Raw genomic sequence first — 72,089 nt, 5'->3', positions numbered from 1 at the left:
TTTTGAACTGTAGTCCTCCTGACCTCTGCCACCCAAGTAGTTGGGTTTACAGGAATTAATTACTAAACTTCATGTAACTTTTCTCTCTGCATGTCAGTCATGTAGTCAGTAGTCAGCTTAACATATTCTGTAATAATATCTACGCATCATTGTATTCTGACTTCTGTGTCAGTAATTTTTAAAAACTAATCAGGATCTGGGGGAAGGTCAATTCAGTGATGGAGCATGTGTTTGGCACATGTGAGGCCTTGGGGTTAGGTCTCAGCATCAAAGGAAAGAACTAATAAGCAAAAAGCCCTGTATTGTAATGAACAATTATGGTAGAGAACTCCTGTCTTGCAACCAGATTTTCCTTTCCAGTTTGGTATTTTTCCATTACAATTACATGAAGATGGTTGGCAAACAAGGAGGATACGGCCCCAATGTAATAGTAGTCTTGAAACACTAATGTGTAAAATGAAAGGAGATGACAGCACCTGCCAATGACCCAGGTGTCAAATGAGATGAGCACAAAGGTGGCAATCACTGAGCTGGCACTGGACAGGAAGTGCTCAGTAAGCACCTGCCATCATCATCCTTACTGTCATTATTCTTGAGTGGAATAAAAAAAATATGGGATTAAAAGTCCATCCACAATCTTTTTGCTTCCAAAGATGTGCACATTCTAAAATGTTTGTATTTAAAATGTGCACTTCAAGATCATTTCATTTTCCTCAAGAGCTTTTCCTTTGAACCTAGGCTAAGAGAGGCAATTTAATAGAATTTTCAGTGTTCGTAATTGAATCTATTCCAGATCCAATTTTGACATTCCCAGCCTTGAACCTCTGGGTCTTGTTAATCCTCCTTCACAAAAATCCATATATATATATATATATATATATATTCTCTCAGAATATGTTATGTCTCTACAATCTGTCCATTTATACTCTATAAATACTAATCCTAGACTTGTGTAGCCAGCACTTTCTGGCCTTAATGGCTCCACAGAATTTGCATATAATGCACAGTCTACCCAGCTAGTGTAAGGTGATGAGATACTTTGTGGTACTAAGATTGGAAGAAAAGGCTGGGAGTGTCAGGCTTCTAACCACTTAGATCTTCCCCTGAGAAGGGAGGAAGGACAGAAGCAGACAAAGCTGACTGCCATTAGTAAGCCTCCAGAGAGTTGTGTGCTGGGCTCCAGGATGTAAAGGATTCCTATGGCCTGGACTAAAGACAGAGTCTTGGGGCTGCACCTGCATGACATGGAAAGGATAAACTGGCTCTTGGGCTTCATTTCCTTCAAGAAAAGGCCCAGCCATATAAATATCCTGAAACAACAACACAAAAGATCTTTACCAGCAATACATCAGACAAACGCCTAATATCCAATATATACAAGGAGCTCAAGAAACTAACCCCACCCAAGTAAAGCAGTCACTAACTGGGCAAGGGAGCTAAGGAGAGACTTCTCAGAAGAAGAGAGAAGAATGGCAAGGGAGCACATGAGAAAATGTTCATCATCTCTGGCCATAAAGGAAATGCAAATCAAAGCAACTCTGAGATTCCATCTCACCCCTGATAGATTGGCCAACATTTTGAATTTGAACAACAACAAATGCTGGCAGGGCTGTGCAGAAAAAGGAATCCTACTGCATTGCTGGTGGGAATATAAATGCGCACAATCACTTTGGAAAGAAGTCTGGAGGTTCCTCAAAAAACTAAACATCGACCTTCCTTACAACCCAGCCAAACCACTCTGGGCATCTACCCTAAAGATCATGATAAAGACACCTGCACATCCATGTTCATTGCCACACTATCACAATAGCCAAGATATAGAGACTGCCCAGATGCCTCACAATAGATCAGTGGATCCAAAAAAAATGTGATACCTATTTACAATGGAATTTTACAAGCCATTAGAAAGAATAAAATAAAGTCATTTGCAGGGAAATGGATGGAACCAGATCAGAGTGGCAAATGGCACAGGTTTCTCTCTGATATGTGGAAGTTAGATCTAAAACACACTGGGATGTGACAAATAACACAGGATTCTAGATACTCACTGGAAGGATAGTCTTAGGAGAGAATCACAAAGGTGCAATGCCCAAGTGCCTCTCCATATTTATATAAAAGAATATACATACTAAAATGAACTCCTAAGATACGGAAACAAATGGCTTTCTTTAATTTGTGTTTTTTTTCTGATGATTCTATTATTTAACACACACACACACACACACACACACACACACACACACACCTCCTGTAATTTCAGGAGGTAGAGCACCAGTCTGACTACAACGCAAATCCCAGTCCAGCCTAGGTTATGTAGAAAGACCTTATCTTAGAAAAGAAAGATGGAAAGAAAAATGAAAGAATGAAAGAAGAAAGAGGAAGGAAGGAAGGAAGGAAGGAAGGAAGGAAGGAAGGAAGGAAGAAAGAAAGAAAGAAAGAAAGAAAGAAAGAAAGAAAGAAAGAAAGAAAGAAAGAAAGAAAGAAAGAAGGAAGGAAGACCAGTGTTAGTAGCTCATAATCCTGACTGCTTGGGAAGTTGAAAACAGGAGGATCAGGGTTTGAAGGCAGCCTGGGTGTGGGAGAGGAAGGCGGGGACCATCAAGGCCAGCCTAGTCAGAGCAGTCAAAAGACCCCTTCTCAACCCATAGCTAGGTGCAGTGTCACACACTTGTTATCCCAGACTTTATGGAAGGCTGAGATTAGAAAGATCTCCATATCAGGCTAACTTGGGCAGAAAAGGCCTAGAGACAGATGGTTGTGGAGTCATACACCTGTTATCCAAGCAATGAAGGAAAGTCTAAAAGTAGCTCAGGTAACTTGCTTGGGAAAGAGACCCTATCCTAAAAATAATGAGTGAGAAACAGTGCTGGAGGCATGGCTCAGCAATATCAAGATACCCTAGGTAATGTAAGACCCTGAGCTCAAACTTGGGAGAGGAGAAGAAGGAAGAGGAGGAAGAGGAAGAGGAGGCAGAAGTAGTGCAGAAGTAGTAGAAGCAGGAGCTTCTGACCAACATCATAGAAAAGAAAGCAAATCCTCCAAATATCTGAACATGAAAAATAGAGACCTGCTCCCTAAGACAGTAGTGATAAAGTGACTCATGAGAATTGGCACCTCTCCCTGGAAGATACAATGCGGGGGGGGGGGGGGGGGATAGGTTGGAGAGCACGTATAGAACAACATTCAGAACAAAGCTTCACTGCCAAAAGAGCTGTAGACCTAGAAACTTTGACATAAGGGAGAAAGGAATACTTATGATCATTAATCCATGTAATTTGTAACTGTTTTGCTATAGCAGTTTAACTATACTGTAACCAAACATTCAGTTTTAACTTACTTGACTTTTTAAAGCATATACAAATACCTTTTTAGGTGGGGGAGCAGGTATAGTACTTGAACTCAAGTGCCATGCACAGACTCAGTTTACTACTTAAGTCACACTTTCAGCAAAGATTTTTTTTGCTGGCTTTTTTAAAATTTTTATTTTTTGTCGGTTGTAGGACCTGAACTCTGGACCTGGGCACTGTCCCTCAGCTCTTCAGCTCAAGGATAGCAATCTGCCACTTGAGCCACAGTGCCACTTCCAGCTTTTTCTGCTTATCTGGTGCTGAGGAATCAAACCCAGGGCCTCATACATGCAAGGCAAGTACTCTACCACTGAGCCACCTTCTCAGCCCTTGCTGTTTTTTTTGGAGATGAAATTTCATGGATTTATCTGTCCAAATTTGCTTCAAACTAAGACCCTCTAAGCTCACTCTCCTAGGTAGGTAAGAGTATGTGTGTGAGCAACTGCTGCCCAGCAAATACCATTATCTAAAGGTAAGAACATAAGGATGTTAAACAACAGTGTGTTGGAGACTATTAAGATAGTAATTGTACAAAGTCAATGAGATCATTGCAGATCCATACATGAAATTCATTTCAACAAAAGTATTATAAGACAACAAAACACCTCTAGCTCTTCAAAGTCGAGATTGAAACAACGCAAATATAATATATACTAAATCTAGTTTGAGTTTTTATTCATTGAGAATAAACACCATCTGTTGTGTGTAAGAAATACCTATATTTAGGAGCTGTGAATGTGGCTTAGTGGTAGAGTGCTTGCCTAGCATGCATGAAGCCCTGGGTTCAATCCCTCAGTACCATATACACAGAAAAAGCTTGAAGTGGTGCTATGGCTCAAGAGGTGGAGTACTAGCCTTGAACAAAAGAAGTTCAGGGACAGTACCCAGGCCCTGAGTTCAAGCCCCAGGACTGGCTAAAAAAAAAAAAGAAAAAAAGAAAGAAATACCTATATTTAAAGGATTAAAATGTGTCCTCATAAATCATCAGAGAAACAAAACACAGTAATTATAATAAATCAATCTTATTTGTAATACCCTAAATAAGCATTACATTAAATCTGAAACATGTAATTTGTTTCTATATAAAGTTTTTTAAAATATTTTAATATATATTTGATCCTAAAATGAAGTACCACAAAAATGTCATTTAAGTTAATTTGCTTGTAAATTGTGTTTATATTACCATATAAACTAATTTAATTTAATAACATGTGTTACAGTGAAATGGGAGAAAACTGAATGTGTCTCTGTATCTCAAATATTACAAAGTATTATATAAAGTGAATTTATAATAAATAAAAGTATATTTACATGTGAAATTACAACTTCATTTTGTGATCTGAAATAATACTGCAATTATTTTTCAAATTCCCTTCATGAATCCTGGTAGTTATGTTTGGATTGCCAATGTCCTCAAATGCTCATATTTTGGCTTAGTGACCAGCTAAGGATGCTATTAGGCGGCAGTGCAGCTTTTGGGAAGTGAGGTTTAAAGGAAGGAATTTAGGGCATTAGGAGATGTCCTGAGGGCAAATGGACCCCAGTCCCTTTGCTCTTTTTGTGCTGCCTGGAGGCCATGATGTGACTAGTTCTGTTCTGTCCCAGGCTTACTGCTCCATCACAGATCTAAAAACAGTGGAGCCAGATGACCTTGGACTAAAACCACTGAAGTTGGGAGCTTTTTGGCCATTTTTTCCTCCTTGTAGTTTGTTTATCTCAGACATATTGTTACAGAGATGAAAGCAGACTAACACACTGGGCTACACTATAAAAATAGATTTACAGATAAATAAGAACTGGAATAACCAAAAACAAAAATAAAACCACTGGGCTGGGAATGTGGCTTAGTGGTAGAGTGCTGCATGCCTGGAGCCCCAGCTTCCATTCCTCAGTACTACATAAGCAGAAAAAAAAATCCTGAACTGGTGCTGTGGCTCAAGTGGTAGAGTGCTTACCTTGAGCACAAAGAGGCTCAGGGACAGTGTCCAGGCCCTGAGTTCAAGCCCCAGGATTAGCACACAAAAAAAACCCACTAACATCTTGGGAAGAAGGAAGAGTTGGCACTCAGTAGAGTTAATCTGTCAAGAAAATTCTTTGCCCTTAGCTCCTAGGAAAAATGTTCTTCTTAAAAACAGTATCTTCACTTGGGTGCTTTAAGCCACATCATATCGTCCATGTTATTTGTGTAATTTATAATGAGAGCTTTGGGCCATGCAGTATCCGATCAACTTCTAGATTATTGAGAATTTCTATCATGCATGGGATCATATATTTCTAACTTCCCCAATAAAAACCCAAGATATCAAGGTTCTGGGGCACCTTTCTTGTTGACATGACTCCATACAAATAGTTAGTACTATTGATGCCTCCACTGAGAAATGTTGTACTCAGAACTCTCCTGGACTGTACTGATATGTCTCTTCCCTCTGTTCATTTAAGCTATACTCTTTAACAGCAATAGATCATAACTGAGAAGGTCAGCTTTCTGTGAGTTCTTTATCTTCCTAATACATTATATAAAGTTTTTGTGGTCTTGAGGACCCTTCAACTTGGAGTTGGTATTAAAAGTAAGCATGACCTTGAGGATACTAGTCCTGACAACCACTAATCCAAATAATCACTTGCTCTACAGTTGTATTCAGGCCAGACAGGGTTAATAGTTCTCCATCCTACTCCTATTTTTTTCTGCTTTCCTTTGCATCATTTCCCAAGGTCCCTCCCTTCAGGAGTTATCAATCATTGGTTCCATCAGTGGCAGTACCTGTCATGCAGGATCTTTAGTGGCTTCAGCCAAGGGTTGTAGCAGCTTCTGACCTCTGGGTGGCACTCTGCTTCTCCCTTTTGCCCTTCCGAACGGTTTTTTTCTGTCAACTTCATCAACATTCCCTGAATGCTCTCACTGTTCTCTTTTGTTGAAAGGACAATGAATGATTCGGATTTTCCATCCATGTAAAGTAAATAATAATAATAATATCTGTCCTCTTTGTCATTGAGCTATCATGAGCATCTGTTATTTACTGGTTGTTAAGTTCTTCAAGGCTCATAAGGAATCATCAAATCTCATAGCATTATGAACCTGTAAAAAAGGGCATTATCTTAAGAAAACAAGCATAGAGTAATGATTCTCTGGAAATTCATTCAGGACAAAGAAAGTACACTAAAATATATATCACAATATCATGAGCATTTCACAGGACACATTGTCCTATAGTTAAAGATATTTATTTTCTGTAGTCCTCATTAGGCAGTGTGGGATGGCTTCTTGGTTTTTGTTTTGTTTCATTAGAGAGATAGTCTCATTACATAGCCAAGGCTAATCTTGATCACGCAGTCTCCTGCTTCAGCTTCCCCAGTGCTGAGATTATAGGAGTTAGTGCACCACCACGTGGGGCTTGGATGGCTATTAAGAGTTTTAGGTCTGTAGTCAAATCCTAGCTCCAGCATTTCCTGGCTGCATAGCTTTAAGTAAAGGACTTAGTCTCTCTGTGCCTCATCTTCTCATCTGTAAAACAGGGGTAATAGCAGACTTACCTCACATGTTCTGAAAGTAGAATTCATAAACATAGTAAGGAGCAATTTTTATTTTGTTCCTCCTTGCCCATTTAAAATTTATTCAGTTGAAGAAGTATTTCCCTGCTCATAAATGAAAAAAAAAATCAAGTGGTTCCCTTATGCTTCTGATTATCTTTAAATAATGAATAAGTTCTAAAGACACATTAAATTGTACAATGTCATATTGATATTTAGGATGCTGGGTCCCATATAATAAATAAAGCTTCTGAGGCTGAGGGATATAGCTCAAGTGATAGTATTGGCCTAGTATGGAGAAGGCCCTGAGTTCAATTCCAATAGTAACAACAACAACAACAACAATAATAGCTTTTGACTTCACTGAGATTCCCTGTCTGGGATTTTCTAAGAAGCAGCCAGGATTGAGAGCCTGATCTGCTCTATTTCTTTACTTTCAGCCTACAAATTTAGTTGGGTGCCAGTGGTTGATTCCTATAATCCTAGTTACAGAGGAGGCTGAGATTTAAGGATCAGGATCCAAATGATACTGGGCAGGAAAGTCCATGAGCCTTTTAACTCCAATTAGCCACCATAAAACCAGAAATGGAGATGTAGCTCAACTGGTTTGAGTGAAAAAGTAAGGGAAAGTGCCTAGGCCCAAGTTCAAGGCCCTGCTTTCAAGCCTGAGTATGAACATACACACACACACACACACACACACACACACACGTGCGCTCGCACATACACACACACACACACACACACACACACACAACTACACCACACATGGCCTCCACGATTGCTCTCCCAATTTGGAAAACAAGTTTCATAGCAGCATAAACCTCATTCACCTTGCTAGTATTATCTTGGGTCTGCCCTTCTCTCTTGCCCTGGATCCTTTTGGTACAAATCAGACAGTAATTGACTGTGCTTCTTCATGGCAGGGGACACCAATCAAGCCTTCCAGGGTCCTAGTGAAGCATTTCTTGCCTAGAGATGAAGAAGAAAGCATGCCTGCACATCCACTGATACACATGAGACAGGGGAAATTTGCACTCCTTCTTTCTGAACACATTGTCTTCACAATTTTTCTTTCAATTGAAATCCTTTTATAGGCAGGCTTATGATACATTATGACGTTTCTCTCAACATTAGCCACTTATAAGATTATAATGGCACAGTGACATCTGTGTATTATGAGTTGCCTATGTGTTTGTGGTATGAAAAACCTCCTGATTGCTGCAGCACAGCATAGCATGGGCCTAGCGCTAGTGGCTCATGCTTGTAATCATAGCTACTCAGGAGGCTTATATATTTCAGCCCAGATAGAAAAATCCATGAAACTCTTATCTCCAATTAACTACCCAAAAAAAAGCTGGAAGTGGGGCTGTGGCTCAATTGGTAGAGTATTGGCCTTGGGTATAAAAGCTCAGGAACAGTGCCAAGGCCCTAAGTTCAAGCCCCAAGACTGGCACAAAAAAGAAAAGAAAAAAGAAACCATAAGGTTAATCACGTACAGTGTATAATGATAATGTGAATAATATTACTGATTTGTGTATTTACTCCACTACTATATATATATATATATATATATATATATATATATATAAATATATTTAAAGTGTACTTGTATTTATTAAAAGTATGCTGGCTTGTCATCTGGAGCAACGTACTTATATCTCATTTGATGTTTGCATGATAATGAAATTGTGTAACCAATTCCTGAGAATACACTTTGTTAAGAGAAGCTTGACTTCACTTGACTAGACTGAAGGAGTTAAAGATTGTGTAAGAAGTTTGCAAAACCTATTTTGTAAGCTTTCTGGGTAACTCTTCTGCAACACCAGTTGGTGTTTAGTGTCTATTGTTTTCCTGACTGAGATAAAACTGTGAAAGCAAGAGTCCCATTTTTTCCATTTCTTATCTGTGAAGAGTCCCTAAGCCAGTGCTCAACTCTTGCCCATAATCCTAACTTCTCAGGAGGCTGAGATCTGAGAATCATGGTTCAAAGCCAGCAGGGGTAGTTAAGTTTCTGAGACTCTTATCTCCAAACCCAAACCCCCCAAAAAAGACAGAAGTAGATCTGTGGCTCAAGTGCTAGAGTGTTAGCCTTGAGCAAAAGAAGCTCAGAGACAGCACCCAGACCCTGAGTTAAAAACCCCAGGACAAGGACACACACACACACACACACACACACACACACACACACACACACACACACACACACACCACAATCAAGACAGCTAAAGCCCAGTGAAGTGGCTCACCCCTCTCATCTCAGCAACTTGAGGGATAGAAAGAGAATGTTTGTTCAAGGCTAGCCCAAGGCAAGAAGGCAAGAATTTAGCAAGGCTTTAATCTCAAAGAACCAGTGAGTGTGGTAATATGGGTAATCCCAGAATGGGAGAAACGAGGATGGAGGATAGGAGGATGGAGATCTGAGGGAGTCTGAGGAGAAAAAACACATACTCTATCTCCAAAATAACCAACCTGAAGAGGGTTGGGGGGGGGGTGGTGTTTCCAGTGGTAGGGTATTTACATAGCAACTGCAAGGCCCTGAGTTCAAAACCCTACTACTGCCCCAAACAAACAAGCCAACAAACAAAAAGAATCTTGGAGGGAATGGCATTGACCATGCCTTTCCTTGAGGTTGTGTGTCACGGTAGGGTGATGTGAGGGAGGTTGATGGAAACTTTAGCGTCAGCATCTGCAACACAGACATTCCTAAGTCAAGGGATGATGATTCACTTTTCAGCTTTACAATCGTGAGAACATGTAACAACACAACTATTGCTTTTCATTACCAATGTAGGTTAGCATTATGAAATTACACAGGTATTTGATACTTAATAAGAAAATAAGTTCTGTTAAATTATTTGACCCAACAGGAGGCTAATATAAGTGTTCTGAGCATGTTTAAGATTGATGGATGCCTTATTGCTTTATGATATTTTCACGTTTCAGTTTATAATTGGATTCAAAGCCAAGGAACAAATGTATTGTCATGGTGGACACCAGATTCCTCTGGGGAGGAGTCTTCCAGTCTTCTACCTGAACAGGGGAAGTTCTGGCTACTGCATTCTGAGAGCTCAGCTAGGGTAGGAGGAGCTTAGAGGCTGATCTCTTAATCGTTATCGTGGAGAATAAACATCCTGATTTCTGCAAGTGGTAGGGAGCATCTAGGGCTCTAACTTAGCTCTCAGCTAGCTTGGTCTTTACCTTAAACCCTTTGTTCTCCTCCAGAGAACCCCTTACCCCCATTTGACTGTGAAATACCTTTAAAAGCCCAGCAGTACCACCTTATGAAGACTTTAAAATCTATATCTATATCTATATTGCTAGTTCTTAGCTTTCTCACATCAGCTTTGGGATACTGTTTTTCATATTTTTGATTTCTGTTGTTATCCTGTCTTATTTAGCCTCATGTGGGATCAGATCTTAAAACACCTCTTATTTTTATGGGATTTGAGAAGGCAGAAAATTAAATGCACATGTTTAATCCATCACTTTACCTTGGAAGTTCAAACATGTCTAACTTCTTTTGTAAAGTCTAGTGTTGTGAAGCCTTCTTTTGACACATCTGACTTTAGCAGAATGAATTCTGTCCTTCAAAGTCCTTCAAAGATTAGGAGTGTGGCACACACAGAAATGAATTCTAATTTGTATTTATGTGTGCTTTTTTTCCTCCAGGAAATACAAGAAACCTAACACTTCAAGATCACACATTATTTAATTTTATCTATGTCACCCATCATAATAAACATTGAACACATGCATTTGATATACGTCAGAATGTATTATTATTGATAAACATTTGCAAAACTCAAACTCATTCACACATATTTCCTACTGTCTAAAAATAATGAAATTCTCCACACCAATTGCTTACTCCTCAAACTAGAACTGAAAACGTGTTCATCTCCTTTATTACCACATAGCTCTCCTTTGTACATCAAATAGAGCACATTTTGCATCGACTGCCCTCTGGTGGCACGTCAAGAAATGAACTTCTTATTCTGCCATATACCCAGTGATGTTAAATCTCAACATATCTCCCTATTTGAGAATGCATCTTTTCCCCCCCTTGAATCCAAGGCATGAGCCAGGCATAGATATAGATCAAAAGCCACAATGGATAAAAAAGGGGTTGGTTTGCACCATGAAGTTGATGTCATTCTAGCAAATCACACACACATATATATAACATTTCAAATAACTTGATGGCTTTCTGATACAGTAGGAGACATCAGGAAACTGAACCAAAATGCAAATATGAATTATATGTTTAAAATTTATAATCTATTTCTAACATTTGCTTTAACTTTTCTATTTCTCAATCTCAGTTATTTCTAAATGTCTAAATCCCAATGAATTACTTATACTTTAAATGGCAAGTACCTGATGTTCTTCATAGGATAGATAACCTTTCCCCTTTTTAATATGTCATAGATTCAAACTGAGTTTCTTCCACTCAAGAAGCCAAAACAAATCTGAATCCTGTAATGTGTAAGTTCCGGGATAAATAAGACAAAATGTGCAAAATAAGCTTTCTTAGATTATACTCAGCCGTTGGTGCTGTTGTTGAGACAAGATACCACCAAGTTTTCCAGGCTGGCCTAGGACTGCAGATTTTCCTGTCTCAGCCTCCAAATCACTAGAATTACAGGTCTATATCATTACATTGCGTTTAGTGGATTGTGTTTATTTCTTCTTCTTTCTTCTCCCCACTCCCCTTTAAAAAAAATTTTTTTTTGGCAGTATTGAGATTGAACTCACTGCATTGAACTTTCTAAGGCAGTGTATCTCTTTAGCCCTTAGATTGTATTCTTGCTAAAAAGGTCCTAGTGCATTCTCTTCTTCCTGTTTTGAAGGTGACATTGTAAGAAACGAAAAGGAGCAGAAAAGTGAACTCAACAGACCAACAGGTTTTACTCAGGAGGAAAACCTGAGAGGGGCAACCAAATCTCCTTCAGGGGAACCGAAGTGCAATGGTGCACCCTCCTTACTGAAAGGATCTGTCACATCCATGCCAGGGGACCATGCTGAAGCAGACAGACACAGGAGAAAGATTATTACAAGGTTTATTAGAGGAGCCATATTTCCCCGGGAGAGAGAGCGCATGGTAGCCTCTGCTATCTAGGTAGCAGCAGGGTCTGGGGGTAGGAAGTGAGGTAGATGGGAGTTCAGATGGGTCTGGGCTGAGAGAGGGAGGGGCCAACTATATGGCTGGAACTCCAGGGCAGGGTGGAACTCAGGTCTGGGTGGAGCTGAGGACCCAAGGTGTGCAGAATGCTTACACTTATAACAAGTGAAATTGGGGGGTGGAGGGTGGCAGATGGGAGTGGGGTGAGATGGAGGCAAGGTAGGAAAGCAACCTTGAGTAGAAGATTTCAAGGTTGGGTGTCAGCATCAGAGGTGGCCTTGGTCTCAGGCCATATCTCCACTTCGATCTGTTTGAGTGAATTAAAAAACATGCAGGTCACAAAGAGAAAATCTGCAGTCTCAAGGGAGAAAGAACAAATGCACAAAAGCACAAGAACCGTATTGCCATTCGAATTTTCAAAGCAACACTGGATACAGAAAAATCAATGGAGTTAATATTTAAAAATAATGCAAAAGACTTCAGAACCTGCAGAAAACATTAAATAGAAAAGGCCTTCAACACATTTCCCATCAACTTCATAGCGTCCCTCATTAACTCTAGAAAGGAGGCTAGCTACAGCTTAAAGGAAACGCCAGGGTGTGGGCTTCAACAGAGATGACCACGCCCACTTCCGCTTCTCGCGCCTCCTGGCCGCTCCGGCGTTCCCCTCACGCGCGCACGCGCGCTCGCCTAGTGCGCCTGCGCAGCAGACGGACGCCACACGCTCCCGGAAGTGGGCGGTGCCCGTCGGAGTTTGTGTGGCTGCCGCCGCGGGAACGTGAAACCCGGTAATTTTTCAACGGAGAAGAGCGAGGTCGGAGGGATTTGGCGGAGTGAGAGCGAGCCCGGGTGCAGCTGCGGTATCTGGCTTGTGGGTGCAGGAGCCGGCATGGAGGAAGATGAGCCGAGTGGACGGCGTCGCGATGGCGAGGCCCTGGCTCGCGCGCAGCCCGGGTCGCCAGAGACGCCGTGCGAGAAGCAGCAGCAGCAGCAGCCGCGGCCGGGCCATCTCGAGGTGAGCCGCGGGTCCGCGCCCCGCCAGCCGCGCCCTTCCGCGGCCTCCCTCACCGAGGACGCGTCTTGGCCGGTGGTGGTGCTGCGGCGCTGCAGCCCGCACGCCCCGGGCCGCCCCGGACCCGGATCGGGGCCCGGTGAGCGCCCCCCCCACCCCGCCTCCACCCCGGGTGTGAGGAAACAGTCGTCGGAGAAGTTCCGAGTGAGAATTCTGCAGCAAACGTTCTCTGTCCACTGTTGCCATTCTACCTCCACCTCGCCCCCGCCCCGTCGGCTCTTGGAGAGGTGGTGGTTTCTGAAGTGGGGAGCCCCCCCCCCCCAACCCAGGAGAGGTCACGTTTCTTAGGACGCCAATCTGGGCCCTTTCTCCACAGCGGCCTCTTGAATGGAGCTTCGCCTCTGACTTTTCCCTGTGTCCTACTATTTCCCTCCAACAGAGTACTGAGGTGTGTGTGTGGGGGGGGGGGGATTGGGGGTGGCCCGGGGGCTTGAACCCAGGGCTCGGGCACTGTGCCTACGCTTTTGTACTCAAGGCTAGTGTTCTACCAGTCGAGGCACAGCTCCACTTCGGTCTTTTGGGGGCTTCCGTGGACGTAAGACTTTTTCTCCTGCCTTAGCTTGTTGGAACCATGAACCTCAGATCTCAGCCTCCTGGGTAGCTAGGATTTCTGGCGTGAAGCCCTCCCCCCCTCCCCGCCGTGCGTCATTCACAGATCCCCATTGTAGTGGCAAAAATTGTAAAACAAACAAAACAAAAATCTTAGGTCTTTTTCATTTATTTTTTGTTTGATTTTTTTTTAAGTCGCTGTACAAAGACAACTCTGGATTTTATTTATCGGTTTTTACGAATAGGATAGTTGCTGGCCAGCACGGTGGATTGTGAATTGTTAACACCCAAGCTAGGCTTTTTTTCTTTCTCTTACAAACAAAAGTTGACTACTTCATACTGAGTATTGGCACGAGGTTTTTCTAGCTCTTCTGTTCCTTCCATCTGTGATGTTAACGCACCACAGCTACAAAGATCTTTTTGTAATCTGAACTGGGCTGGTTCACTCCCTTCTGCAAGACCTTCTCCCAAGTACCTCTGGCTTCCCTGCTGTCTTTTGAAGAGAAAGGTCTTTTTCCTTAAGAGTCTTTATGTTTGACTGTTCTACATGCTTCTTCTTCTCTATGTGGCTATCTCATTCTCCTTGATACTTGGAAAGAAACTTTCTTATGCCCTAACAACCCCACTTCTCTCCTCATTGTAAGACATTTTTATCAAAAGTTTTTAAAAATGCAAGTACGAGGGTTTGAACTTAGGACTTCACCCTTCCCTTAGCTCTTTTGAACTAGGCTGCTGCTCTACCACTTGAGCCACACTCCCACTTCAAGATTTTTGCTGGCTAATTGGAGATTAGTTTTGGGGATTTTATTTCCTGGGCTGACCTTCATATGTCAGCCTTCTGAGTAGCTAGGATTTATAGGCATGAGCCATCAGTGCTTCTAAAGTTTTTTGTTTGTTTTTTTAGGAGACGAATGTAGATACTTAAGTATATTTCAAAGTCTTAAAACTTTAAGATATGACAACTGTCTAAATTGGACTTAGTGACTATCCTATCTTTTAAAACTTGTCATTGGATGCTCCTAATAAATGAGTGTAAAAATTTTCTCCCTTGGGCTGGGAAGGTGGTTCAGTGGTAGAGCACTTGCCTTGCATGCATGAGGCCCTGGGTTCGATTCCTCAGCACCTAATAAGCAAAAAGAAAAAAGCCAGAAGTGGCGCTGTGGCTCAAGTGGTAGAGTGCTAGCCTTGAGCTGAAGAGCTGAGGGACAGTGCCCAGGCCTAGAGTTCAGGCCCCATGACTAGACCCTCCCAAACCCCCCCCCCAAAAAAAAAAAATTCTCCTCTGATTTCAACTAAGCAGAGGGATTCAGCTAGTAAATTGCTTTTCTTTTTAGCATATTTGGGCTTGAACAGACCTTGCCCTCACTGGGCTACATATAATTTCATTTCATACTTGTAATAATGCTGCCTAAATACTATTTATCATTTTACCAAGTACCACTTAAGATAATTATACCTTGTTTTGATAGAAAAAAAAAACTGTAGATCAAAGGCTAATAACCCACCCAAGGTCAGCTGAGTTTTGTACTGAAGTGACTGATTCTAACATTAATTCTCATTTTTCTTAGACTCTTTGCCTTTAAGGAGCCTCCTGACTCAGAACAGAGTAAAGCAAGTTATATTGAAAACACATCTTTCATTTTCCTATCCTGGCCTCTTATTGCTGCAGTGGACATTTTCATTGGCTTTGTAACATATAGAAATCTCAGAAGTTTGAATCATTGAATCTGCATTTGTAATAATTATAAATTAATCCCTCCCCTTTTTTACTTTTACAGAAAAAGCAACGGTGTATTGATGACCAAGAAACAAATAGATCTGAATTCATTACCTCCAACACAAGTGACTTCAGTGACCCAGTTTACAAAGAGATTGCCATTACAAATGGTTGTATTAACAGAATGAGTAAGGAAGAACTCAGAGCTAAGCTTTCAGAATTCAAGCTTGAAACCAGGTAATTAAAAATAACTTTAGCTGGGTCCCAGTGGCTTAGTCTGTAATCCTAGCTGCTCAGGAGGCTGAGATTGGAGAATCGAAGTTTGAAACCAGCTTGGGCAGGAAAATGAGAGACTCTTATCTCCAATTAAGAATGAAAAAAGCTGGAAGTTAAGCTGTGGTTCAAATGGGGGAGAAAAGCTCAGGGTCAGTGCTCAGGGCCCCCCCCAACATACACAAAACAAAAATTAAAATTATATAAAGTAGTACATGCTCATCTTCCAACCATAGCTCCCTGAATGTTAAGGTTATTAGGTGTGTATCACTGTGCCTAACTTCAATTTTTAGTTTTTTAGGTTTATTTAATTGACAGATGTAGGACATGTTTCTTTTTTCTTTGCCTATTCATATTGTTTTCATAAAGAGTTTGGGATTTGTCTGAAATCAGGTAGTTTAAAGAAATCATTTATCAAAAAGTGTTTTAGTTTCTAAAACACTGTCGAATGATAGTATGCATCATTTAACTGTGTATAGATTGAAATAATAACTCTATATCTTTAATGAGATACACGTATATGTAGGATGTGAATGGTATTTTATAAATCAAATCAATGATTTTCTATAACTTAGTATATGTGGCAGGAATGACTTTGGAGTCACTGTATTTTGATAAACAATTGAACTGTCCAGCATAAAGGAAAAATTTGGTTATATGAAACATGGAGACATAATATTTCAGTGTACCCCTAAATTCTTATTCCCTTTTAAATGATATTCTTCCTCTATGCTCAGACTAGGTCCAGATTTCAAGCCCTAGGACTGTTGCAAAAAAAGAAAAAGAAAAATTAGGCTTTGCTGCTTTCTGAAAGAGCACAAATGTATTTTTCCTTCTAGATTCTCTATATCATAATTTGTGAAGAACCTTTTGACTTCATCTTTCCCTGCCTTTCAGTTGTGAAGTTATAATCTGTCACTTATAGAAGATTTTTCTGAAAATTTTTGTCCTTTTCAGATGTGAAGATCAACTTCATACCCTGGCTTGCATGAAAGCTAGAGACCTAGATGTTTATAAATTTATTCAACAAACTGGTATTGAATTCTAAGCACTAGACTAGGCTTTATCAGAAGGTAAATAAGATATTTCCTTACTTTGGAAATCTCAGACTCTTGGGAAAATACACAAATAATTGCAGTACAAAGTGGCCAGTGCTACATTGGAGTTCTGACCACTTATAGCATGAGAATACAGAACATTGAAGCCACGCACTGGTGGCTCATGCTGTAATCCTAGCTACTCAGGAGGCTGAGATCGAAGTTGGGCAGGAAAGTCTGGGAGACTTATCTCCAATTAACCACCAACAAACCAGAAGTAGAAGTGTGGCTCATGATATTGTGCCAGTTTTGAGCAAGGAAGAGGAGGTAGAGATACAGAACAGAGTATCTTCAATTCAGAAAGAGAACACTAAAAGGAAGGATGGTATTTCAAGGAAAAACAAAACTTGTAATTATTTTTAAAATTATTATTGTAAAGGTGATATATAGAGGACTAATTCTTGTTTGTTTGTTTTTCTGCTATGATCTTATGCTAAGCCCTTGCTATATAATAATCAAAGTTCTAGAACATGAAAACATACCACATATTAAGGCAGTGACTTACAGGATGTTTTGTCTGTAGTATATGATGTACCATTGAACATTGGGGGAAAAGAACCTTTGACAGTAGACTGAAACGATAGGTAATATGAACATGGTAAAGAATGAATTGGAAGGCTGTGATAGTGGAGGTGTTTGTCATTTATGAAGAAGCTATGGGAGCCATAGTAGAGATCATTAAGGAGAACTAGATTCTTGGTATTTTGATGAGGTGGGTGGGTTGGGTGGGTTTTGTTTTTTTTTTTTGGTTCCGGTCGTGGGGCCTGAACTCTGGGCCTGGGCGCTGTCCCTCAGCTCTTCAGCTCAAGGCTAGCGCTCTACCACTTGAGCCACAGCGCCACTTCCGGCTTTTTTTCTTTTTGCTTATGTGGTGCTGGGAATCGAACCCAGGGCCTCAGGCATGCAAAGCAAGCGCTCTTACCACTGAGCCACCTTCCTAGCCCCGGTTTTGTTTTTTTTTAAGGTGAGTATTTGAATGGGGAGGAGCAAGGGGAAGTAAAAATGATGGATTTTTTTTTTTATTCCAAGAGCTAGTTTTTACAGCAGTTTCTCAAAAAAAAAGAAGAAAGGAAAAGAGGAAGGGAGGGGGAAGGGCATATGCAGTAGTATATACCTGTGACTTCATGCCCTGATGCCCTATCTTAAATTAACTACCTCTACTCCCAACACCCCCCTTCCCTAAAAGGATGAAAGAAAGAAAGGGAGACTAACCAGGTAATGCAAAACTTTCACCAAGAATCTACTGAGTGTGATAATGTTCTTAAGGACAGTAAGAATGATATCTTCTAAACTAGTTTCCAAAGCAACTAGCAGCTATTCAACTTCATATGCCAGGATTGCAGTAGTTTCATATTCTTAAAGATTTTTTTAGTCGTCTAACCTATAAATGCCAATAAAAAAAGAGCATAATAAGGCCAACTTACCTGAATTTTCATATCAGACATTTGTACATGACCCGTAGAATAATTTAACAAAAATTTCAGGTTTTAGAAGTGGAGCTGTGGCTCAAGTGGTAGAGTACTCACCTTGAGCTGAAGAGCGCAGCGACAGCACCCAAGCCCCACGACCGACCAACAAAAAAAAAAAATTCAGGTTTCGTGTGTCATCTTAATCTATGAGGCACTATGGCTATATTAGTGGTATATGTGGATAAGGCTGAAGGTTGGAAGTTGTATATGTTTTGGAGAAAAGGTTCATGTTGTCTGTTAACTTAGCTTTGAATTTTGCTTCCCTTACATTTATTTTAGCTAGCATTTGATAAATTAGGCTGTGACTTGTCAAGGTTCAATCCAGTACCAGCAGATAAAAGTTCTGATTCTTGAGTGTAAAATTTGCCTAAATAAATTTTATTTTATATATTTTTTATTTTTTTCTATTTAGAGGAGTAAAGGATGTTCTGAAGAAGAGGCTGAAAAACTATTATAAAAAGCAGAAATTAATGTTGAAAGAGAGCAATTGTGCAGACAGTTACTACGACTATATTTGTATTATTGACTTTGAAGCCACTTGTGAAGAGGGTAATCCACCTGAGTTCATACATGAAATAATTGAGTTTCCTGTTGTTTTATTGAATACTCACACCTTAGAAATCGTAAGTGAATTTTGTTTTTAGTAGTAACTATTTTGGTGTCTCTTGTAAGTTGGAGAATCTCATTTGCTATTTTAGCTAGAACTAGAAGTCTCAGGTGAGTATTTTGCTTTTGTTGTGACATTGTCTTAACAGAAAAGCTTTACTAAGGCACTTTTAGGAATTGCTTCTCTTTTTTTTCCCCATGATAACAAAATCTCTTGGGAAGTAAAAAAACAAAAACATCGTAATGCCTGGTCCTAGTCTCAGAGATCCTAATTCAGTTTGGTGGTAGCACCTAGCCCCTGACATCAGCATATAACTTAAAACTTACCGTTTTTTTGGTTTTGTTTTTTGTTTCTTTTTTAAATGTGTAATCCAGTTAAAGACTACTGCTGTAGGCATAGGCACTCTGATTGCTATGAATAATAATTAACAGAAATCACTGTCATCATTCTGATGGAAAATTTATGGGGAAAACAACTGTAACCTTCATTTCTAAGCCATATAAAATATATACGAGCTGGGCATCAGTGACTCATGCCTGTAATCGTACTCAGGAGGCTGAGATCTGAGGATCTTGGTTTGAAGCCAGCCCTGGCAGAAAAGTCCCAGGAGACTTTTCTCAAATTAAGCACTCAAAAACTGGAAATGGTGCTGTGACTCAGGTGGTAGAGCATTAGCCTTGACTCAGGTGGTAGAGCATTAGCCTTGAGCACAAAGAGGCTCAGAGGTAGTGCCCAGGCCCTGAGTTCAAGCCCCACAACCAGCAGCAAAAAATGCTGGAAATGAAGCTGTGGCTCTAGTGGTACAATGCTAACCTTGAGCTAGCCTTGAGCAAAAGAAGCCCAGGGACAGTGCCCAGGTCCTGAGTTCAAACCATATGACTAGACAAAAATAAAAATAAATAAAGGGAAAAATGATACTATAAGGGCAAATTGATTTCACTTCTTTTAGGGACAGTTCTCCCTTATTTAGATTTTAGGTTTATAGTTTTAAAGTAGTACAAAGTTTTCAATGTTTAGTTCTTCAAGAAATGTTCATTTAAGTTTTGATTTAAAGGTTTGCTTTCAAACTCAGTATCTTAATATTTTTTTTAAATTGCAAAGCAAATAATTTTAATCAAAATATCAGAGGGCTTTGTTAGGGGAAATGAATCCTTTAAAAATTCTAGGTAGGGGCTGGGAGGGTGGCTCAGTGGTAGAGTGCTTGCCTTGCATGCATAAGGCCTGGGTTTGATCCTGAGCACCACATAAGCAGAAAAAGCCAGAAGTGGCACTGTGGCTCAGGTGGTAGAGCACTAGCCTTGAGCTGAAGAGCTGAGGGATAGTGCCCAGACCCAGAGTGCAGGCCTCACGACCAACAAAAAAAAAATTCTAGATAGATCTGTACCATGAACACCTATAAAGTCAGAGCACTTTTGTTCAATGTGTCATGTAGTTTATGCACATTAAAGTAACTGTTGCCTTCCTTTGTAGGAAGATACATTTCAGCAGTATGTGAGGCCAGAGATGAATACACATCTGTCTGATTTCTGCATCAGTCTTACTGGAATTACTCAGGTTGTGATCTTATTATTTCAAATTAGAGACTTGCTTTCTACAAAGTTTAGAAATTACTGTTACGAGTAATTTAATGTGTTCTCCTTGGTTGGGGTAAAGGTCACCATATTGTAATCAACAAATAAATGGTTGGACAAGGTGGTGAATGTACTCCCAGCTCCTAGAAGACTGAGGTGGGATGGTCACTTGAGCCCAGGAGTTTGAAACCAGCTTGTGCAGCATAGTAAAATCCTCATCTTAAAAAACAAAAAGCAAATCATGTATCATATACTTAACTTTTCCCTTTAAAGAGTTGTAATGATACATCTTAAATATTTTATTTGTAAAATAGAGAATTATCTGAGTGTTACTGTGCTCTACTTGGGGATAAGTTTTAGAATGTATCTATTTGCAACCTGACTATATTTACTCTTATGACGTGCTTGTATTTTAATGAGTAGGTCTTTTATTTACTTTCTTAATTCGCTTATTCTTTCAGTCATTCTGCATATGGTTGGGTGTCTTCTATAATATATGCCAAGGAACTAGGTAGGGATTCAGAAACAGACAGATGTGGTTACAATAAAGTTAAGAGTTAGAAGTCAGGGTATTTAGCATCTGCATAAGGTTTCCATTGATGACAGGAAATACAGGAGGGGGGGGGTGGGGAGAACCTTTCATGTTTTATGCTGGTTACCTTCGGCTGAATAAAGATAAGTAGGGGGAGGACTGGTCATTTCAGGCATGAAACAATTTCATGTAGTGTAGGGTGGCTCAAATGTACATGATCTAATGAAATGGTCAAGATAGACTGTGTCGTGCCAGCTTAAAAGGTTCTCCTGGATCCCTTATCTTGAAAGCCTTGCAGAATGTCTGGAGGGCATTTTGTGAGAGTGGTTGATTGGGCTGGTACATTTTAGGAAGTTCTGATAGTTTGGTATTGTTTGGAGCGATCACTCAGGAGATGATGGCTTGCAGCTGATAAGAGATTGCCCTTTACTCTTTTTTTTTTTTTTTTTTTTCAAATTTCTTACTGTGATTTAAGTGGTTACATAATTTTCCAAATTTCACAGTATTGTGGGATAGTGATGCTTAGTTAGAGTCACAAACACATTCTAACTTTCATGGGGCAAATTGTCTATCATGGTCTATAACATTTATGAGTTCTATGAGCTTTGCAATACAGTTATTTCTTCCACATTTGTTTTGCACAGCATCAACTGTTCCCTCTTTCCCACTTGTTCCCTCCCTCCCATCGCTGCCATTGAGTTGCTTAGTTCATTTTGATCAATGTCCAGTGCAGCTGATGGGTCCTGCTGTTGTATGTTTTCCCCTGATTCCCTCTAGTGCTGTGTCTTCCTCCTGGTTTCCCTCCAGTGTGCACATATATACCATATATATGAGCAGCAGCATAGGGTTATTTACTAGTGATTCGACCAGATGAGTTTTGTTTCTTAAGTCTTGCTAATTTTGTCTTATCACCTTACATTTTGGATTTAGCATCCACTTATCAGGGACACCACGTGCCGTTTATCTCTTTGCTCTCTTGGCTTACCTCACTCAACATGATTTTCTTCCAGCTCTATCCATTTCCCTGCAAATGCCATTATTTTGTCCTTTCTTGTCCCGACCCGCAGGGCGTCAGCGAGGGCAGTGAACCTAAGTTAGAAAGAATGAAGGGACAAGAGACATGAAGAATGACAGCAAGACAAGGATTCTGATCAAGCTGCAAATTTTTATTTTTCACACCGGGGTATTTATATGCTTGGAATAAGGAAGCTTTTTTTTTTTTTTTTTTTGGTCGGTCGTGGGGCTTGAACTCTGGGCCTGGGCACTGTCCTTCAGCTCAAGGCTAGCACTCTACCACTTGAGCTACAGCGCCACTTCCGGTTTTCTGGTGGTTTATTGGAGATAGGAGTCTCACAGTCTTTCCTGCCCGGGCTGGCTTTGAACCGCAATCCTCAGATCTCAGCCTCCTGAGTAGCTAGGATTACAGGCGTGAGCCACCAGCGCCCGGCTTTAAGGAAGCTTTTTCATTGGCCGTTAAGGAAGCTTTTTCATTGGCCATAGCAGTGCAGGATGTTTACTTAGGGCAGGAGGAAAGGGTGGTCATTAGCAGTTGCAGGATGTTTACTTAGGGCAGGATGAGGGTCGGATTCTGTAAACTCAGCCTCAAGATGTTCCAGTGAGATAGTCAAGCCTATTATGTTGAGAGACTCAACTTTTGGCTCCCGACACTTTCTAATGGCTGCATAATATTCCATTGTGTATAGATACCACAATTTTTGGATCCATTCATCTGTGGTGGGACATCTGGTTATTTCTATATCCTGGGTATTGTGAACAGTGCTGCACTGAACATATTGGTGCATGTGTCTGTGTATCCTGGTTTCTGTTGCTCAGGGTAGATGCCTAGGAGTGGTATGACTGGGTCACAAGGGAGGTCAATATTTAGCTTTCTGAGGACCCTCCAGACTGCTTTCCAAAGTGGTTGTATAAGTGTACATTCCCACCAGCAGTGTAATAGGGTTCCTCTTTCTCCGCATCCCCTCCAGCATTTGTCGTTGGCTGACTTTAGGATGTGGGCCATTCTGACTGGGGTAAGGTGGTATCTTAGGGTTGTCTTTATTTGCATTTCCTTCACAACCAGGGATGGTGAACATTTCCTCATGTGTTTCTTTGCCATTTTTATCTCTTCTTCTGAGAAGTCTCTCTTTAGTTCCCTTGCCCATTTAGTAATTGGTTTGTTAGGTTTGGGAGGGATTAGTTTCTTGAGTTCCCTGTTTATATTGGATATTAGCCCCTTGTCTGATATATTGCTGGTAAATATTTTTTCCTAGTTAGTTGGTTGTCTTTCTAGCTTGGTTGCTATAACTTTAGCTGTACAGAAACTTTTTATTTTAAGGTAGTCCCATTTGTCAAGTCTCTCCAATTTGTTGTTACCCTGGGATTCTGTTCAGGAAGTTCCTTCCTGTGCCTATAAGTTCAAGTGTCTCTCCTACTCTGTCCTGCAGTAGTTTCAGAGATTCAGGTTTGATGTTAAGGTCTTCAATCCATTTTGAGTTGATGTTGGTGCATGGTAATAGGCTGGGGTCCTCTTTAGTTTCTGCATGTGGCTGCCCAGTTTTCCCAGTCCTAGTAGTTGAAGAGGCTGTGTTTCTTCTACTGTATGTCTCTGGTTCCTTTGTCAAATATCAGGTGACTGTAGGAGTATGGTTTTATTCTGGATCTTCTATTCCACACCATTCGCCTTCGGGTCTGTTTTTGTGCCAGTACCATGCTGTCTTTGTTATTATGGCTCTATAGTAGAGTTTGAAGTCTGGCATCGAGATCCCTCCCGAGTAGTCTTTTTTGCCTAGAATTGTTTTGGCTATTCTAGGTGTCTTGTTCCCTTTATTCTTAAGAATCCATAAACTACTAGGTTGGAACCTATAAAAAGAGAACCACAAGGGATGATCTAAAATCTTATTGGAGCAAGATTGTATATTTCAATTAAAGACAGTTCCTAATACTTAGCTATGGGCAGTTTTTAGTTGACTTAAATGAAACTTTAGATAGGTGGGTTTAAGCCTAGGAATTCATGAAGTTTAAAGCATAAATTCTCATATTGTCCCCTACCCTGTATTTTATGTTTGGGTATTTTGTAGGATTAGCTGCCTTGACTTTTACATATTCTGTTTTTATGTTCTCAGGATCAGGTAGACAAAGCTGATACTTTCCCTCTAGTACTGAAAAAAGTAATTGACTGGATGAAGTTGAAAGAATTAGGAACAAAGTATAAATATTGCATATTAACAGATGGGTAAGTACTGAGGATAATTATCTTTTTTAATCTTCTAAAAATTAAGCATGGATGTTATTTATTCAACTCTTATAATAACCACAAAAGTATAATTTATTAAAAGTTCTGGAATAACCTCATAACAACAGTGTTCCCTTTTCTATTCTTTCTACTTAAAACTTGAATCCTAGGGATGAAGAAGAGAGAAAGCAGTAACAATTTAATCCCAGATTAGAGGGCTGGAAAGATAAATATTAATAATACACAATCTAAAATTACCTGAAATCCTGTTTGAATCCTGACATTTGCTAGCTATCAAGCCTTCACCTTGGCCTCAGGGTTCTTTCATTTCATCCTAACTTTTTAGCCTAATCTACTTGCTATTACTCCTTTTTACAGTAGACGGTGCTGCCCAGGAATTCACCTTGTTTACCTTTCCTCTGTATTTTATACTTTTCTCTGTTGGGAGACTCTTCCTCACTACTTCTATATGCTTATTCAGAGCTTTCCTTGTGTGTTAACCTCACACTATAATTCATATTGATCTTTTTTTAAAAGTCTGATAACCTTTATGAAAATGTTCCACTCTGACTAGATATTCTAATAATATATAACTTAATTTTATGTATGTCATGAAATTAGAAATCCTTTAGGATCATCTTCCATAATGTTTACTATAGTGCTGGTCTCAAAAGTGTATGCCCAAAAGCATTTATTAATAAAAAGCTAGACAGGGAAAACAGAAAGATTAAAACAAGGATTACATATATTGCACTAAGACAACTCCTGTACCATAATGCTACTATGAACGCTAAAGAAGTAAGTTGTGACCCACTAGTGGTTTTTTTACACTGTGGATGGTTTGTACTCAGACATCAACATAGGTTACAAGAGTTTACATGCAAGAGGAGAATGTTGATTAATCACATGACCGTGAGTTTAGAAGTTTTGGAAAATGTTGATCAGCCTCATTTTAATAATACTCATTTTGATAATACTAATAGGTTTTGCTGTTATAACAGTATGTACAGTTCTATAAAATGTCAAATTCTAGAACAGATGATTTCAAAATTTTTGCAGTTTGTAGTGAGAGCACTAACAGAAACAGTAATTGATACCTCCAAAAATGACATCTCAAGCAAGGAGCTTAAGGGTATGTGGAGATTGCTTTAAGATATTAAAAATACACATACAAATAGGACCCTAAGGATAGATACTTTCAATTAGTGTAGTCGAGTATACTCTTGTTGCCAGTATAGTAGATAAGTTGAGGAGTTTTGGCTAAAGAGTATAACTTCTACTGTTCCGACTCCCCTCATCTTAGAAGAGCCACATGTGAGCCAACACAGTTTCCACATTTAACATTTAGTATTGGCCTCTTTTTAACTATAGCAAGGGGATTGTTATGATGGAAAGTGTTTTAGCACAACAGGTTATATTTCAACTCATTTATTATCTCATTAAGTTGTTTTATTTCAAAAACATACCCTCAAAGAATGTAATATGATAACCCTAGCATTACACATAGTATTAATAAATAGTAAGTATAAGACAGTAAACAAATGCCAGGCGCTGGTGGCTCATGCCTGTAATCCTAGCTATTCAGGAGGCTGAGATCTGAGGATTGCGGTTCAAAGCCAGCCCTGGCAGGAAAGTCTGTGAGACTCTTATCTCCAGTAAACCACTCAGAAAACTGGAAGTGGCACAGTGGCTCAAGTGGTAGAGTGTTAGCCTTAAGCTGAAGAGCTGAGAGTCAGTGTTCAGGCCCAGACTTAAAGCCCCATGACCGACAAAAAATAAAAAGGATAGTAAGCACATAAAAAGTAGTAAGCAGGGCTGGGAAGGTGGCTCAGTGGTAGAGCACTTGCCTTGCATGCCTGAAGCCCTGGGTTCAGTTCCTCAGCACCACATAAACAAAAAGAAAAAAGCCGGAAGTGGCTCTGTGGCTCAAGTGGTAGAGCGCTAGCATTGAGCTGAAGAGCTGAGGGACAGTGCCCAGGCCCAGAGTTCAGGCTCCACGACCGGACCCAAAAAAAAAAAAAAGTAGTAAGCAAACATATAGTAAATAAGCATAAACAATATTTAACAAATGGAAGCCTTCCCAGGAATCAAAATATAAAATAAAAATAATCAAGAGTGCTGGGCACTATTGGTAAATGCCTATAATCCCAGCTGCTGAGGTCTGAGGATCATGGTTTGAAGCCAGGCAAGGAAGTCCATGAGACTTGTACTAGTTAACCACCAAAAACCAAAGGTAGACCTATGGCTCAAATGGTAGATCTCTAGCCTTGAGCAAGAAAGCTCAGGATAGTACCCAGGCACTGAGTTCAAAACCCCAAAGTAGTGTGTGTGTGGACACATACATGCATATACACTCACACACACACAAAGTGAACCTAATATGAATTAGTTTCTGGAAAAAAAAATATACTCAGCCTGGCTTTGAACTATGATCCCCAGATCTCAGCCTCCTGAGTAGCCTGAATTACAAACACGAGCCACCAGCACTGAGGCTATCTTTTTCTTTTTTGAAGTTATTTTTGAGGTGTATTGTAGGAAACCAGGTTAATTTTCGAAGCTTGACATTAGGTGAGTATAAGAAAGTTGACAAATTGAAACTAAAAAGAATGACTTAAAATACTCATTTGTGTAGTATTGGCATGGTATTTATTGTATGCATTTCTCTCCTGTTTTTATTATTTACCAGTTCATGGGATATGAGTAAGTTCTTGAACATGCAGTGCCAACTTAGCAGGCTCAAATATCCTTCTTTTGCTAAAAAGTGGATCAATATTCGAAAATCGTATGGAAACTTTTACAAGGTAAAATTTCTATACTTTTTCTCTGTATTATCTCAAAATATACTGGCTTGCTATCTTTTTATTTATTTATTTATTTTTGGGTCCAGTCGTGGAGCCTGAACTCTGGGCCTGGACCCTGTCCCTCAGCTCTTCAGCTCAAGGCTAGCACTCTACCACTTGAGCCACAGCGCCACTTCTGGCTTTTTTTCTTTTCTGCTTATGTGGTGCTGAGGAATGGAACCCAGGGCCTCAAGCATGCAAGGCAAGCGCTCTACCACTGAGCTTCATAGATTTGCAGTTCAAATTACAAAGCTAAACCTTTTTCCCCCTCATTTTTCTCATTCACTTTATTTAAGTAGGTGATCTGTATACACATGAAAGCATTTGAACCACTTATTTATATGTGGATTGCTGATAGAACATATGTTCATCACTGAATTTTAATTTTATTTGATCAAACATATAGTGTAAAAATTTAAAATAAAACTAGAAGGCTTAGAACAAATGGCAGCCTTTTGCTACAGCCCTCGCCAGAGCTACTGATCCTGTTCTTTTTAAATTAAAATTTAAAAAAAAATTACCTTCATATTTCTTCGTTGTGTATGTGAGGGGTATGTGTGTGTGTGCATGCCTGTCAGTGCACCAGTGTGCCAGTACCGAGGCATGAATTCAGGGCCTGCCTCATGGCTGCCATTCTACCATTTGAGTCAAACCTCCAGCTATGGCTTTTTGCTGGTTAATTGGAGTCAAGAGTCTCTTAAATATGTCTGTCCAGGATGACTTTCTACTGTGATTCTCAGATCTCGGCCTCTGGAGTAGCTAGGAATACAGGAAAGAGTCACTGGTATGCATCTACCTTCCTATTTCTAAGTCACGTGAATTTTAAGATTTGAGATGTGTGTTGAATTCCTGCTGTGGAAGGTATTCGGCTCGTAACTTCCTTCTCCTGTGTGTTCTTCCTCACCCTACATCTTTGTAATAATATTACCTTTATAATCAAATCACTGGAAAATGAGATCATTCATACTCAGAGTTAATGATTGAAAGGTATGTAGTAATTCCTAACACTTGTTTGTTGTAATGTTTTATTCTTCTCTACTAATTTTCTTTTCTTTCTTTCTTTTTTTTTTTTTTTTGTCGCTCGTGGGGCTTGGGTGCTATCCCTCAGCTCTTCAGTTCAAGGCCAGCCCGCTACTGCTTGAGCCACAGCGCCACTTCCGGTTTTCTAGTTTATTGGACTTTCCTGCTGGGGCTGGCTGTGAACCACAATCTTCAGATCTCAGCCTCCTGAGTAACTAGGATTACAGGCATGAGCCACTGGTGCCTGGCTTCCTACTAATTTTCTTACCTATTTATCTAGTGAAATTTTTTTTGTCAGTCATGGGGCTTGAACTCTGGACCCAGGTGCTATCCTTGAGCTCTTTAGCTCAAGGCTAGCATTCTACACTTGAGCCACAGCACCACGTCTGGTTTTCTGAAAGTTAATTGGAGATGAGTCTCATAGACTTTCTTGCCTGGTTGGCTTTGAAGTACAATCCTCAGATCTCAGCCTCATGAGTAGCTAGGATTACAGTTCTGAGCCACCAGTGCTTTTTTTTTTTTTTTCCATATTTTCCTGATTGCATTTATTGTCTTGTATATAGGATTCTTTTAAATATCTTCTGCACTGCTGTTTTCATGGTCACAAATTTTAAAGTTCCGTTTAGCAGGGGAGATCTTTTGTTTTTCTTTCAGTAATGAAGAATAGCTTTACTTGTTATGGTAATATAAATATTTCTTATATAAATGTATCTTCTAATTTGTACTCATTTGTTCAGGGCATAAACCTATGAGTGGAATTGCTGGTTTGTAGGCTATGTGTATTGTTATTACTAGATAATGTGAAAGTAATTTTCCCAAAGGGTGGTACCTTATTTGTACTCATATTAGTAATGGTAAGTTTTCAGTGGGTGCATATTTTTGTAGGTGTCTGATATTGCCAGACATTATCATTGTTAAGTTAATCTGATGGATGTGTGATGCTTTCATTTGACATCCTAAATGAGAGAAGATAAGTGATCACTCATGAAACTGAATTTGTGTGTGTGTGTGTGTGTGTGTGTGTCAGTGTCAGTCGTGGGGCCTGAACTCTGGGCCTGGGCACTGTCCCTCAGCTCTTCAGCTCAAGGCTAGCGCTCTTCCAGTGCCACTCCTGGCTTTTTCTGCTTATGTGGTGCTGTGGAACCGAACCCAGGGCCTCTTGCATGCAAGGCAAGCACTCTACCACTGAGCCATCTTCCCAGCCCCTGAACTTTTTTTTATTAGCCATATGGACTACTACTTTTTGGTGAAATCCCTAAATCTGTTAGTTTTGTTTTTTTTTTTTTTTTAAAGGAGCTTAGGAATCTTTTCATACTGGTTTATAGTGTGACTTTGTTATGGTTTACTACTCCCTTAAGTATACTTAATAATTTTTCCTCTTATTGGGGATTTTTCTTTTGCTCATTTTGTGATTAAAAAAAAATTATATCCAGATGATGGTGGCTCATACCTGTAATCCTAACTACTCAGGAGGGTGAGATCTAAGGATCATGATTTAAAGCCAGCCTGGGTAGGAAAATCCATGAGACTCTTATTTCCAGTTAACCACCACCAGAAAACTAGAAATGACTTGAAGTGGTAGAATACTAGCCTTGAGTGAAAAATCTCAGAGACTCGGGCCCCATGACCAACAACAGCAAAAAATTCTTAACGGGAAATTTCAAAAACACAGAAATAGACATAATGAATCTTGAGCCAAATTCATGGACATTCTTGTTTCACTTATAACCTTACTTCTTCCCTTTTCCTTATGTTGAGTCAGAAAGAAGACTGAATGGAAAATAGTATATATACAGTGTACACAAGCACTTGGGGTCCCCCCACTTCTTTTTGCTGGTACTGGAGTTTGAACTCAGCCTAATACTCTTGCTCAGCTTGCTTTTGCCTGATGCTTTACCATTTGAACCACACTTCCAGTCTGGCTTTTTGGTGGATAATTGGAAACAGTCTTTAAAAACTTCTGCCTGGGCTGGCTTCTAGCCTAAATCCTTCAAGTCTCAGCATCCCGATTATGGTTATAGGTAGAGGACATCAGTTACCCACTTTTCCCCATTTATAAAAATTAAAAATTACTTTCACCTAACCTTTCTTGAGGGTTGATGGTAGAGATAGGCAAATTGAATTAGTATTTTTTTTTTTTACAAATTAAGAAAAAATTCTTTAAACATTTTAATGAAAATGTAACTAGGATTGATTTTTTTCTAAAAGTAGGCTAAAACACTGACCCAATTGTATAGATGATTTTGGGGGAAAATCCAACATCTCTTTGGAGTAGTTCAGACTCAAATGTAAACTTAACATTTACACAAATTGTACAAATGTATTTTTTCTTTTATAAGCTTGTATATGAGTTGTTGTTTTTTTTCTGAGATACTGGGGGTTGAACCTAGGCCATACTATTGCTTGGCACATCCCCAGCCCATAAAAAATATTTCTAAAGTGAGAGACTCAATAGACTTCTTTACTGTGAGTCCCAAACAGGGTTTTTTTTTCCTTCTGTTTTTATTTCTTCCTGTACAAATGCTCAATACTGCATTGAATTTAAGATGACACATACTTTGTTTGGTTAGGGTGGGTCAAAGAGTGGACACACATTGGAGGAAGGATGGGTGAGCAAATGCAGTCATATTCAGTGCAAAAAACATATATAAGCTCACATGAATTTCATTTTCTTCCAGGTACAGTTTCTGCCCTTGCTCTCCATGCTTGCTAAATGACCAAAGAGAATCCCGTATTTCGAAAGATGAGAATTAGAAAGAAATATTTCCTTCTTTCTTGTGCATGCCAGAATACTCTTGCACAACATTAGAACAATTTTAAGGGGCAGAATATTAGTTGCATCTTTAGTATAGTATCAGATTACATCCACAGAGCTCTTTCTCAAAGTCAGATTTCAGGCTGAGCAGAAGATCAGAGAAAGCAGCTCTCACCTAGATGTATTCTAGTGTAGAAAGGCAAGAAAAACAATTTTCTTCTGATTTTTTAGACTGCTTTTACTAAGACTTGAGACTTAATAACTTTGTGAAGCCGAAAGAGAAGTGTGAGCATTTTTGAGGTTTCTTATTGTTATATATTATTTTCAAAGACTGTTTTCTTTGAAATCTGAGAATATTTTAACTTGAAGTCGAACATTTTCTTGTTCAGCTGGTTTATGATTTTAGGGGGGAAAAAAGTCTTCCTAAGTAGGCTGGTTCTTGGAGCATTTTTACAAACCATTCAACGTAATCTGGCCTGTTTTCCTGCCATTCACCTTTCTACTAGGATACCTTGTTAAGACTTTTCCCTTTGCAGAATCAGATGTGTATGTTGTGTGTTTGTGTGTGTGTGTGGGGGGGGGGGCTCTGTTGTTCAGGTTTGCATAATTTTTTAAAACAATATAATAGAGCTGGGTACCAGTGGCTCACACCTACAATCCTAACCACTCAGGAGGTTGAGATCTGAGGATCAAGGTTTGAAGCCAGCCAAAGCTAGAAATAGAGCTCCAATGGTAGAATGCTACCCTTGAGTACAAAAGCTCAGGGACAGCTTCTAGACTCAGGGCTCAATCCCAAAGACCAGCACAGTGAAAAAGCAATATGATAGAGTGAATTGGCCTTTGGCCTTTGCTTAGTAAAGTTAACTTTTTCTGTCACTGTCTAAAACTTCTTGTTTTATATTTTGTTTTTATTTTTTTGCAGTGATAAAAATCTATCACATCTGCCTCTTTAGTCATTGTAAAGTGTTGAATTTGATGGTGTTAAATACATTCACATTGTTATACCATTATCACAATGTCCATCTCTAGAACTTTTTGTCTCCTAAAACTGAAACTGTGCTTATTGAACTTCCTTTTTCTTAGCCTTTGGTGACTATCATTCTTTCTGTCTCTATAAATTTAACTTTTCAACAGACTTCCTCTAAATGAAATCAGCATATTGCTTATTTAACAGCATAATGTCTTCAAGGTTCATACATGTACTATGTCAGAGTTTTCTTTCTTCCTCTGGTTGAGTAATATTCTATTAAAAATGTATGCTACATTTGAAAAAAATTCATTTGTACCTTGAATGTTTGGCTATTGTAAATAATGCCAAGGAGGATGACTGTCCACATAACTGTTGTAAGTCTCTTAGTTCTTTAGGAACTGAAAGAATTGGACCACCCATTTTAAAATCAGGATTTTTGTGTAAAGAAGTTCTAAATAATATTACCACCTTTCAAATGACACATTTGAAAGTTTTTTTCTTATATCTCAGAAGTTTCCATTTCTCTTGTTTTAAAATTTTGATGAAGTTTTTATTTTTTCTGCAATGTATGTTTTGGTGTTATATCCACATCACTATCAAATCTAATGTCATGCCTTTCCTTACGTTTTCTGTTAAGTGTTTTATTCATTTTAGATTATACATTTTTAATCTTTAATCTACTTGTTTATTTTTCATGTGGTATAAATCATGTGGTATAAATATACATATAAATACATTTATATGTACTTCAGGATCCATTTCTGGAGTCTATTCTCTTCTGGTACACTTGTTTTATCTTCATCTTGATACTTTACCATTTTGATTACAGTAGCTTTATAGTAAGTTTTGAAATGAAGATATGTTAGACCACTATTTTTTCTCAGTTGGTTTGTCTGTCTGAGGTCCCATTGAGTTGGTAGATCAGAATTGTCTGTTATAATACAAAAAAGTATTTCAGTATACATTATATTTAATCTAGATTTCTTTGGATAATTTTGATATTTTAAATCTTAACTATGAGCTTAGGATGTCTTCATTTATTAGTGCCTTCTCAAATTTCTCTCAGCAATATTTTGTAGCCTTCAGTATACAAGTCTTTATCATTTTCTTGGCTAAGTTTATTCCTGAGTACTTTATTCTTCATGTTGCTATTTTAAATGAAGTTTATTTTGTAATTTCCATGTTGAATTTTCATTGTTAGTCTGGAAACAGTGGGTTTTTCTATGTTGATTTTGAACCTGCAACTTTAATCTGTTTATTCTAAAAAAAATGTTCTTTTATCTGGAATCTAGATTTTCTTTATAAAACAGTGTCACCTGTGGACAGGGACAGTTTAGCTTTTCCCTTTTGGGTGCCCGTTATTTCTTTTTCCTAATTGTTTTAAGTAAAACTTTCAGTTGTTTTAATCTACTTTTCAACTGTTGTATACAAGTAGTAAATGTGAACATATGGCTATTCCTAACTTTAGAAGGGAGTATGATGTTAGCTGTGGGTTTTCTTACAACTTTTTTTTTGAGGTATTTTCCTTTTCCTTTTGTTAATTTTTGGAGAGGTTTTTGTTGTATCATGAAAGGTTGTTTGATTTTTATTATGCTTTTTACTACACCTGTTGGGGGGTGGTCATGTAGTTTTTCTCATTCATTCTCTAAATGTGGTGTACTACATTTTTTTTGGGTCCGGTCGTGGGACCTGAACTCTGGGCCTGGGCGCTGTCCCTCAGCTCTTCAGCTCAAGGCTAGCGCTCTACCACTTGAGCCACAGCACCACTTCCGGCTTTTTTCTTTTTGCTTATGTGGTGCTGAGGAATCGAACCCAGGGCCTCATGCATGCAAGGCAAGCGCTCTACCACTGAGCCACCTTCCCAGCCCTTTTTTAAAATGTTGAACCATTCTTGCTTTCCAGTACTACACAGTTGTGGTATGTAATCCTTTTAATGAACTGCTGGATTTAGTTTGCTTATATTGAGGATTTTTGTGTTATGATATTTATAAGGGATATATTCCTATGTAGTTTGTCTGTGTAGTTTGTCTATTTTTTTGGTGCCAGTATTGAGGCTTTAAATCAGGGCCTCCCAAGCCAAGTACTTGACTTTTCCAGTAGAAGCTTGTGTTTTACCAACTTGTGCCATACCTCCACTTCCCAGAAAATTCTTTTTTTTCTCTTTGGCCAGTGCTGGGGCTTGAACCCTGGGCTTGGGTGATGCCCCTGAGCTCCTTTTATTTTAAGGCTACTGCTCTATCACCTGAGCCACAGTACCACTTCTGTTCTTCTAGGATTAATAGGAGATAATAGTCTCATGTACTTTTCTGCCCAGGCTAGCTTCAAACCGTGATCCTCACATACCAGCCTCCTGAGTAGTTAGGATTACAAGTGTGAGCCCCTGGTGCCCATCTTGGGGATTCTTAATTACAGATTCAGTTTCCTTACTAGGTATAGATCAGTTTACATAATCTATTTCTTTATGATTTGGTCTTAGAAAGTTGTGTTTCTGACATTTGTCTCTCCCAACTAAATTGTCCAGTGTATTGAAAAAGTTATTTTTAGAAGCATATTTTCTAAAAAAAATACAGTGGAAGACACAGTGTGCATTTGCATTATTACAGCTTACAATAGTTACTGATACTTATCATATGGTAGTTTTTCATAGGTTTTTTTTTTTTTTAATTGTAGTTAACATAGTGCTTGTTCCGTATTCTACCAGTAACCCTAGGAGTACTGCTGGTATCATCGTAGTGATGAACCTGCAGTTCCAAGGTGCACATGTGACTCTGCAAAAACTACAATTGTAACGCTATATCAATTTCTTTGAAGTTAGAACAGTGGTCCCTAAATTTGTGGAACATGTTTGAATTAGCCTGAAAAATAACATACAACCCTAACCCCATCTTTCATTTTTACTGTCATTAGTTTTAGTTATCTCAGAAAGGCTGATTACTGTTTATATCTATGTACGAAGTCAAGTAGTTACAAAGACCATTATGTTAAATTATTAGTTTCAGTTTAAGAGAAGGTTGATCTTTATATGTCTAAAACCATACAGTCCCTTTGTAAATGGTTTGTTAAATTTTATGTTAAATTACAAATGCCTGAGGATTCTGTATTTCACCTAAAACTCTAAGACTACTTTATAAACTATGAGAATTTGCTTCATTTGATCAAGAGTATTGCCTTTTGCCTAACTTTATTTTGTTGTAATTGATAATTTTGGTTGTTTTAGGGTGGGGAAGTGCATATATATATATATAGTTGTTATTAATATGATTGAATAGTTGTACAAAGGGATTACAGTTTCATAGGTCAGTATGAGTACAATGCTTCTTGGTCATGTTACTCTTTCCTTCCTTTGTTCTCCCCTATTTTCCCCTTCCCATCCCTATCCTCAAGTTATGTAGTTCACTTTTTGTATATTATACATTAAATATAATGACTATATTTGCTCACCCTTCCCCCATTCTTGTGTTTTTTTTTTAAATTTTAACTTCACTCTGGCCTTTTATTGCTGTTCAGAGCACTAAAGAATGATTTACTAAGCTTTTTATTTTTCAGGTTCCCAGAAGCCAAACCAAACTGACAATAATGCTTGAAAAATTAGGAATGGATTATGATGGGCGACCTCACAGTGGTCTTGATGACTCTAAGAACATCGCCCGTATTGCAATTCGGATGCTTCAAGATGGATGCGAACTCCGAATTAATGAGAAAATTCACACAGGACAGCTAATGAGTGTATCCTCTTCCTTTCCCATAGAGGGCAGTCCAGCTCCACAGATGCCACACTTTAGAAAGTAGAAGTTGGAATCATTCCTATCTGGAGTTGCTACAAAGAGGTAGCAGATGAATACTTATTGAGTGGGCCCTGAAGTACAAACTTCAAGCACCTTAATTAAACATTTAAATTTTCATTATGATAGTTTGATTAGATGTATGACAGATTTTGTGGAAGTATTGAGTTCTTTTCACCAGCACTTTTGATATGAGCAGTATTTGTTACACAGTAGCAATTCCTGCTTTAGAACTGAATTTTGTAATTTGAAATGTCCAAATGTACTCCTTTTGGTTTTAAAATGCAAAATTTTATTGACTTGTTGCTTCAGTACTATGTGTTATTGATGTGGAAATTTAAATCTTTTTGTTTAATTCAGGAAAGATTGAAAGGTAGATCTTACCTCCTTTTATGAGGTTTTTATGAACATAATTCTTTTTGACTTTTTAAGTTTGTAAGTGAAGTTCCACCTGAAATCTTCCTCAGTGTCCTTGAAAGATTAGCTCAAGGATGGCATATGGTACCAAAATCTGCAGATGCTCAAGTCCTTTACAGTAAAATGACACCAGGTTTGCATATAACATGCTCGCATCTTTCCATGCTCTTTAAATGACCACTAGGTTACTTGTACTATGTAATAAAATGAAAATACTCTGTAAAAACTTGTTGTGCTGTATTGTTTAGGGAATAATGACAAGAAGATGATTTGTACGTGGTTGGTACAGATACAAGCATGATACCTAACTACATAATATATGAATAGATTGGAGCTGATCGGTTCTCTACAGTATGAACTCTATTGAGACTGGATCTGACATTGCTTCATTCTGAGGGATTCAGCATGTGCTTACGATGCAAATTTAGGTTTTGATTTTTGGAACTTTCTTGTTCTGAAAATCTGCATTTTGGTAAGTTGAGTACAGATGTAGAACCCACAAATATAGAGGGAAAACTAAATATGGTCAGTTTCAGAAGGTTTTTGATAAACATCTGCGTATTTCTTTTCAATTCATAATTAGAAAACCTAGGTTAGATTTTTGTGTCTGGTTAAAAATTTCATTACTAAAAGATTAATGAAATGTCAGAAGAAATATTACAAAAAAGCAGAAATATCAAAGTTACTCAAGGTTTATAGGCCAAACTGTAATAGCTAAGTAAATCAGTGGATATTTCTGGACTTGGTTGTTCTACTCTTTTTTGTGACACAATTCTGCTCTAATTCTTAAGAAACCATGCTGTGAAATAAATCTAAAATTAATGGTAACCACTTAATTTTACATTTTTATTCAGTATAAGTGAAATGATCAAAACCAAGTGTTTTCTACATTATCTTTTTTGTTTGTTTGTTTGTTTTTTGGGGTCCAGTTGTGGGGCCTGAACTCTGGGCCTGGGCGCTGTCCCTCAGCTCTTCAGCTCAAGGCTAGCACTCTACCACTTGAGCCACAGCCCCACTTCCGGCTTTTTTCTTTTTGCTTATGTGGTGCTGAGGAATCGAACCTAGGGCCTCATGCACGCAAGGCAAGCGCTCTACCACTGAGCCACTTTCCCAGCCCTATCTTTTTTTGTTGTTGTTGTTTAGTTTTGTTTTATTGGTCAGTCATGGGGTTTGAACTCTGGGCCTAAGCGCTGTCCTTCAGCTCTTCAGCTCAAGGCTAGCATTCTATCATTTGAGCCACAGTGCCACTTCAGGTTTTCTGGTGGTTTATTGGCGATAAGTCTCACGGACTTTCCTGCCTGGGCTGGCTTTGAACTGTGATCCTCAGATCTCAGCCTCCTGAGTAGCTAGGATTATCGGTGTGAGCCACCGGTGCCTGGCTCTCTTATATTTTTATTATTAAAAACTGTTAGTAGCTGGACACCTGTAATCCTAGCTACTCAGGAGGTTGAGACATGTTGATATGGTTCTGAGCCAGCCAGGCTGAAAAGTTCTTGAGATTCTTACTGATTAACCACTGAAAAGCTGGAAGGGGAGTTGGGGGCTCAAGTGGTAGAGTGCTAGCCTTGAACAAAAGAACTCAGGGCCTGTATCCAGGTCTTGTTCAAGCTCCAGGACTAGCACAAAAACAAAGCAAAAACTCCATTGATCACCAACAGAGTTAGTAAAATACTAAATTTGAGTTACTTAGTAGATGACCACCAAGTATTGAATTTGTTCTGAACAAATTCTAAAACACAGGCATGCTTTTGGATAAAAGCTTTTATTGGTGGAAAGTATGTGTTTCAGAATTAACTTTCCCTAGATAACTATCCATGGGTCAGTTTCATTGACATTATTTGCTACTCCCTTTTTAATCTTTGATAGTCATTGTAATGATATATTATTTTAACATTATTATGATATAAATTTCATAAAGGATTTTGAACCCTGGTAGGAGGGTAGGAGATAAGTGGACATTTTTCTTGATGTGAGAATTCTTTGCTCAGGACTGCAGGTTTCTTACTTGAGCCATTGAGTTTCTGCCTTGAAACAGTCATATAATCAACACAATGAAGAATGACTTGTAGATAACAGAAGGCTCCAGGGTATGGTTAGCTTTAACATAGATTGTGGTAAAACAAGAAATGTAGGTTTTGAAGGTTTATATAGGAGTGCTTGTGAATCATAGCACTTGTTGGTATACTATAAAGAACTACTGTGTTTTAAAGAATTTTCTGTACATTTTCTGTCCTTACTGTTCCAGACCAGAGAAGGAGAAAACAGCAAATCATTGTCCAGTTAACGAATACAAAGCGGTGTCTAGTAGGCATACTCCTTGGGTGATTTTTTTTTTTCATGTAGCCACCTTACCATATGATTAGATTCATGCCCTAGAAAAAATGGTTTCTTGTCACCTCTTTCTAGAGTTGTTGAGACTAGACTTGGAAAGCCTTGAGAATAGCAGGGAAATACTGTAAGCTTGTATATCTCTTAGCTTATTATCTTTCTACCAAGTACACAAGTACTAAAGCTCATTTCTTTTGAATAACAGATGTTATCAGTACTCGGCTCAATAAGATAGTTCAGTCTTACTCATGTTTTTCATCATTGTTGAGTATCTGTTCTTCCCTCTGGTTTGGTTTGGATTAGAAATAACCCTTGTTTTTTTTCCCCTTAATTGTGAATTATGTTTCCTTGCTTTATCCTTTAACTGGTGCTAACATAACATGGGCTTTCTGCTATATTTTTTTTCAAATTCACAATCTGTAGAACCAACTGAAGTATATTCTAAAAGACTATATATTATGTCTGTTTTGTGTTCATCTGGGTAAAAATGCTTAATGTTTGCTGTGAAAAAAAGTTTTTTAACTTGATCAGAGGACAGAATGAAAATTTTTCTGATTTTTCTTTTTAGCTTTAAGATAAACTTGTTGTTTATCCTGCCTGGTAGGTACAGATTTCTTCTCCTAGGACTGAAATGAAAAACGATAGTCACAGATGCTATTGCTGAAGACTAGTTGGAGTAGCTTTTAATGGTCGCATTGGCCTTTCATACATTAACTGAATATTACCTCTTAACATATTAATAAAGTAATTTGGAGACTAGGAAAGAGCTGTTAGTAAAGTTCCTAGGGATTGGAGGAAGCATATGATCAATATAATCACTTTTAGCTTAGGCTCTGTCCTAGCCTTAGGTAGAAGCACCTGAGATGAGCTCACACTTGCTTTTTGTGAAAGTCAGATAAGGGTATGTGTTGTGCGGTGAAGGAAGGCCTTCCACACCTCAGCTTCAGTGGAGAAGCACAAGCAGCCCAAGATCAGGGACTGTGACTTACATCTTTGAGTTCGATGGTGTAAGTCATACATAGCAGAGTCTAATGTTGATGAATAAATAATCACATCTTAGTTTTCTCTTTGGGACCACAAACCTAAACCCCACCAAGCCTCCCAAGTCCATACATGTGTTAATCTAGAGCTGGCATCAGCAAACAGCTGTCCATGGCCAAATTTGGTCTGCCTGTCTGTCTTTGTATTTTTGAAGTGGTAGAACAAAATTGAAAGATTTTTGTAGTATGAAAATTTTATGAAACTTTTTATTTTTGTAAATAAAGTTTTATTGGAACTGAGTTATTATTCTCATTTGTTCACATATGATTCCTGGATGCCTTTATGCTACTTATGCTTGAGTAGTTGCTATGAAGACTAGCCAACAAGGTTGAAAATACTACTCTAGGTTGAAAATACTACTCTAGTGCCTTACAGAAAAAGTTTTTCTTCAGCTTCTGATGTAAAGCGATGGGTACATGCCATCAATGCATTAGAAATTGATTATTAACATGAGAATCTAGAGCAGAATGTTAAGGCACAGTGATAGTGTATCATTTAGTATTGAGTGTTAAAGCAATTTAATCCATAGTTTAATATGAGTTCTGCGAGGGAGAAGTGACTTGACTCCTCCATTTCATAGATGGTAGCCTGAAGTACAAAGGTGCCTTGCCATGGTTTAAGTACACAGAATTGGGCTGTGATGTTTATCCTGTGTTCTGTTTCCTCCCCTTGTAGACTTAAGTTCTAATATTCCTTGTCTATGTAGCACATAGAATCTTCCTGTTGGAGTTGAAGCTAGAATTTTCAGTGTCGGTATTAAATGTTATATATCAGGATGTAATTTTACGACTATTCTTTGAAACAAATGTTCCTTTCAAATATAAGATTGGAGACCTTAGGAGGAGGAGAGGAGCATTTTTTTTATTGCTTACATTAAAAAAAAAAAATCTTATTAAGTAGTTGTACCAAGGAACTTCATTTCCAGAATTCAAGTTGTGAGTACAGTACAGTACAACTTGATCAATGTTATTCCCTCCATTAGTCTCTCCCGTCACTCACGTTCTTATTTTTGTATTAAGGTGATGTACAGCGGGTTTACAGTTATGTAAATCAGGTAAGCTACATTTCTTTTTGGACAGTGTCACCCCCTTCCTTGCACTCTCTCAATGTTTCCCTCCTATCCCTACCCACAAATTGTATAGTTCATTTTCAGCATGTGTCTAGTGAGCGCCACAGCTGCATTTGTTCATCCTTTGTCCTTCCATTTCTGTATCCCCCTTTTACCCTCCCAAAGACAGATTAATGAACAAATAAAAGGAAAAAAATAACAGCAACATAGAAAAATCCCTCTGGTTCCCATTTCCTGGAATTCATGTAGATAAATATTCTTTTATACAATCCGATGCACAAAAACATTGTGCTTTTCTGGGAAAGGCACATTTTCTTTGTTTCAAAATGTCCCATTGTGGGGCACCTGTACTCTTAGCTAATAGAAGGCTGAGATCTGAGGATCCGGATTTGAAGCTAACCTAGGCAGGGAAGTCCATGAGACTTATTTTCAGTTAACCACCAAAAAAGCTGGAAAAGGAGCTGTGATTCAAGTGGTAGAACCTTGAGCAAAAAAGCTCAGACGACCCTGTCCCTGAGTTCATGCCTTAGGATTAACACACACACACACACACACACACACACACCATTGTGTTAAGGAGTGATGGTATGTTGAGTTCATAATAGGCAAATGCCAAAAGGCTTAAGGGTGGCTTATGGGTGGGTGAGAGGTAGTCATCGTTTGGTGTCCTTGGAGAACTGATTCTAGAACATGGCCTGTGGACATGGAAGTGTAAGAACGCTACAGTCTTTAAGATGACATAATGTTTGCACAGAACCTTACATGTCCTTATACTTGAAAATCATCTCTAGACCAGGCTGGCTTTGAACCATGATTCTCAGATTTCAGCCTCCTGAATAAATAGGATTCTAATTATCAGCCATGGGTGCCAGCTTACACCATTTTATGTATCCATTTGTTGATTGAGGGGCACCTAGACTGATTCTATAGTTTAGCTATTGTGAATACTGTGTTATTTTCAATTTTTGTAGCAGCCTTCTGCTTCTGGTCTTGTCATTGACCTTACCATCAAATGTACATAAATTACAGGCTGGGAAGGTGGCTCAGTGGTAGAGCGCTTGCCTTGCATGCATGAGGCCCTGGGTTCGAACATAAGCAAAAAGAAAAAAAGCCGGAAGTGGTGCTGTGGCTCAAGTGGTAGAGCACTAGCCTTGAGCTGAAGAGCTGAGGGACAGTGCCCAGGCCCAGAGTTCAGGCCCCACGACCAGACCCCTCCCCCCCCCCCCAAAAAAAAAAGTACATACATTACATGTATACTATCCTATCTCTGTCTATGGAACTTAGACCATGATGCTTATTATCTTGATTATATTTTGTCAAGATTTACTTTGATTCCAGCTTCTCTCAACTCCATGTGTTCATTATGCTTTTGTCATTTTAATTAGGCCTTTAACTTGTACTTTAGAAGTTCACATTAACTGGGGAATTTATTTTCAGTACACTTTCTTAAATATTTTATGGCACAAAGGATGCTTAATTATAAGGATAGGAGAACATATTCCATAAATTCTGCCTTTTTCCTGAAATTTGAAAAATTATCTTGACCTCTGTAATGGAAGTTGCTGGAGTTCTGAGCTGCCTTTTTCCTGATACTGTGCATTGTAAGTACCGTTTTCAGATCCCTGTCTATACATGCCTTTCCCTCTAGGGGACAGAAAAAGCAAACAAATGGCAAGTACTCCTTCCTTGTAATTCAGTCTACACACTGCTGATTTAAAAGAAAAAACCAAACTGGCCATGGAAAAGGTCATTGCTTTCATTTCCTCTGCAAAGCAGTAATCATTGAAACTTTTTGGCACAAGTACTCTACTATTTAAATATATAAAACTATATTTTGTTGCATATTTAAGACTTTCCACATTAAATGTTGGCAGTAGATAGAATAACCAGCTTGGCACAAATATTGACATCTTAAAACATGCATCATTTTATGTACAGTGGAGTCTAAATCCAGTGCTACTGTCCATACATAAAAATGTTTATAAGGTTTTATATTTTTTCTTCTTGAACTTTTTGTTGCAGTTTCCACACAAGATTTTATCCTAATGACATGCCACAAAGACCCACCAAATGGTTCTGTGGGATCCAAAATACTGAGTTGTGAAAATGTGAGGTTGAATTATTATTTTAGTTTATACTGTTACACAAAGGATGAGAGTAGAGGGAATGAGACTTACTGTACAAACTGACCATTCACTACACTGGAATATCTCCAAGTTGATGGCCACTTGAGCAGCCACCACCACCTCCATCCTAGAGAAGCTTAGACTATTCAGATTCTGTGTTTGTGGATAGGGCGTCAGGTTGAACAGTGGTCAATTCCTTGAGACTTATTTGCCTTATGACTGTACTAGGGATTGAACACAAAGTCTAATCCATGCTAGTCAGGCACTCTACCACTGAACTATATCACCAGACCTAGAAATATTTTAATGAGATTATCTTTTTCTTCCTAATTTTTGGATGTGGAGCTTGAACTCTGGGCCTGGGCACTGTCCCTCAGCTCTTCAGCTCAAGGCGAGCACTCTACCACTTGAGCCATAGTGCCACTTCCAGTTTTCTGGTAGTTAATTGGAGATAAGAGTCTCAACGGACTTTGAACTGTGATCCTCAGATCTCAGCCTCCTGAATAGCCAGGATTACAGTGTAAGCCATCAGTGCCCAGCTATTTATATTTTTTACTTATGTCTTTAATTGCTAGAAACAACCCCCAGATAGAAAGGAGTAGTAACTATTAAAGCAACTTTACTCAGTTCTTTAGATTCAGAACAAAGATCACATTGTCGTCTATCTTCAAAACTGATGTTTTTAAGAATTGTTTTAACTTGATGCTGTAGGCTCATGCCTGTAATACTAGTTACTCAAGAGGTGGAGATCTGAGGATTGATGTTCAAGATCAGTCCAAGCAAGACTTATTTTCAATTAACCAGCAAAAGTCAGGAGTGGAGGTATGGCTCAAATGGTAGAGTGCCAGCCTCGAGTGAAATAAGCCAAGCAAGAGTACAGTGTCCTAAATTCAAGACCCAGTACTAGTGCACACATACAACACAAGAATGCCTTACTTAATCTCCCTTTCTCCCTTTCTTCATGCTCATTTTATTTTCCAAAATAACCTGTGCTCCAGGAAAAACAATACTTTCACCTTTGGGCTGGCATTAGTGATCCTACTGCCTCACTCTCCTAACTACCTGGAATTCCAGGTATGAATTACCACACTGGCCTTATATTTGTCCTTTTATATCTGATTTCTAGGAAAGGAGCTTTTTTTTTTTGTTGGGGGTGGGTGGTGTAGGAAAGTGTCAGTGTAACTATTTTAAACATTCTTGCAAAGTGCTGCTTTGCTCAAATGTATAAATTGGTAGCATGTAATCAAAATCTTACATTGTCTTAGAACCTGTTTTTCCACACTTAAATAAGAAAGGCCATATTTTACTACATTTTTTATGACCCTACTAGTTTAAATTCACTTATTCTCAGGGTCTGAAGGAAATAGGGGACAATAAACATTAGGAATTTCTCAAGGCAAAGATGAGTTTGTAGAAATGAGAAAGAAGTTGTTGTCTGTGTAACCTGAGTAGGCATTGCTCTACTGTACTTAACTCCTTGTAATGCACAAAAGTCATTCATCACTTCTCAAGTTCCAGAATTTCTTCCCCCACTGGATATTTCAACGGGTGCCACTAGCCCCTTAAATGCAGTGCACAACAAAATACACTCATATTTATTCCCTCACCTTCCACCCTTTCTTCCCACCATGCATACAGCCTGTTATGTCACCCGCATTAGGGAGCACCTTCTCACCACTCAGGTTCAAATCTGCCAGTTCTCTGCTCTTTGTGGATGCTCAGGCTTCTACTGCCTTACTGTAGGCACACTTGGGCTTTCTGCCCTTTAAGAATGCCTAGACTGAATTACACTTGCATCTAGAATGAAATCTCGCTAACAAACAAACTAACAAGTGTTCTGCTTTCAGGAGGTCCTACCTGGGCCTGCTTCAATCATCCTTTCCTCTGGTTCCCAATGCTGAGCCATTTAGCTGACTGCTACAAGATCTGTAGGCTCTGCAAAGCCATTGCTTCCTTGCAGTCTTCATCTCTGTAGGAGTAGTTTGTTTTAATCTAATGTCTAAGTGCCTCTCTAAGATTCTAGCCCTTGAACAGTATTGAATGTGAAGGGGGTACATAATTCTGATTAGTCTTTTGTTGTTATTGTTGTTGGTCTTGGAGCTTAAACTCTGGGCTTGGGTGCTGTCCCTGCACTCTTCAGCTCAAGGCTAGCGCTCTACCACTTGAGCCACAGCACCACTTCTCATTTTCTCGTGGTTAATTGGAGATGAGAGTCTCACAGACTTTCCTGCCTGGTCTGGCTTTGAACCGTGATCCTCAGATCTCAGCCTCCTGAGTAGCTAGGATTATAGGTATGAGCCACTGGTGCCTGGCTAATTTTTTTATTTCTGCTTTTCCATTTAGAGTTGGTGCAAAGCATTCCTGATATTCCCTAGGAGTATCTTAAAGTAGATGTTTCCTGTTTCCTTGTGCAGTGCAGTCAGACATGCAACAAGGTATCTGGGAAGAACCTCTATATATAGTGTCCTTCTGTTAGCCACCCATTTGCAAGCCCAAATTGCCTGACTTGACTTAGATTATGTCTGGAGTAGGTGCTGGTGAGTCACACCCGTAATCCTAGCTCCTCAGGAGATTCAGATCTAAAGATTGCAATTTAAGGCCAGACCAGGCAGACAAATCCTCTTATCTCCAATTAACTAGCAAAAAGCCAGAAATGGAGGTGAGGCTCAAGTGGTAGTGCTAGCCTTGAGTGAAAAAGCTAAAGGACAGCACCCAGGTTGAAGTTCAAACCCCAGTACTAGCACACACATGCATGTACACACACACAGTATATATATGGTGGAGAATCTTTTCATCTGCCACAGTAGGCAGATGAGAGGTACATAGGCCTGGGATTAATTTTAAATTGATGGCTTCAGAAAATCACTTTATATTTGGTACCACAAAAGAGAAAGACACTTTTAGAAGCTTTTCTTTAGGTTTATCTATTGACACATAGTCATCATATAGTTCATATCCAACCAAAAAATAACTATTTTATTCTAATGGAGAAAATAAAGGCATTTACAGGAAGGATGGCTCACTGCAAAGTAAGTTTCATGCATATTTACGTGGAAATACATAGTCCATTCTAGTAGTAAATAACCTCTACAAAAGTAGGCAGTGGTATCTCCATTAGACTTAAATGAAAAAATTCATATATACCAACATGTTATATTTCAATGACTCTCAAATCCAAAGTTGTCCCATCAGAAGCTCTTGAGGATTTTAAAATTTATTTTTTGGACACAGCATCTCACAGGAAGCCTAGAACTTGCTACCAAGCCCAGACTGACCTCAAACTTAAGATCCTGCTGAGTGTTGGGATTACAGACATCGATTACCACACCTAGCCTTTGAGGGATTTTTATTGGGGAGGTCCTTCTCCTAAGATTTCTATGGTGAGGTCTGGATCTATATTTATCTTAAAACAAACAACCAGCTTCTCAAAGTGACTCCATCAGCTAGATCTGAAAACTCTAGTTGAGTGGATGGCTACTGGGCCATTAGCCATTACTATTAGCTATTACTGTCGGGATCTGACCAATCAGCTTATTTTTCCCAAGAATAAGTCCTGAAAAAGACCAGTCATTGCGAGCACATCTCCTGAGTAGAAGTGATGAATGCTGCCCTTTGAGTGGCAGTGACATTTTTCCTTGTAGACAGGCAGTTAAAAACCAGTGAGCAGAGAGAGAAAAGTGTGCATACAAAGCTGTAGAGATGAGATGTGGCAGAGATTCTCTGGCAGCTCTCCAGTTCCCAGTGCCTTCCTGAAGTCTGGCCACACTCCTCTACTGCTTGCCATGAGATGGGTCTTTATCCCTATGACAAATTCCCCTCTATGGTGAAGGCCAGTACAAGCCGGTTTCTGTTACTTGCAGTGAAAGAGCCCAGCTACCAGGAGCCTTACTAAAATAGCATCCTTAAAGAACAATCTCGGCATACCATTCAAACACTATGGTTAGGAATATCAGCTTTCTTCCCCAGCAAGTGTGGAAATGAGCTCCTTGCTCAGGGGAGGGGAAAACAAAGCCCTCTTACTTTTGGCTATCGTTTGTTCAGCTATTAACTTGGTACAAAGAGTGCTCCGTTATGGATAAAACAGGAATTAAAGACACTGTATTGATAGTGAAAATTGAAGTAAAAGCAAAGCTCAAACCAGCCACTCCCTCCCCCCCACCAAAGGAAATTAAGCCAATTTTATAGCACAGATTAGTTTGGAAGTGGAGCCAGCTTTGCTTCTGCTGATCTAAATCTCCACCTTCTGCCTCACCCTCTGAATGAGCCTGAGGCTGGCAGAGGTCTCTCTGAGGTTTTTGATTGGTTAGGTTTAGCTTATGGTGAAAATGATCAACACTACTTAAGAGACAAACAGAGCCCAGCTGTTCCCAGATGAGAAAACAAGCAGACCACTCTTTTCCAATGGGAGTTATCCTCGCCAAGCAGGATGCCTGTAGGGTGTCCCTGCACAGGGCACTTGCATATTCTTCTTTTGAGCAGGAAGCACGTACAAGTCTTTGGCCACCACCACACACATAAAAACCAAATGGAGATACTCATCCAGCCAAAGGACTGGGACTATATAGCAGCCATGGCTCAGTGTGCTCAGTTATTGGCTGTTTATGTCCCTAATAACCCTGAGGCCAGAGATGTCACTGGGTGCAAGTGGCCCTGGGTCAGCCAGGTGTCCGGCAGATACCTGCCACTAGAAAAGAGATATGAAATGATCGGAGTCACTCTGAAATAGAAAAAGTTGCTTCACCCAGTCATGCGGGATTCCTCAAGTCATTACATCCCAGACATAATGGGTCTTCAAAGTATGTCCCAGGAACTCAGGGTTCCTTACAGTGTGCTGAGAAAGAGGAGTGAGCTTGTATCTCTCCCTGGCTTTAAACAAAGAACTCTGTCTTTGGTTGTTTATTAATTGGGTGATCCATATTTTCATTTGAAGAGTAGATTTATAACTAGTAACACTATTGGTTGCATTGTGTGTTAGCGTGCATGAATACACACAAAATGCCTAGCTAAATTTTTTCATATGCCTTTGCTTGATACCTGCAAATAAATCCAAGTCCCTCTACTCTGGAGGTCCAAGTGACAATGTCTTCGGAAAGAGCTACAAGGAAAACAAAAGCTCGACCTTTCTTAAAAGTAACTGTTCTCAGACTTATCTGCACAAGGGAGTCACCAAGAGGAAGTAACAAGAGCAGATGCCCAACTCTTGGATGTTGGTTTCATCCATCTGGGGAACAGCCTGGATATAGCTCTGCGTTGGAAAAGCAGGGATTGAAATAAGATGAACACTGATTTCAGGGTATCAAAGAGAGCAATTTTCCTCCTGCAAATGATTCAATTGATCATGTAAAAAATGTTATTTAAGCAAAAGAATGGCAGAAAAACTCATAGTTTTCATGAAAGATCGAGAAGACTTTTTTCTTCCATCTCCTCCATGATTGGGTGGAGCAAAGTATTACTTGGCTATGAATCTGTGTACACCGTGTAGTCACTTTTTTGGTGAACTTGGAGAACAACCAACACGTGGAGGAGACAGGCATGTTGCCCAGTGAAGTTAAGCCCTACCGTATGTGATTTTTTTGTTGTTGTCAGTCATGGGGCTGGAACTTAAGGCCTGGATGCTTGTTCCTGAGCTTTTTTGCTCAAGGCTAGTGCTATACCACTTTGAGCCACAGATCCACTTCTGGTTTTGAGGTGATTAGTTAGCGATAAGAGTCTCATGACTTTGTTGCCTGGGCTGGCTTCTAACCATGATCCTCAGATTGCAGCCTCTTGAGTAGCTAGGATTAGCAGTATGAGCCACCTGTGCCTGATGTGATGATTCATTTATGTGCCAAGTCTGAGACCCAGAAAGGGTCTCATTTACATTTTAGTATAATTTTTTTAAAAAAAATTAATGCAAAAAATTCATGCTAACCCAAATGTCATGAATTTAAATATAGTCAGCAGATGACAGGGCTAGTGTTGATGTAAAGGAAATGAGTTGTACATGTATAAAGTTGGATTCCACTTTTATTTAAAATAGAAAATTGGGCATTCATTTTTGATTTTGACATTTCTGTTTGTTTATGGTGCTTGGGATAGAATACTGGGCTTTGTATTTGCTAAGTAAGGACTCTACCACTGAACTACATCCCTATCACTAATTTTGGTTTTAAAAATATTTTATCAAGCTGGGCACCTAGTAAGGAATCTGAATCTGTAATTAAGAATTCCCCAAGCTGGGCACCAGTGGCTCATGCCTGTAATCCTAGCTACTCAGGAGGCTGAGATCTGAGGATAGTGGTTTAAAGCCAGCCCCGGCAGAAAAATCTGTGACTCTTATCTCCAATTAATCACTAAAAACCAGAGGTGGCACTATGGCTCAAGTGGTAGAGTGCTTGCCTTGAGCTGAAGAGCTGAGGGACAGCACCCAGCACAGAGTTCAAGCCCCATGACCAACAAAAAAAATTAACAAGCCGGGCACCAGTCTTGATCCTAGTTACTCAGGAGGCTGAGATCTGAGGATAGTAGTTCAAAGCTAGGCTAGGCAGAAAAAGACAGTGAGACACATTGCCCCTTAACCACCCAAAAAGCCAGCTGTGGAGTTGTGGCTCAAATAGTAGAGCACTAACCTTGAACCACTACAACAACAAAAAGCTCAGGGACAGCACTAGGCCCTGAGTTCAAGCTCAAAGACTGGCACCAAATCAATAATTACATTAAATAAATAAATATCAAAATATTAATTTCTTAAATTCTGTTCCATAAATGAGTCCCAGGAAACAACTTCTTTTTGACTGTCCATCCTTGTGAATTGAAGGAAGGAAATATAATGAAAGCAGGCCCTTCATAAAGCAGCAGAACACTAGGCCTCCCAACAACCTGATGAGATTACCTGCATGAAAAGGAAAACTTCAGAGAGATTACCTAGATGTTCAGAGCTGACAGTAAAGGAGAGGAGAGAGAAGGGGAGGGGAGGAGAGCAGAGGGGAGGGGAGGGGAGGGGAGCAGAGGGGAGGGGAGGAGAATGGAGGAGAGCAGAGGGGAGGGGAGGGGAGCAGAGGAGAGAAGGGAAGAAGAGGAGGGGAAGGGATAAGAAAGGGAAGAGAAGAGGATGGAAGTAATAGTGGAAGATGAGGAGAGGGGAGGGAAAGGGAGAAAAATACCTTCAGCAAGTGTCATTAGGAGAGGCCTGAAGTGTCCTAGTCTGTTGATTCATATAGCTGGGAGGAGTTTTGGGTCCAAACAAGATTACTCACTGTCACCTTGCTAACTTTCACCATCTCCCTCAGTAATAGGATAAAACTAATAATGTGCTGTCCCGTGAGGATATTTAAGGATTGGATAGATAGATAGATAGATAGATAGATAGATAGATAGATAGATAGATAGATAGATAGATAGATAGATAGATAATGACTTTACCTATGCCTGGTATATTGGAGGTGCTTAGAAACAATTTTTACATCAATGTAAAATTTTCTGTCCTAGAAATTTGACTGCATCCTCTTCCTCCTCCTCCTCCTCCTCCTCCTCCTCCTCCTCCTCCTCCTCCTCCTCCTCCTCCTCCTCCTCCTCCTCCTCCTCCTCCTCCTCCTCCTCCTCCTCCTCCTCCTCCTCCTCCTCCTCCTCCTTCTCCTCCTCCTCCTCCACCTTCTTTCCTCTCCCCCTCCTCTTTCCTCTTCCCCTCCTTCTCCCCCTCCTCTTCCTCCTTCTCCTCCTCCTCCTTGGTTGAAATCAGGTACTGGGCACTGTCCCTGAGCCTTTGTACTCAAGTGTAGCCCTCTACTACTTGAATCACAGCTCTACTTTCAGTTTTTTTTAGCTAATTGAAGATAAGAATCTCATGGAGGGCTGGGAAGGTGGCTCAGTGGTAGAGCGCTTGCCTTGCATGCATGAGGCCCTGGGTTCAATTCCTCAGCACCACATAAGCAGAAAAAAAAGCCAGAAGTGGCGCTGTGGCTCAAGTGGTAGAGCACTCACCTTGAGCTGAAGAACTGAGGGACAGTGCCCAGGCCCAGAGTCCAGGCCCCACGACTGGACCCAAAAAAAAAAATCTCATGGACTTTCTTGCCTGGGCTGGCTTTGAACCATGATCCTCAGAGCTCAGCTTCCTGAGTAGCTAGGATTACAGGGGTGAGCCATTGATGCCTGGCTAGTTTTCAGTTTGTGTTTGGAACCTGTGGCTACTCACTGATAAAATGCAAGACTATAGACCAACCCAGTCAATGTTGTTGCATAGTAGAATATATGTGATATGGTCACTCAAATGGATCAGGGTTCCAGAAGATATGGGAGCCTGAATCCTTGTATCAGCTTTAGAATTGTTGCTGAGTGAACTTAGATATATTCTTCCACATCTCTGGACCTCTCATCTTCCTTATGAAGTGAGAATAATGTCATATTCCTTGTTGCTCTTTTGCTGAGGGGGGGTGTAAGGATACTAGTGTAAAAGTGACACCATGCACACTCACATAGAAATAAGCTTTGTTAAGATGTAGTTTAGTGGGCTCATTTTGGGGGGCTAATTCATCTGGTTCTGGTAGTGAACTCTAATGATCTTTGGACACTGATTACTGGGGCTTGAACTCAAGGCCTAGGCATTGTCCTTGGACTTCTTTCGCTCAAGGCAAGACTACAGCTTTTTTTCTGTTGATGTGGTACTGAAGAATCAAACCCAGGGCTTCATGCTTGCTAGGCAAGCCTCTACCACTAGGCCACATTCCCAGCCCTGGACACTGATTCTTTATTCAGGACTTTAAAATGAAGGAAAGGGGGCTGGGAATATGGCTTAGTGGTAGAGGGCTGGCCTAGCATGCGTGAAGCTCTGGGTTCAATTCCTCAGTCCACATAAACAGACAAAGCTGGAAGTAGGTCTGTGGTTCAAGTGGTAGAGTGCTAGCCTTGAGTAGGAAACTCAGGGACAGCGCCCAGGCCCTGAGTTCAAGGCCCAGGACTGGCAAAAAAATTTAAGGAAAGGATTAGTTGGCAAATAACCCACTTGATCTGTGGAAGTAACTATATAATACTAGGTAGATTGCTACTTTGAATACATAGAGGAGATGTTAATTCTAGTGTTAACTATATTATTTCCTCTTAAGAAGCCCAGTTAGAGAGGGTTTCCCTCTTAGTTCTGCCAAAATGACATCTTTTCCTTGTCTATTTTGATCTTTCTAAGTGTTCCATATTCTCTCTATGCATTTGAATGATCATCTTTTTTTTTCCCCTAGGGCTAATGTAATAGATCATGAAAATTTTCAGCTTTTTTGACTGTAATTGCTTAAAATTCCCACTGCAAATGCAGAATCATTTCCCAACCATCCAGGGAGAATGAGGAGAGTGTAGTGATTGAGAGCTTGGGCTCACTAAATAAATGTCTTTCCTTGGTTAAATAAGGGCACAATAGCCCTGATCTCATAGGGCTAGAATGCGAAATTAACGATTAATGTTTATAAAGTGCTTAGAATTGTGTCTAGTGAATAGTAACCACTCCATAAGCATTGGCCATTATTGCGTTGACCCCCAATTGTGCTGGCTTTTATTGCACTGGCCTCTGTGCCATAATGAGTTGAAGCTGGGGCGTTCTCTGTGGGTTCCAGCTACTTTTGTCAATGTTCTATCTCTCTCCCTCCTTCCTCATCCCTTTCTCCTCTTTTCTCTCTTCTATTTCTCTGCTTGCTTTGTCTTTGTTTTTTCACTGTGTAATTGAGGAGTATATATAAGAAAGCACTTCTTGGAAGTCTTTGCTTCCTGTTTCACAATGCCTCTCTTTCTCTACCTCCAAGTCTTACTGTTTTTCAGCCCAGAGTCCAGAATGGATGGTCTGCAATAGTACTTTGTAAGCCACCAAGAATCGAGTTCTCATTCAATCAATGATATTTGATTAGTATTATTAATTTGTGGTTATTTATGCTAGTAAAGCTAACTCATGTTAATAAAATAAAAAGATTAGCACTTCAAACAAAACAGTTTCTAAGTTGTATTTACTAAGTAGAACTAGAAGTTGCTGTGAAGTTCTGGAATATCAGAACATGAATACTTAAGGATATCTGATGTGATATGGTCAAGATTGTGAGGGAAGCTGGGGCACGGGGTCATGCCTGTAATCCTAGCTACTCAGGAGGCTGAGATCTGAGGATCACTGTTCAAAGCCAGCCCAGGCAGAAAAGTCCGTGAGATCTTATCTCCAATTAACCACTAGAAAACTGGAAGTTCAAATGGTAGAGTGCTGTAGTGCAAGTGGTAGAGGGCTCGCCTTGAGCTGAAGAGCTCAGCGATAGTGCCTAAGCCTGAGTTCAAGCCCTCCCCCCACCCCCACTACCAACAACAAAGATTGTGAGGGTGACCTGGCAATCGATGTTGAAAAATGTCTACCCAGTAGTGATGAGTTGGTTCTGGTAGAAGAGAAATGACAAAGATTATGATCCTTGCCCTTGAAGTTCACTCTCAACAGTGGGACACACGGGGCCTCAGAATATGGTTTACCAAAGAACAACATGACCTCAACAGTTTTCCTTTGTTATAGTCCTTATAGTTCTAAAATTAGAAACCAATAAGATCCTGTTTTCTGTGTTTTTCTTGAAGAAATGAATTCAGATTTACCAATTACAAAAAATATATATTGGAAGATGAGAATTATTCATTGAAAAAGAATATTAAATCTGTAATTCTTTACTATAAAAGACATAAAGAGAAAAAGAACACTCGTTCAGCCTTAAAAAAATAGAAAATCTTCCCTGTAATCTCAGCACTTGGGATAAGGAGGCAGGAGGATTGTGAGTATGAAGCTGGTCTGGACTACACATCAAAACAGGGCCTCAAAAAGAAAACCAAAAACAAACAAAAGGAAACCTTGTGTCGTTTGCAGCCACGTAAATGAGCTGGTAGGATATTATACTCAGTGAACTATGCCTGGCACCGAATACTGCAGCTCAGTTCTAAGTGGAATCTGAAACAGTGCAACTCACAGAAGCAAACAGAATGTGGTTGCCAGGGGGTGGAGGGTGGAGAATGTGGGGGATGTTGGTCAGAGGGTGTAAAGTTTCAGTTAGGGTGAATACATTTTGCAGATCTGCACTCTGCTATAGCATAGAGATGATAGCTATTAAAACTGCACCATACTCTTGAAATTTGCTGAGAGTAGATCATAAATATTCACATCACACATGCATGCACACACTACAAATACACATGCATGCACATGCATGCACACACATACACATGCATGCCAACATACCTCTCACACACATAGTGGTAGCTATGTAAGATGATGGATATGTTAATTAGATTGATCTTGGTAACTATTTCACAATATACACATATATCAAAATATCAGGTATACTGGGTGCTGGTGGCTCATAATCCTAGCCACTCAGAAGGCTTGGATCTGAGGATTATAGTTCAAAATCTGTCTGGGCAACAAAGTCATGTGAGACTCTTATTAACCACCAAAAAGATGTCAATAGAGCTGTGGCTCAAGTGATAGAGTGCTAGCCTTGATCAAAATAAAAAAGCTAGTGGTAGAGTGCTAGCATTGATCAAAAAAGCACAAAAACAGTGCCCAGGCCATGAGTTCAAGACCCCAGGACCACACACACACACACACACACACACACACACACACACACACACACACACACACACACATCGATAGATCTCTCTCTCTCTCTCTCTCTCTCTCTGGATTATAGAGATAGATAGATTTAGATTAGATCTGTGAAGTACTGTCATTAGCCAAAACCTTGACATTACTTTTTTTCTTCTTCAAAGTAGTGGGTTTGTGCTTGTGAATCACTTTTAAAACTCTGTACTATGTGTACTGCCTCTGATACTAAGGTTTTATGTTTTCCTAAGAATAAAGACTTATTTTCGTAGCATGAAAAAAAAGACACACACATACAAATTTATTAATTATACCTCAATAAAGCTGGCAGAAAAGAACTTGTGGTTTAAAGTAAGAGCTGATAAATACTCTTGTGATAATTTATTTTATTATTATTTTTTTTTTTTGGGTCCGGTTGTGGGGCCTGAACTCTGGGCCTGGGGCACTGTCCCTTAGCTCTTCAGCTCAAGGCTAGCGCTCTACCACTTGAGCCACAGCGCCACTTAAGGCTTTTTTCTTTTTTCTTATATGGTGCTGAGGAATCGAACCCAGGGCCTCATGTGTGCAAGGCAAGCACTCTACCGCTGAGTCACCTTCCCAGCCTCTTATTTTATTCTTAAGAGTATTGTAAATATGCAAACTTGGAAAATGCTGAAGATATTTTCTAAACTAAGAATCAGTTGTCATCTCATTGCTCAAAGATTGTAAACTTCTAATTTCTGTTTTGAATTGGGAATTCATGTTTATAAATGTATAGCATTTAAGAAATGACAAAGCGTTTTCGTCACATCTCCTGTGAGCTTCACAGTGCCGTGTGTGTGTGTGTGTGTGTGTGTGTGTGTGTGTGTGTGTCTGTGTGTGTGTGTGTGTGTGTGTGTGTGTGTGTGTGCTGGAAGGGGGTTAAGGGGGAAGGAGTCTGTATTTTAAATGGGATCTTTGCCTCTGAAAGCTGACACTTGGCAGAGCTCAAAGTTGGCAAGTGGAGGAGCCAGGGTTTATACTGGAATCTTTGCTTCAAACTCAGCATTCTTGCCAAACACACAAGAAGAGATGTTGTGTGATTCATTTATTTGACATTCTCTAAGAGGCAGAACAAATCTCTGGGTCTAGGGATGGGATCAGTAGTGGAGTGGGTGCTGGGAGCTGGTAGGTGTTGATGATAACCGGGAAGGGTAGAGATGGAGGACTTGGTGTTTTGGAAATGTTCTGTGTCTTGAGTTGGATATACAGGGGTATATCTACTTGTTAAAATTTATAGAACTATATACTTAGGAGCTATGGAAATCATGTAGGCAAATTCTGTCAATCTTAACATTTATTTTTCTAACTTCAGTGATTCCTTATTGCTACAATAACATATCATCACAAGCTTGGGGTCTTAAAACAATTCAAATTGATTATCTCAAAATCCTGGAGGTGAGAAGTTAAAAATGAGTCTCATAAGGTTGTGGGCAAGTCTACCTCGACAAAATACAATAATATTTCCAAATGACCCAGACAACTTATGAGAAAGTACAATGCCATAAGAGTCAATAAGGGAAACAAACTCATAATGTCTGTAACCAATATAATAGACACTGTATTTTGAGGGCATATTACACAGATAGAAAAATAAATAAGCTGGAAAAAACAGATGATTGTATGCATTGCTCATATACTCAAATGTGATACTGAATGAAATTCACCAGTTACAGAACACTGTATTGCATAATTCTATTTGGAGTTGAAAAATGCAACTCTTCACCTTGGTATTAGAGAATATACTCTCCAGAAATAAAAATATAAAGGGACAGAAGGCAAGGATTATGCTCTGAGCCTGAATAGGAAGGAAGGAAGAATGGAGAGAGAAATCCATGATGTTTGGAAGGAATATGAAAAGGTGTTTGGGGTATGAGAAATTTCTATCTTAACTTTGGTAGTGATTATATATTTACATATTGACTATACATTTTGGTTTGATAACTTTGTGTATGTGTTTCACTTCACCATGAAAAAGTAACCAGTGGCTGGGAGAGAGGAAGGGAAGGGGTGACATTGGCTAAATGAAATGTACTCGTAACTGTGACTCCTCTGTACATCACATTTACAATAACAAAAAGTTAAATTAAATACCTCCAGGGGGACTGGAGGTATGGCTCAAGCAGTAGATCACCATCTTAGTGAACAAAATCACCACGGGCCAGGCATGGCCATGCATGCCTGTGGTTCCAGTTACTCAAGAGGCAGAGGTAGGAGGATCACAATCTGAGGCTTGTCTCCTTAGCCACGAATTGACTTCTTTTAAATTTGAAAATTCTCCCCATACACTTGCTATTTCTGAAATCTCACTATATGCAATTGACCTGGGGATGTCTTACATTTCTGGAACTGCCATTGAAACTCAGTGGCTGCCCTGTTTTTCCTTGGCAGGCTGGGCTTGGAGTTTTGCTTTTTGGTTGAAGCTGTTTTAGGCTGAGTGGGGGTCTGGGGTTGGCAGAAGCACTGGTCTTTCTGTCACAGGGGTGTTTTGTTTTGTTTTCTTTTAACATAGAGTTTTGCTATTTAAACTAGGCTGTTCATAAAACTCCTGCCTCAGCCTCCCAAGTGCTGAGATTATAGTGTGCATTATCTTGCTTGCCTCATGGTTTTTTTTTCTTTCTCAAGCACAAATCTTAGCAACCTCCTCTTTCTTTTTAGCCTTCATCAAGTCCATGGTTTGCTTTTCTTCCCAGTACCCACCTGTATCTGAATTTATCTTCTTTATTTATCTGTACCCTTGTTTATTGTCTTCCTCTTCAGGAGTATTGGTACATGAAAGTCAGGCAATAAAGCCGGGTGCTGGTGGCTCACACCTATAACCCTAGCTACTCAGGAGGTTAAGATCTGAGGATCACTGTTCAAAGCCAGCCTGGGCAGAAACGTCCATGAGACTCTTATCGCTAACTAACCACCAGAAAACTGGAAGTGGTGCTGTGACTCAAGTGGTAGAGTGCTCGCCTTGAGCTGAAGAGCTCAGGGACCATGCCCAGGCCCAGAGTTCAAACCCCACGACGACGACCACCACCACCACCACCAACAGAAATCATGCAATATTGTGAGAGTTATGGGATGGAGGTGTGGCTCAATTATAAAACAATTTCAGGATCAAACAAAAGGGGGAAATAGGGTTGGAGGCATGACTCAGGTGATAGAGGGATCGTCAAACAATGAGTGAAACAGCGTCAGATACTGAGTTTGAATTCCAGTCTCCATCAAAAAACAACAACAACAACAAAAATAACAAAGAGGTAAAAGTAAGTTAGAGGAAGGAAGTACATATATTACACACAAATACTACTTAAAAACTAGGAGCTGGGGATGCAACTTAGTGTGTCACACTTACATACCATACAAGAGACACTTCAAATAAATGATTAGTAGGATTGAGGAGTTGATGAGTTGAGCATTTATTAGGATTTTAGATCCACATAATCAAATAAACTCCTCACATGTGAAAACAACCCCCATCAACCATGTCTTATGAGGATCTTTTCTCAAACAGTTTTTTCTCTGGACCTGGGTATTACCTGGGCATTTATAAATTTACTAATATGATAGGAAAAATTTAAATAATAATTTAATGTTTCCTTGCCAGACTTTTGTGGATCATGTCTATTAGCCTAGCTACTCAGGAGGTGGAGAACTGAGAATCATGTTTTCAAATCCGGACCAGGCAGACAAGTTTACAAAACTCTTATCTCTAAGTAACCAGGAAAAAGCCCAAACTGGAGGTATGGTTCAAGTTGTAGAACACCAGTGTTGAGTGGAAAAAGCTGAGAGACAGCTCAAGGCTCCAAGTTCAAGTCCTAATAGCAACTATATAAATAAACAAATAAGTAAACAACATTTTTATTTTTTTGTTGGAATGTAATTTGGAAAACAAAACAGCTAATTTTTCTTTTAAAATCAGGGTAACATAACACAAGAACTTGAGGGTGAAGAATCAGTCGTGTGGAATGCCTTCTTGCTCATTTTTCTTATCTTCCTTGAGAATGGCAGGTAAATTAAAGATTACTGTATCACCTTCTCCCAGCACTAGGAGCACTAGGAGCAGATTTATTTTCTGTGTGTGTGTGTGTGTGTGTGTGTGTGTCCTGGGGCTTGAACTCACAGCCTGGGCACTGTCTTTTTCATTTAAGACCAGCATTCTACCACGTGAGCCACTGCTCCACTTCTGGCTTTGTGGTGGTTAATTGAAGCGAAGAATCTCATGGACTTTCTACCTGGGCTGGCTTTGAACCACAATTCTCAGATCTCAGCCTCTTGAGTAGATAGGATTATAGGTATGAGCCCCTGGCACCTGGCTTAGGAGAGAATTTTTGTAAGTAAAAACAAGTTGTGCAACCATAATGATTCATTTTAGTCAAGATGAGAATGAGGAGTATAAACAGCAGATCTAAAGGCATCTAGTTCTATGGGGTCCCAAGATGCCCAGCAAAATAGTGAAGTGCTCTGATCTGCCAACAAGGCATGGAAAGGAAGAATGTGGCTCTTCTCCCACTCACTTATTTGTTCACCTCTGAGCATTCATAATGAATACACACAGCCCTTATTGCTCATAAGGACCAATTAACCCACTTAATCAGGGCATTTGCTCCTTGCAACACACAGAAAGAGAGCATTTGGCATCTGAAAAGATCCACTGGTTTGTGGATCCAAGTTCTTTTTTTAAAAAAAAATCATTATAGTACTGTGAACTATATTTCTAACTTGGGGCTGAATTCTCTTAAAAATCCCTAGCGCCTATAACACATTGGCAGATCATGTGTGCAGGGTTGAGTAGGGAGTGTGGTCATCAGAAAATCAGGACTGGGAGAGGAGAGGGGACCTTACAACAGTGAGCTCTGTCACTCTGCAGAGAGACCAGGCACATTTCTTCTAATGCAGTACTGCTAGATGTTTTGGTCTGTTGATTTTCCAGTGTTTGTAACCCAGAGCAACTTATCTTTCTTGGCATATCTGGAAAGTGACCTGTTACTAGGTTTATTGGACTCACAAGGGAAAGTCATTGTGTTGACATGGTCTGATACTTGACAGAAGTTTGAGACGATTCCTGGCTATAGACACCTACAAGGTCAGTCTTTTCTTAGCCATCTTAATCAAGTGAATAATAATCAGTTAATGTGACATAGCCGTTGCTCAAGGGAGCTGGGGAATTCAATAAATACATTTCCTTTTCTGGAATTTATATTCTGGTTATAACATTTGAAACCAGAACGCACACCCTTCACAAAATGCCTAATGCTTAAGCAAGCTCTCTCTTTGGAATCCGACATAATTAAAAGCAGCAAGTCTTTGCTAAATTCCTGAGAATATTGGCACTATGTGAGAAATTCAGGGACACACAAGAAATCAATGTCCTAATTATATAAAAGAATAAAAAATCTCTTTATTACTTCCTGTTCTTCTAAAAACTACTTTGTCCAGAAAAGGCACAATAATTGACTTCTTGGATCACTCCCTCCCCCTAAGTTTTTTAAGACAGCCAAAAGGTGAGCATCTTCCTTTAAGATGTTTAAGCTATAGCTGGCCATCTCCAGTAGCCCCTAGATCATCTTCTGTCAGGACCAACCACCTCCCTGTTTCTCTTATGTGATTCAAAATTCTGCTGTTCTCTGACCTCATTCTAGCCTCCAAAATCTCCCATTTAAGGATGGTGCCTAGCCCTAGGTTCAGCATTCCAGATATGTCTAGCCATTTTTCTCTGAATATGACTACCTATTGATATCACCTAACGTGGCTAAAGTTTCAACCACACCAATGCATTGTTTGTAAGGAGAAACTTGGGATCAACCCTAAAATGTTTATTTAGCGAGGCAGTAGCTACTCTAGCTACTCAGGAGGCTGTGATCTGAGGATCATAGTTCAAAGCCAGCTTTGGCAGGTAAGTCCTTGTGACACCATTCCTAATTAACCAGCAAAATGCTGGACTGGAGGGGTAACTCAAGTGGTAGAGCACCCATGATGAGCACAAAAGCCAAGCAAGAGCCGGAGGCCCTGAGTTCAAACCCTATTACTGGCAGAAAAACATACAAAAACACACAATTTTCAAGCCAATAATACTTTTGTCACACCCATGTTTGTGAGCTTCAACAGGGCAAAGTCCTTCAGCTGTGGAATTAGAGAGGCAGAGTTTTCCTTGGAGGAAGTGAAGCCCAGAATGTAGGGGTATGAATTTCCCTGCACTTGATCCATAGTCTTTTTGTTGTTGTTGGTCGTGGGTCTTGAACTCTGGGCCTGGGTGCTGTTCCTTAGCTCTTCAGCTCACGGCGAGCACTCTGTCACTTGAGCCACAATGCCACTTCTGGTTTCTGGTGGTTAACTAGAGCTAATTGTCTCATGGACTTTCCTGCCTGGGCTGGCTTTGAATAGCAGTCCTCAGATCTCAGCCTCCTGAGTGGCTAGGATTACAGGCATGAGACACCAGTGCCCGGTGATCCATAGTCTTTGATATTACCTTTGTTTCTAGGGTCTGAGGCTGAGCTCATCCTTACACCACATCCACCTTTCCCTGTAGTGGCTGTAGGCTTAAAAATGACCCCAACAGCTTTAGTGATACATAATCCACTCGACACACAGTTCAGTCAGGAGTGTGCAAGCTTGGTCAGGTGTATGCAACTGTCAGCCACATCAACTGTGGGGCATTTTCATCCCTGGAATCCTTTCCTCCCCATGCCAGAGGGATAAACCCACAAACCCTTGTGTATGCTAAACAAGAGCTTTACTGCTTGAGCCATATCCTCACAACTTTTGTTTTGGTTTTGATTTTGAGACAGGAACTCACTAACTTTGCCAAAACTGAATTTGAATTTGTGACCCTCCTGCCTCTGCCTCCTGAGTGGCTGGTGTATACACTGCCACATCTGGCTAGAAAATGGGTTGTTGTTGTTGTTTTTCTATTATTTCTCTATTCTCGTACTCTTCAGCCCTATGACACTACTAATTTATTAAAAAAAAAAAAATCTTGAGGTGCCAGATGCAGTGGTATGTACCTGAAGTACCAGCTACGTAGGAAGCTTAAGTTTGAGAATTTCTTGAGACCAGTAATAGAGACCATGCCTGGGAGACAGGCAATAGAGACCATGCTTAAGAAAGAAAAAGAAAATAGAAAAAGAGAAAGAAGAAAAGGGAACGAATGAAGGAGGGAAGGAAGGAAGGAAGGAAAAGGGGTAAAGAAAGAGAGAAAGAAGGAAGGAAGGAAGGAAGGAGGGAGGCAGAATGGAGGGACAGGGAAGAAGGAAGATGGATTGTGGAAAGTCTCTCAAATCTGCACTCCTCTCTAAATCTCTATCATCTTCTTGTTCTTGTTCTTCTTGTTCTTGTTCTTCTTCCCCTTCCCCCCCCCCCCCCTCCTCCTCCTCCTTCTTCTTCTTTTTGCCAGTTCTGGGGCTTGAAGGCTTGAACTCAGAGCCTGAGTGCTATCTCTGAGCCTCTTTGTGCTCTACCACTTGAGCCACAGCGCCATTTGCAGTTTTCTGGTGGTTAATTGGAGATAATGCACTTATAATGTACTATGTGATTTTTTTGTTTGTTTCTTTTGTATGTTCTTCCCCCATGATATAACCACTGTTTTCACTGCATTTGATTCCAGCGCTCTGCATCTGGTATATACATTTTCCTAATTTGGGGAGGGGAAGGAAAATAACAAAATGCTGAAATAAGGATACAGGATGATGTAACAATGAGTTGTACAAGACACTATGTTGAAAACGAACTTTACAACTTTGGGTGGGGGAGGGAGGAGTTGGGGAGCTGGAGAAGAAAGGGATGGTAGGGGAAAAACAAAGGAAGGAGTAAAAATGTTCAATAGGAAATGGACTCATTACCTTGCTCATGTAACTGTAACCCCTCTGTACAGTATCTTTAATATATATAAAGAGTCTCACAGACTTTCCTGCCTGGGATGGCTTTGAACCTCAATCCTCAGATCTCGGCCTCCTGAGTAGCTAGAATTATAGGAGTGAGCTACCAGTGCCCAGCTGCTCCATTATTTTTGTCATTCCTTTTCTTTTTTGGGGGGGGTCCGCTCGTGGGGCTTGAACTCTGGGCCTGGGCGCTGTCCCTCAGCTCTTCAGCTCAAGGCTAGCGCTCTACCACTTGAGCCACAGCGCCACTTCTGGCTTTTTTTTCTTTTTGCTTATGTGGTGCTGAGGAATTGAACCCTGGGCCTCATACATGCAAGCCAAGCACTCTACCACTGAGCCACCTTCCCAGCCCCTATTTTTGTCATTTCTTTAGAGCTTCACCTTGTCTGTGGTCTCCCTTTCTATCCAAGCCAGGGTGCTAGGGGACTTAAGAATCCATTGACAAAGTTGCAGCCAAGGGAGAAGCTGAGGGTTGGCGTGGGAACAAAGCTTTCTCACGTGAATGGAAGCCCTGACCTGCCTTTGGAGAATCAGTATCGCCTGCCAGCTTCTTCAGGGAGACCCACCTGCCCACATTCATCTTTCTGCCTCTTCTCAAGTTCAAGCCACCTTGTGGACCAGCTCTCCACTGAGTGGTTCCTCCCTACTCTCTTTCATTTACATACATCTTTTCCTCTGCTAGCCTTCAGGAGTTTTCATTTTTATTCAGGACACTGGTCAGGGAACAAATGCCTAACCCTTCTTCTAGCTTTGGCTGTCATTCACTGTGGATATTGGTAGACTTCTCAGCCATAAACTTTATTGCCAATCTTATCTCTTCTGCTTTGTCCTTGGATTTGGAAGCAGGAATCAACATTATTTATCTTACCCAAAGGCAATATCTTAGCTCTCTTACAGCGGCATTAACCTGTCAAATCATCTCAAAGACACAAGGCTCAGTAGATTTATGGGAATGGAGAGCCCCCTCTTATGAGGTGACTGTCCACTTCCTTACTGAAGTATAGCTACTGTGTTCATGCATACTTCTAGGAAGGTGAGGAGAGAAGTTCCATATGGGGGTGTCTTGGAAAAGGGTACCCATTTTCATGGTGAGCAGGTCAGCAAATACATTTTAGAGAAGATCCATGAAACAAATTTTATACAATAACAAGTAGATGAAATTTGATGAGTTCCATTTTTATTTCTTGTTGTTTAAAAATTACAAGATTGGCCAGGCCCTGGAGGCTCACACCTGTAATCCTAGCGACTCAGGAGGCTGAGATCTGAGGATTGCAGTTCAAATCCAGCCTGGGCAGGAAAGTCTGTGAGACTTTTATCTCCAATTAACCACTAGAAAACCAGAAGTGGCACTGTGGCTCAAGTGGTAGAGTTCTTGCCCTGAGCTGAAGAGCTGAGGGACAGTGCCCAGGCCCAGAGTTCAAGCCATGACTGACAAAACAAACAAACAAACAAAAAAGGAGTTTTTAGGGTGCAGAAATAGAGGGAGGAAGGGTGAACAAATGCAGTCATGGTATTCAGTATATACCACGTGGAAAATGAGCTATGAAACTTGTGGGATGGGAGGAGGAAGCTGTGGGAAAGCAAAGGAAAAGGTGACATCGTTAAAAACAAATGTACTTGTTACCTGATTTATGAGATGGTAACCCCTCTGTACAACACCTTAATAATAACGATAAGATTATATATATTAAATAAGATTATAAAATGTTACTGAGTAATGTGGAGTATTAGAAAGCCTCTTTTTGTTTTTTTTAATTTTAATTTTTTGTGAACATACTGTACAGAGGGGTTACAATTACATGGGCAAGATAATGAGTACATTTCTCTTTTTGTTATATAGACTTATTCACTGTCCAACTGTTTTCTATCTGATGAAATAAGACTGGAAGGGAACTTATGTATAAGCCAATGAAATCTTTGTTCTAGAGTCTTTCACTTACTACTAATGCAATTGACGAAAGAGTCTGCTCCTGTAACCGGTTATGAAATCACATGATTCAGTAATCATAGCATTTTTTTGTATTGTACTTGCATGACTGCTAGTCCGGTTTACTTTCTTTTCCGTGTGTGTGTTTGTGTGTGTGTATGTGAATACATGCACACTCACACTGGCATGCATGCATGCACATGTTCACATTTGGGCTTGAATTCAGGGCCTTGCACTTTACTTGGCTTTTTCTGCTTGAGACTAGCACTTTTTCACTTGAGCCCAAACTTCACTTCTGGCTTTTTGTTGGTTAATTGGAGTTAAGAGTCTCATGGACTTTTCTGCCTGGTCTGGCTTCCAACCATGATCTTCAGATCCTAGCTCATGAATAGTAAGGATTATAGGCATGATCCACCAATTCCTATCATGTTTCCTTTCTTAAACCTTAGCTAATAGAGCCCTTTTAGATTGTAAGGGGAAATTGGCATGGCTTCATGTGTGTTTTAATCTGTAGAGTCATTCGAGCAAACTTATCTCCTCTAGCACTCCAGGGAGGTGACAGAGAGGTGCCACACGTGTACGTGTAGACTCTGGTGAGTAGATTCCCATGGATGTCAATTTTCCTTTCCCAAGACACATCTGAACCAAGGGCCATATATGGCAAATGTTCAAGACTCAAGAATGAACCACCAGCTCCAGGACATTCTTCCTAATGAGTCACAGTCAATAAAATTTGTTTTCTTAATGACTCTGAAGTAGACTTCTAACAGCAGACAGGCAGCATACAAGAAAAATCTTATCAACTCTCAACATCTCCTGTTGTCATCTGACTGCAGACAGATCTTCCACCCTAGCAAGCAAAGTGACTCATGTTTCCACTTAAAGCGAACACCCAGTTTGCTCCTTTTTCTGTGAATTCCTAGGTTGTATCATGTGAAGAACGAGAGAGATACATACTAGAAAATAGTTTTAGCCTTTGGAGTCTGCAGAGAGACAATTGAAGAGTTTAGTATAAATATGAAATGTCTAAAAATACTTTTCCTCTTAGGGGCTTACCTATAAACCTTAAGTGATGAGATAGCACTCACCCTGTTTGGTGAAGTGGGTAAATTTTTAGAATTGTATTCTATTCTTTGCACCTGAAGAGACTATGGCAGATTTAGTGAGGCCACAAGTGATCTTGTGCACACAGAAGGGTGACCCTGCCGGCCTTAGAAATGAGGGAACACAGTGATGATTGTCCAAAGGTTAACTGTCATGATGGAGAAAAGAACATCTTAAGCCAGGTGCCAGCGGATCACACCTGTAATCCTAGCTACTCAGGAGGCTGAGATCAAAGGATCAAGATTCAAAGCCAGCCTGGGCAGGAAAGTCCGTGAGATTTTTATCCCTCATTGACCAGCAAAAGGTTAAAAGTGGAGATGTGGCTCAAGTAGTAGAGCATCATCCTTGAGCAAAAAAAGGCTAAAAAAAGAGCTCAAGGCCCTGAGTCTGAGACTCAGAGTTCAGGCCCCAATACCAGCCCACACAAAAAAAGATAAGTCTTAAAGAAAGTCACATGCAAGGTAGGCATGTGAATTTAACTTTAAGATACAACAAAGAGGAAATAAAATACAAGAGTAGTCTCCATATTTTTTCCTATTAGCCTATATTCAATATACAAGAAGCCCAGCATTTGCAGCTGCTCTCCTGAGGAGACCTGATGCTATCAGAGAAGAAAGATTGATTGTAAGGTTAAACTGGTGTGAGGTGAGGAGTGGAGAGGAGCCTTGGAAAGGCAGGAGGCGCTGTTAAGGAAAACACTCGTAATGGCTTTCCCTGTCTCCATTCTACTGCAAACTGTTTTCTTCTGAGCACACTGAGTTGGGAACCAGAACCTTCATTAGCTACTCATTTTCTACACAACTGCAGTCACACCTCTGCATCCATAAGGGAGTGGTTCCAGAGCGCTTAAAGACTACCAAAATTGGCAGACACTCAGTACATAAAATGGTACATTTATTTGTATGTAACTTGCACATATTTTATATATTATTTTTATGATTTTATGTGTTTATTTTATTTTTTTTTGTCAGTCGTGGAGCTTGAACTCTGAGCCTGAGGGCTGTCCCTGAGCTTTTCAGCTCAAGGCTAGCGCTCTACCACTTAAGCCACAATGCCCCTTCTGGTTTTCTGGTGGCTAATTGGAGAGAAGAGTCTCACAGACTTTCCTGCTGGGGCTGGCTTTAAACCTCGATCCTCAGATCTCAGCCTCCTGAGTAGCTAGAATTACAGGTATGAGCCACTAGCACCCAGCTTATATTATATATTTATATACTAAATATTTTTATACTATATACATCTATATTATATATTTATGTACTGCATTGCTTATCATTCTGAATATGCTATAAATGCTGTATGAATATGAATTACACTGTCCTGATAAGGTAATACCATAAGGTATATATGCAGTACAGACACAACTTATTGGTCTTCCAAATGTTTCAAAATCTATGGTTGGTTTTAATCCTTTAGAATGGAACCTGCTGGTACAGAGGGTACTGAAAGTTCTTTTTGTGGCTGTAGACATCTTTTTCTAGCTGTGTTCATAATCATCCCACCTCCGCTAGAGGAAGGTTAGGTAGAAGGGGAGACAGGGAAATGATATTATTTCCAACCAATGTCAAAAGAGTCAGACTCAACGTTAAAACTAGGAAGTAAACTGAAAAAAGTAGATACTCACTCTTCCCCTCCCATATCTATTTTTTTTATCTTAAATTATACGATTAGGAGATAAGTTAGAAGAGGCTATTTAAATATCTTCTCCTTTGAGAAGACCTTTGAAGAGCTATCTAAATATACTTTCTCCTTTGAAATGGTAAAAATGGGAACTCTTCACAGATGTGTAAAGATAGCGTCATAAGACCTGTCAGGTAGAAGGAAATCCTGAAGGTTATCTGTGTTTTGGATAGGCCTCACCCATTTTACCCACCCCAAACCAGTTTCTACTTATTAGGAGTTGTTAGACTGACTATATTTGTTTGCCTAGTTAAAAAAGTTTGAAAACTACACTTAGGGGCTGCCACTTTGAATTTTTACCTCCTGTCTTCCATATGGAGAGCCGGAGATGTTTCATTTTTTTTCCTATTCCTAATTTAACCTGTAATATTAAATAAGTCCTTGCTAAAACTTGAGACACTCTGAAATGCTTTTCATGAGTAAATATCAGGGTCCTGAGATTTTGCGAGGAAACTGGAAAGCTGAGGGTACCCCTCTTTCCTTCTCCAGTGACACCGTGATTCTTAAATATGGCACGTTTCCAGCTTCTTTTCTCTGCCATCAAAACATCCTTCCTCACTGATTCTACCCTCTGTGTCCAGAACATTTTTAAGGCCCAGAAAACCACTTTTTTTTTCCATGAAGCTTCCTCATGCCAGGTGAATACACCATTGCTTTCCAGTATTCCCAAGTATTTTCATGGCCCACCTGACACAAACTATCCTCTTTTCCAACATTATGCAGGTGTACAGCACTCTGCAGCTCATGCAGGATTTTCAGAGGTGGGTGCAGCAACACATTGTTGTTCCTATTTTGCAGATGACACAGTTTTTAAGAGTTCATATAGGGCTGGGAAGGTGGCCCAGTGGTAGAGTGCTTGCCTTGCATGCATGAGGTCCTGGGTTTGATTCCTCAGCACCACATAAGCAGAAAAAGCCAGAAGTGGGACTGTGGCTCAAGTGGTAGAATGCTAGCCTTGAGCTGAAGGACAGTGCCCAGGCCCAGAGTTCAGGCCCCACAACTGATATAAATAAATAAATAAATAAAATAAAAAAGAGCTCATATAACTGGCTCTTGATTTCAAAAAAGCTAATATTTGATAGTCACAATCCAACTCAAGTTTTCTAATCATAAATCCAGCTTTGCTTATTCCTAAGATTGATCTGAGACTTTATTTCATTTTGCTTCTATCTATTTATTTACTTACTATTTATGTGTCAGTCCTGGGGCTTCAATTTAGGGCCCAAGTGCTGTTCCTTATCTTTTTTGCTCAAGGATGGCACACTACGACTTGAGACACAGCTCCACTCCCAGCTTTTTGGTAGTTAATTGGAGATAAGAATCTCACAGACTTTCCTGCCCAGGCTGGCTTTGAATCATGATCCTTGAATCCTCATCCTCTTGACTATGGAGATTTACAAGAGTGAACCATAGGCACATGGCTGAGATTTTATTTTAAATTGAAAAAGTATGACTTCAATTTTCAAATTCTAAAGTGTTACCCAGATCAAAGCAGAGATTTGAGACTACAATCCTGAATAAGTCATTTTCTTTCCTCTCTCTCTCTCTCTTTCTTCTCTCCTTCCTACTTTCCTTCCTTCCTGCCTCTTTCTTTCTTCCTTTCTTCCTTCCTTCCTTCCTTCCTTTCTTCCTTTCTTTCTTTCTTTCTTTCTTTCTTTCTTTCTTTCTTTCTTTCTTTCTTTCTTTCTTTCTTTCTTTCTTTCTTTCTTTCTTTCTTTCTTTCTTTCTTTCTTTCTTTCTTTCTTTCTTTCATCTCTCTGTCTTTGAATAAGTAATTTTCATCTTTGCAAACAAATGCACATTCTCAGGTCCACCCCAGCCCTGATGATCTGAACCCTAGGGTGGGGTCCAGTAGTTTTCGTCTTAACAAGTCCTCTTGGTGTCTCCTACTTACTCCTGCCTGAGAAGCAGGGCTGTGGGAGAGGATTAGCCCTTTGTTTGTGGGGCCTTGTCTTGCAGCTACAGGGGCATTATCGGATCATTAACAAGTACACAAACCTCAGCTCTTAGGGGAGAGGACTGTGTGTAGTGCTGAGTGAGCAAAGATTTCACTGGGATAAAAAAAAAGACCTTAAAGACTAAACTGGTAAGATTATGAGCTCTAAGGGGTGTTGTCTTAGCTGAAGGCAGGTGTCAAGAGAAGCTTTCAGGGGAGAAGTTAAGAAGACAGGACTTTGAAAAGGAAATTCTTCATGGGTGTCAGAAAAAGCTCGTGGGGAGGAGAGAAAAGATTTATTATGGAATTTTAATTTGGGAATGAAATGACTTTTTAAAACATTCAAAAGGATATTTACTAAAAACTGCTGACAACAGGTCTTTGGTCAAAGGGTGGAACAACTGGGAAGATTACCACATACAGATGCTAGAACACTGGAGAGCAAGGTTAAACCCTTACTTTAGGAGAAGAGCTTTGACTTGAGTTCCTAAGGCCATTTTAATTTGTAAAACACTAATAGGAGTTTAGCTATGGGCTGTTTAATTCTCTCTAAACAGACACATCATTTTAAAGAGGAAAAATAGCACTGTGTGTGTGTGGGGGGGGGGGGGGGGGGGCTTGGACTCAGGGCCTGGACATTTTCTTTAGCTTTTTTTTCTTAAGGCTAGCACTCTACCACTTGAGCCACAGCTCCATTTCTGGCTTTTTGGTTGTTTGTTGGAGATAAGAGTCTCACATACTTTCCTGTCTAGGCTGACTTTGATCTCAGCCCCATGAGGAGTTAGGATTATAGGTATGAGCCACAAGCACCTGGCTATGGGGCTGTTTTAATTCTTCCTAAAGGGTACTTCATTCTAAAAAGGAAAACATATAAATGCAAAGAATTCCTGATTTCTTTTTTCTTTCTTTTTTGCCAGTCTTGGGGCTTGAACTCAGGGCCTGGGCACTGTCTCTGAGCCTTTCTGTGTTCAAGGCTAGCACTCTACCACTTGAGCCACAGCCCCACTTCTGGCTTTTTCTAGTTACGTGGTACTAAGGAATCGAAAGTCAGGGATTCATGCATGCTAGGCAAGCACTCTACCACTAAGTCACATTCCCAGCCTGAGTTTAAGCTAATTTCAGTACTGCAAAATCTTGTTTGTTACTCACATAGACTTTTGTGTTACAATGACAGAATACTATAGATTGGGTAATTCATAAAGAAAAGAAATTAATGTCCCATGGGTTAGGAAGTTCGATATCCTTTCTGCTGTATTATCCATCTCATGGTAGAAAATAGAATAATAAGAGAACTCAAGTGAGCTAGAGGGAGCTAAAATTGCTTTTATAATAACACACTTTCAAGACATAGATAGACCAAGGGCTGGGAAGGTGGCTTAGTGGTAGAGTGTTTGCCTAGCATGCATGAAGCCCTGGGTTAGATTCCTCAGTACCACCTACACAGAAAAAGCCGGAAGTGATGCTGTGGCTCAAAGTGGTAGAGTGCCAGCCTTGAGCAAAAGAAGCTCAAGGACAGTGCCCACGCCCTAAGTTCAAGCCCTAGGGCTGAAAAAAAGAAAAAGAAAAAAGACATAGACCAAGACCTAGGATACTGGCAATAATCTATACTCGAGGACAGAGCCCTCATGACTGGGTTACTTCTTATTAGACATCACTTTTGTTTTTAAACATGTTGCATTCAAGATGAAGTTTCCAACACATGAACTTAAGAGACACATTCAAACCAACCACAACACCTTTACTTGAACTATGTGTAGAAATTAACTCATAAAAACAAAGAACTTGCTGAAATTCAAATGATTATAGTCCAAGTAGTCCCCTGCCACAATGAATGAACCCACTGGAATCAACATTCATTAGATGTTTTTCTTTCTTTCCCCCACCCCCACCCTCACCCCTCATCATGAGGCTTCAACTCAAGCTGGTGGGTGCTATTCATAAACTTTTTTGCTCAATCCATTTCTGGATTTTTTTTAAGATAAAAATCTCATGGAAGGCTGGGAAGGTGGCTCAGTGGTACAGTGCTTGCCCTGCATGCATGAGGCCCTGGCTTCAATTCCTCAGCACCACATGAACAGAAAAAGCCAGAAGTGGTGCTGTGGCTGAAGAGCTGAGGGATAGTGCCCAGGCCCAGAGTTCAGGCCCCACAACCAACCAAAAAAAAAAAAAAATCTAACAGATATTCCTGTTCAGGCTGGCTTCAAACCATAATCCTCAAATCTCAGCATCCTGAGTAGCTAGTATTATAGGCATGAGCTACCAGTGCCTAGTCCATTTGATGCTCTAAGAGAAAGTTCCGGAACACCACCTGCACACCATAAAAGTCCAGCCTGCCTGCCTTGACCTTCCTGACCATTTTCATTGTCAGCCTTGCTACTGCCTTATTTCCTATGGCCACTTGGTTTCTAGGTTTCTCTTTGAACTCTGGTGGCTCAGACTTTGCTACTCACGTGGAATAGGGCTCCCTTTCCTTTGCTGTGTCTCCCTATCCCCAAAGCACCACTCTTCTCCTGAGAAATTCTATCTTCCTCCTGGTTTATCTGAATGTTGTGACCGGATTTTAAAGCCACACTTCCTCTTAGACCCCCATTAGAACTCTAATGTGAACCTCAGAGCAAAACGGAAAAAGCACAGATAATAGACATCTTTTAAGATTTTAGGAAAGGGAATTAAGTGTCTAGAAACTTCCATCAAGTGAGGTCAACTATAAGAACTTAGTCTTGTTTCTCTCTGCTTTAGAGGGAAGGTAAATGGGGATCCCAAGCCCTCTACCTGCCCCCTTCCTTTACACTCCTTCTGCTTGTTTTACCAGAACTTCTGGCAAGTAACATGTTGACTCAGGATGTTTTATCACTTCCTTCCTCTGGCTCACTTCCAGTAGAGATGCTAAGGGGTTTTCAAATGACGACAAGCAAGAAACAATGGAAGGCCTTTCTGTGCTCCAAACTTTGAAGCGATTATCTCATCTCCATGTTCATAATCTGGAAACCAAAGTGACAGACAAATTGCCAGAGTTGAGTTGCATGGGGAGATATGTTCTGCTTTCTGGCATGAAATCGCTCTGTTCCATTTCAATCCAGGCTCTCAAGCACCAGGATGACCTGTACATCTTTTATGTGTGTATGTATATGTATGTATACATTTATTTATTTAAATAGCACTTTATATTGTTATTATTAAGGTGTTGTACAGAGGAGTTACCATGTCTTAAGTCAGGTAATTGATTATATTTCTTTTTTTGGACAATGTCACCCCTTCCTTCATTTTCTCCCAGTTTCCGCCTCTCTTTCCTGCCCACACGTTACATGGTTCATTTTTCACATAGCGTGATGCATTTGTTCACCTTTCCCCCCTTCTTTTCTGAGTCCCTCCTCTGCCACCCTTAAAAAGAAATCTTAAAAGCAAAAGCAAACACTACCACCACATGACCTGCGTTTCTTGTATCGGTCTCAATTGTGTGGGAGAGGGATACTGAGATGAACTCAATGAACAAAGAGATTTTTTGCTTGGGAGCATT

At 40.0% G+C, this 72,089-nt stretch overlaps 1 protein-coding gene across 2 annotated transcripts; it reads left to right on the top strand.

Annotated features, from left to right (window-relative positions):
• The first annotated feature begins 12,728 nt into the window (after positions 1-12,728).
• Positions 12,729-50,699, top strand: Eri1 (exoribonuclease 1). Of its 2 annotated transcripts, XR_006151101.1 has the most exons (8): positions 12,729-13,015; positions 15,400-15,575; positions 18,590-18,800; positions 20,255-20,338; positions 24,010-24,119; positions 26,806-26,920; positions 35,251-35,626; positions 50,686-50,699. XR_006151101.1 is itself a non-coding variant. In XM_042701893.1 (7 exons), the coding sequence occupies exons 1-7, from the start codon at positions 12,890-12,892 to the stop codon at positions 35,491-35,493; spliced, it is 1,065 nt and encodes a 354-aa protein (XP_042557827.1). In that variant the 5' UTR covers positions 12,729-12,889; the 3' UTR covers positions 35,494-36,731. The 2 variants fall into 2 exon arrangements, 1 of the variants encoding a protein (XP_042557827.1); XM_042701893.1 differs by lacking the exon at positions 50,686-50,699 and having other exon boundaries at positions 35,251-36,731.
• The last annotated feature ends 21,390 nt before the right edge of the window (positions 50,700-72,089 follow it).

This window comes from Dipodomys spectabilis, unplaced genomic scaffold (assembly GCF_019054845.1).
Source record: "Dipodomys spectabilis isolate Male_0828 unplaced genomic scaffold, ASM1905484v1 ptg000009l, whole genome shotgun sequence".
Classification (NCBI taxonomy): Eukaryota; Metazoa; Chordata; class Mammalia; order Rodentia; family Heteromyidae; genus Dipodomys; species Dipodomys spectabilis.
The sequence above is the reverse complement of the archived record's forward strand: the minus strand, read 5'-3'. Positions and strand labels throughout refer to the sequence as shown.

Excerpts from the sequence above, each read along its gene's own strand:
- Eri1 (XM_042701893.1), top strand. The coding sequence starts at position 12,890 with ATGGAGGAAGATGAGCCGAGTGGACGGCGTCGCGATGGCGAGGCCCTG. Across the intron at positions 15,576-18,589 it reads GAATTCAAGCTTGAAACCAG|AGGAGTAAAGGATGTTCTGA; the intron begins GTAATTAAAAAT and ends TTTTCTATTTAG. Across the intron at positions 24,120-26,805 it reads TATTGCATATTAACAGATGG|TTCATGGGATATGAGTAAGT; the intron begins GTAAGTACTGAG and ends ATTATTTACCAG.